The sequence below is a fragment of the Trifolium pratense genome, linkage group LG4, assembly GCF_020283565.1.
Source record: "Trifolium pratense cultivar HEN17-A07 linkage group LG4, ARS_RC_1.1, whole genome shotgun sequence".
Classification (NCBI taxonomy): domain Eukaryota; kingdom Viridiplantae; phylum Streptophyta; class Magnoliopsida; order Fabales; family Fabaceae; genus Trifolium; species Trifolium pratense.
The window spans coordinates 51,597,025-51,669,113 of record NC_060062.1 but is presented as its reverse complement, the minus strand read 5'-3'; the positions used below and the strand labels follow the sequence as shown (position 1 = coordinate 51,669,113).

The 72,089-nt window shown below is 33.3% G+C and overlaps 5 protein-coding genes and 1 pseudogene across 7 annotated transcripts; 4 read left to right on the top strand and 2 right to left on the bottom strand.

Annotated features, from left to right (window-relative positions):
• Positions 1–15,657: 15,657 nt before the first annotated feature.
• LOC123881457 (arabinosyltransferase XEG113-like) lies at positions 15,658–22,628 on the top strand. 2 transcript variants are annotated; one of them, XM_045930160.1, is made up of 13 exons: positions 15,658–16,069; positions 16,285–16,584; positions 16,711–16,916; positions 17,316–17,421; positions 18,178–18,434; positions 18,611–18,746; positions 19,016–19,110; positions 19,213–19,266; positions 20,219–20,332; positions 20,784–20,882; positions 20,980–21,099; positions 21,960–22,046; positions 22,156–22,628. In XM_045930160.1, the coding sequence occupies exons 1-13, from the start codon at positions 15,895–15,897 to the stop codon at positions 22,321–22,323; spliced, it is 1,917 nt and encodes a 638-aa protein (XP_045786116.1). In that variant the 5' UTR covers positions 15,658–15,894; the 3' UTR covers positions 22,324–22,628. The 2 variants fall into 2 exon arrangements, with proteins under 2 accessions (XP_045786116.1, XP_045786115.1); XM_045930159.1 differs by having other exon boundaries at positions 15,706–16,069; positions 19,016–19,266.
• An 853-nt stretch (positions 22,629–23,481) lies between these two features.
• On the bottom strand, positions 23,482–24,045 carry LOC123881456 (annotated as a pseudogene).
• Positions 24,046–25,389: 1,344 nt separating this feature from the next.
• Positions 25,390–26,019, top strand: LOC123881455 (putative ripening-related protein 1). The gene has a single exon (XM_045930157.1). The coding sequence runs from the start codon at positions 25,453–25,455 to the stop codon at positions 26,017–26,019; it is 567 nt and encodes a 188-aa protein (XP_045786113.1). The 5' UTR covers positions 25,390–25,452.
• Positions 26,020–32,591: 6,572 nt separating this feature from the next.
• On the bottom strand, positions 32,592–34,994 carry LOC123881454 (glycine-rich protein A3-like). Its single transcript, XM_045930156.1, has 3 exons — positions 34,819–34,994; positions 34,285–34,596; positions 32,592–33,178 (listed from the first exon to the last, which is right to left on the bottom strand). The coding sequence occupies exons 2-3, from the start codon at positions 34,571–34,573 to the stop codon at positions 32,871–32,873; spliced, it is 597 nt and encodes a 198-aa protein (XP_045786112.1). The 5' UTR covers positions 34,574–34,596; positions 34,819–34,994; the 3' UTR covers positions 32,592–32,870.
• A 7,924-nt stretch (positions 34,995–42,918) lies between these two features.
• On the top strand, positions 42,919–48,106 carry LOC123881453 (WAT1-related protein At4g19185-like). Its single transcript, XM_045930155.1, has 7 exons — positions 42,919–43,396; positions 44,637–44,699; positions 44,802–44,918; positions 45,104–45,389; positions 46,343–46,498; positions 47,420–47,571; positions 47,716–48,106. Exons 1-7 carry the CDS (start codon positions 43,209–43,211, stop codon positions 47,891–47,893), a joined length of 1,140 nt encoding a protein of 379 aa, XP_045786111.1. The 5' UTR covers positions 42,919–43,208; the 3' UTR covers positions 47,894–48,106.
• A 3,943-nt stretch (positions 48,107–52,049) lies between these two features.
• On the top strand, positions 52,050–60,622 carry LOC123881451 (probable apyrase 7). Of its 2 annotated transcripts, none has more exons than XM_045930153.1 (3): positions 52,050–54,312; positions 59,469–59,803; positions 60,132–60,622. In XM_045930153.1, exons 1-2 carry the CDS (start codon positions 52,437–52,439, stop codon positions 59,780–59,782), a joined length of 2,190 nt encoding a protein of 729 aa, XP_045786109.1. In that variant the 5' UTR covers positions 52,050–52,436; the 3' UTR covers positions 59,783–59,803; positions 60,132–60,622. The 2 variants fall into 2 exon arrangements, with proteins under 2 accessions (XP_045786109.1, XP_045786110.1); XM_045930154.1 differs by having other exon boundaries at positions 52,068–54,312; positions 60,140–60,622.
• The last annotated feature ends 11,467 nt before the right edge of the window (positions 60,623–72,089 follow it).

Genomic DNA, 72,089 nt, shown 5'->3' with positions numbered 1-72,089 from the left:
CCAGCTGTTGAATTTGACTACTCTGATCTTCAACCTTAGCATTGAGATTATCAATGTTTATGAGTAAGTCATTTTTCTCAGCTTGTAGTTTACCATTGATCTTCTTTTGTTTCTCTAATGCTTTGCAAACTTCTATACTTCTAGTATGAAGATCTTTATAGGTAGCAGCTAGTTCCTCATAAGTTACCTCCTCATCACATGATTCTGAGTCAGATACACAAACTCCTGTTAAAGCATTAACAAATTTGGCAGATTCTTCCTCCTCTGAATCTGTATCAGACCATGAAACCACAAGACTTTTCTTTTGCCTTTTTAGAAAGGTTGGACATTCAGGTCTGATATGTCCAAAACCTTCACATTCATGACATTTCACTCCTCTTTCATCTTCATTGGTCTTTTTCTGAAAGCTGGACTGTTTGTTGTTGAGTCGACCATTTGGCTTGTGCCTTTGATCCACTTTCTTCATCAACTTGTTGAACTGTCTCCCAAGCATAGCCATAGATTCAACTAAGCTTTCTTCACCTTCAGATTCAATTTGTAAATCATCAGCAGCACTTTTTGAAGCAAAGGCTAGATTCTTATCTTTCTTTTCATTTCTCCTGTTTAGGCCAATTTCATAGGTCTGAAGTGATCCTATGAGTTCATCTAAATTTAGACTTGAAAGATCATGAGCCTCCTCAATAGCTGTCACCTTCATATCAAATCTTTTAGGCAAAGATCTGAGTATTTTTCCAACTAGCTCCTCATCTGAGATAGGTTTTCCAAGTGCATCAAACGAATTTGCAAAATCAAGCACATTCATCTGAAAGTCATGAATGGTTTCTTCCTCCTTCATTCTGAGATTCTCAAAATTGGTTTTGAGCATCTGAAGTTTAGATAGCTTAACTTTTGATGTTCCTTCATGAGCTTTTCTCAGGATCTCCCAGGCATGCTTAGCAGTAATACATCTCTTAACAAGCCTGAACATGTTTGCATCCACACCATTAAAAATAGCATACAAGGCTTTGGAGTTGCCAAGTGCCAGATCATCCTCATCTTTAGTCCATTCATCATTTGGCTTCTTGACATCAGTTTTATTGCCATCTTTGTCAAGAACCATTGGTGGTTCCCATCCACGTAGCACAGCCTTCCATGTCCTGCTGTCAATTGATTTTATGAAAGCCTCCATTTTAGACTTCCAATAATCATAGTTCTCAGGACCTGTCAGTAAGGGAGGTTTAGACACTGACCCTCCTTCTTTATCCATTGTACCAGAAAGTACTCTCCCTGGAGCTCACCCAAAATAACAGAACAGGGTGCCTGCTCTGATGCCAATTGAAATTCTGGTATCACTAGAATGATGTTGCCTAAGATGTCCCAACAACTACTTTATGATTAACGTTGTTTCTATTGTTGGCACATCTTAAATAACATATAAAAACTGACAGAAAATAAATAAATGACACAAGTAATTGTTAACCCAGTTCAGCCAACTGCCTACTCTGGGGGATACCAATCCAGGAAGGAAATCCACTAATAGCTCTAGTTACTAAGACCTCCAGCAAACCCTAGGATTTACGCCTTACACTAAGACCTCCAGCAAACCCCTGGTTTACGTCTTATAACCTCGACACTACTCATGCAACTTCTGCCTAGGAACTCCTAGACATGAGATCCCATCTCACTTCCACTCACACAACACAACCTGTGTTGATTATACAATGTTAAGAATGATGTGGCGACAACTTGCCAAGACAACACTTCACTTTTGCTTAAAAGCTTCAAGTGAATCACACACGGTAAACTCCGTACTTCAAAGCTTAGGAGTAACCTTAAAATAACAAACTCACTTCTTAACTTGTGTTATAGAATCCACAAGCAAGAATTACAATCAAATAATAAAAGACTCAACAAAGACTCAATATGTGAACTAATATTTTTAATGAGATATCTATTCTTGAGCTTGGTCTTCGTATATATAATGATTAGGCACGCTCCTCTTTCTTCACAAATGCTCAGACGCTCCTTGAGAATCATAAAGGATGATCTGATACTTTTTCAATCTTCATTAAGGATATATCAAGACTTTCCAAAAGTGTTTAAAGGACTTTATGTGATAGGATAAGTCATCCAGCTATTCCATTAAGTTTGTCTTATCCTTAAAGCTCCTGATCAGATCAAATCTCCATTGAGCGTGCTCTTTAAGTGGATTTCCATAAATAGCAGATGCTCTCATAAATGCGCGAGATTTCCTTGAATAAAAAGGATGTTGTAACATGTTTTCCAACATCTTGTTAGTATATTTGTTTTAGCAAAATTAAGCCAATTCAAATATCCAACAGGGAGTCCTATAGAAGATTTCTCGGTTGGTAAAGGATTGAAGCAAGGTGATCCGCTCTCCCCTTTCCTTTTCTTAATAGCAGCTGAAGGACTCACACGTTTGATGCAGAAAGCAGTGGATATCGGTAGTTTCCACAGTTACAAGGTAAGTGATGTACTTCAATTTCATACATTGCAATTTGCGGATGATACTATTATGATTGGAGAGGGTAATTGGGACAACCTATGGACTTTAAAAATTGTGCTGCGCAGCTTTGAGTTAGTGTCAGGTCTGAAAGTCAATTTTTTTAAAAGCAAATTATACGGTATCAATCTTGATGATTCTTTTTTAGAAGCTGCATCTTCTTTCCTTCTCTGTGAAGTGGATTCTATTCCATTACGTTTTTTAGGAATTCCAGTTTGAGTCAACCCAAGGAAAAAGATAACTTGGAATCCTATTGTTGAATCTATGAGAAATCGTCTTAATAGTTGGAATAGCCGTAATCTATCAATTGGTGGAAGAGTTACCCTCATAAATTCGGTGTTATCGAGTTTACCACTTTATTTTTTCTCTTTTTTCAAAGCTCCGGTTTGTGTTTTAAAAGAATTGGTAAATATCCAAAGGAAATTTTTGTGGGGAGGGAGTTCGGAGAACAAGAAGATTTGTTGGGTGAGTTGGGATACTATATGTCTCCCTAAAGAAAAAGGAGGGTTGGGCATCAAGAATCTTAATTTATTTAATCAAGCCTTACTTAGCAAATGGAAATGGAGAGGGATTTGTGAACCAAATTATGTTTGGTCCAAGTTGCTTGCTTATAGATATGGCTCTTTGTATTCAAATTTCTTGGATCAGGTGGTTTGCGAAGGTAGAGGACAATCGATTTGGTGGCGTGATTTATTGAAGATAGGGAGAGAAGACAATGGTGACTGGTTCCGATCAAATATAAGTAACGTGCTGGGACAAGGGAATGCAATTCGATTTTGGAAAGACAAGTGGTATGGACCTGATTGTTTGAGGGATTTATATCTAACTTTATATATTAAAACTTCTATGCCAAATTTTTTTGTAGCAGACACAGGTTTTGAACATAATGGAAAATGGTTTTGGAATATTTGTTGGGCTGAAACATTGTCTTCCACCGAGTCAGAAGCAGCGGCAGAGTTATTGTATTTGTTGGCCGATATGTTAGTCCTAAGCAGGACAAAATGGATAGCATGAGATGGATATCGGATCATAGCGGTAATTTTTCTGTGAATTCGGCATATCAATTCCTTCTAAATAGTGTTGAATCAACTATAGTAGATGGGAAGGTTGTGCATGCTTTGAATCAGTTATGGGTGAATGATGTTCCATCAAAAGTAAATGTTTTTGGATGGAGGTTATTATTAGAAAGATTACCGACTCGTATGGCTTTGGCAAGGAAAGAGATTATTGTTAATCATCGTGAATGGTGTTGCGCTTTTTGTTATAGAGAAGAAGAGGAAGACATTAATCATTTGTTTTTTAATTGTTCTTTCTCACTACTTGTGTGGAAGAATATTTTTAAGTTGATGAAAGTGATTTATATTCATTTTGAGGAGGTTTGGAGCCACTTCAACAGTTTCGGAGCTTTGGTGAAGAATAATAATAATGTTAAAGGCCGCTATCTAATTTGATTAGCTACCACGTGGAGTTTATGGCGTGCTCGAAACAACACAATGTTTAGAGGAGTTGTTGCTAATGTGTCTGTCATAGTGGATCAGATAATTTTTATTACGTGATTTTGGTTTATAGGTCGTATAGCGAATAATTCTTGTTATAAGTTCTCTGATTGGTGTATTGATCCATTAGCCTGCCTCTATAGTATATAATGGAGGTTCACCGAATTGTAAGGGTTAAGTACACCTTATACTCTTTATAATTCAATTATTGGCTTATAAAAAAAAAAAAAAAAAGAACCTATAGAAAAGCTCTTAATTTTTATGTTATTATCACCAAACAGACTTAAAATGCCTTTAATTTAAACCTCGTTTTAATTTAAAACTACAAATACATTGGATAGCCCTGATCCTAATTCAAATTCAACCATTATAAATGTAATTTGTAAGGTAAAGACCCTTCAGCACTTGTAAATATATTTTTATATCACATACACGTAATATAATGAATTTAATTTATATGTACCATCGGTGTAATTTTTTTTTTTTTTTTTATCAAAAATGGAGAGCATGGCATCATAGTAAAACATCGACATCCCAACTATGTTGGCACCTCAATGCACTACCACTCCTCTACCATCTCACCAAAAGTATTATTAGAATGAAAAAACAAAAGAAAGGGTGGGGGGGAATAAACCAAACCCACCAAAACAAGATTAGCGAAAGCGATAATTAGACAAACCAACTCTATCTCTAAAGAAACTCTCTCTAGAGCAACTTGGTAATTGATCCCACCAGACTAACCCATCAACAAAAAAACCCGCATTAGCTAATCTGTCTGCACAAGTATTTCCTTCTCTATAAATATGAGAAAATCTAAAACGAAAATTTCTAACGATATGAAGACAATTTTTCCATTTAACCTTCAGCTTCCAAGGGACCACATGCATCGGTGTAAATTTATTTTGCACATGCATCCAATAATATACCGACACATCATGTATGATTATTAGAAACACATGATGTGTACATTCATTAAATGATGTGGCAATGCGTCATTGGATCTATGTGTAAAAAAAATTTACACCAACGGTACATAACAATTAAACTCTAACAAAATTGAGTATTTGATGAGTATATTTAAAATAGTTGACCGTCACTCTCTCTGTTTCTTTTAATTAATAGTTGATTTTTTTTCAAAAGGTTTGTTTTTAATTTCTGTCTTTTTCAACTTTTAAGTTTACATCAACTACTTTTGTCAATTATATTCTTATTTTATTAATTAGTTTACACTTATACTCCATAGGTCATTTTTATAAAAATATAGGTCAGTAAAAATTGATATATTTATTTTATAAATACAAATTAAATATATTAATTTTTATTGACTTGTTATGTCTTTTATAAAAAATAATTGAAGATATATATATATAGAGAGAGAGTTGTTTAGTAGCTAAAATTTCTACCTTTAAATATTTGATATTTAGATCACAATTCCTATATATAAAATATTATGTCCCTACCAATTGAATTTTATTCACGAGAAGATAATATTAATCATTGAAGATAAAGTATATAAATGAATCTATCAAGCATGTAAGTACACAGATAATAAAATATTGCATGAATATTTAATGTGATGGAATGAAGTTAAAATCAATAATTCTTCAATTTTATTATGCTTCTTCCGTCTCAAAATATAAACATAAATTAATGTGTATTTGATGTGAAATTTAAATCAGATACATTAACTTTTTTGACCCATTAAATTTAAACCATATACATGAGTTTCGCCGCTATGCTATTTGAAGAAATATATTTTAAAAAAATTTCTTACAGAATTATTTTTATTTCATGCAAAACAATTTTAAAAGGCATGGACATAAAAAAATAAAATAGTGTATGCTTGAACATTATGAGCTGTAACCTACTAAAAGTCAATTATCATAAACTATGGGCTATAAACCACAACAGAGTTTATTCAAATTGTGGTATATGGAAAACCACTATATTGAAACCAGTGGTCAAATTTTGAAACTAATTAATTAGGATGGTTTTGAATTTTGATGATGACTTCAATTAAATCACTCATGTTTTTTGTCTTTCAATTTATCAATGAGGTATAGCCCATTTTGGCATCTTAGATCCTCAATTTCCTCTAGCTACTAAAAATTGTCTATATTTGTAAACACCATATAAAAATATAATATTGTGCTACCCCTACATTTGTCATTTTAATATTAGTGGCTCTTAGTCAATGTTGCCTTCTCTGACGTGTAATTTATGAAATTGGATCGGATAGGATCAACAAGAAAAACAAAAACAAAAACAAAAACAAATCAAACTATTTCCCTGTCCCACACATTGAACTATATAGTTTGGTAGAAAATTAGCAATTTTATGTGGTGTAAATTACTCCTCGATTTAAACCTTTCTTTACTAGATATTTTTTGGTAATATTTTTCAATGTATATTTTATTTTGACAAAGTAGGGTTTTCTTTTTTATTGATGGTTATAATTATTCTCATTCAAGATTCAAATATTTAAAAAATTTAGATGAACCTATTAAAAATAGAGTGTTATAGATTATTTTGCAAGACTCTTTGTAGAGGTTGATTTTTGGAAATCTATTCACGATTGTGTTCTAAGAGTATCTCCAATGGTGAACTTTATTCAAAGTTATTTTGTAGGTCCATTAAAACCACATCATCTTAAAATAACTCACTCATTTTTAACTCTAATAGTGCAATTCTAAAAAACTCACATTGGGTTCCATAATTTTACCTCACATATTAATATTTTATTTATATTTAATTTTATATCAATTAAACATACACTAAAGGACAAGTTATGTGGGAAAAATATGAGTAAGTTATGACAGTCAATTATATGATGTTTTAGTAGTAATTTAGGGTAGTTTTAATAGCAATTGAAACCCAAAAGCAAGCAAATACCCGAAAAAGTGAAGTTTGGCCAAGAAGCAAGAAAAGTGGAAAAAATATAAAAAAAAAAATGGCAAATAAACAGCACACACATCGTACCTACGATGAGATACAGCGTAGCGCGATGAGAAGGCGGTTTAAATTGAAGAAAATCTGCAACAAATTTTTTCATCGTACCACGATGCCATACCAGCGTGGCACGATGAAGGCGGTGGAAGAAAAACATAAAATCCTGATCAAATCTTCCATCGTACTACGATATGATCCATCGTGGCCATGATGAGCAAAATTACACGCCATCGTGGCTATGATGGATACGATGGGTGTGCAGAAAAATCTAAATCCATCTGAAAAACTATAAATAGAGTCATCTTCCTTCACAATTATTCATTCAGAAATATTGAGACCTGCTCAATATTCACTCTAGAGTTAGGAGAACTCTAAGGAGGAGGCAAGGAGGGTCAAGGAACTCCAAGGCCAATAAGGTTCTTTTCTTTTATTGTCTTTGTAATTTATTTTTCCTAGGTTAGGTCGAGTAGATGAACTCCCTTATGAATGCTTGAGAAATGTAATCCTGGTTCGATAAAGTTTATGTTCAATTGTTATTACGTTATTTTCTATATTTGTCTTAGCTTTAATTATTCATTCTTAATATTGATCACATTAATTGAATGAACCTAGAGGAAATTAGTTGATCTCGTGACAACATAATTAATTAGCCAAACTAAAAAGACATTTCATCCTACCAATATGAGACCATTAAATTCAGTATCTGATGGTACGGGGCAGGATTTAGAATCACACGTGTTAAATTCTGCAATGATATTAGGAAATCGAGCTAGGGTAGAGAACTTGTTAAATTCTGAACTTCTAAAGGTTAGGACGCACTCTTTAGAGGCTGAACCCGTTAAAGGTAATGATACGAAATAACGAAGACTAAACCTATCCACGCTTAATTGGTTCGACCTAAGTCAGATTGCAATAGAAATAAGTATAGTAATACTAGGCTTATTTTAATAGAAATTAATTCGGTAGCTTATAACTGATAATGAGGTATAGTATAACGTCACTTACCAAACAGGAATAAGGGGGGGATTCGAAACACTTAACTACCCCGTGCATCTACTTGCACACCCTTTTTATCTTAATTACTCTTTACTTTCTCGTCCTTTACTTTATTGTCATTTACTTTTATGCAAAACTCTCTCAAACAAACAAAGCGAATGCGAAACACTTTTACTTGCTAAATTCCTAAACGAAACTAGTAATTTTGGCACAATTCCTGTGGAGAACGATAACTTATCATTTTATTACTTAGTTGCGATTCTGTGCACTTGGTTGCAATTTCAATCCATTTTTTTCCCAAAAATTGGAGATTTTTTGCATCTTAAAAAGTAATTTATTGTCTTCAATATTGAATCTAAAGATTAAATATCACTAAGACCAAAATTCACTTATTCCAACATCAAAAGTTGCCATCTTTAACGCAAAAAAAAAAATTAAATAAAAATAAATTTAGACCAAAATTACAACAAATGTGAACATTGAGGAACCAAAAAATTTAATTTTAAAATAGAGAAAAAATATTTTCACGAGTTTTTGATAAAATAAAGGGAGAAAAAGTGCAATTAAGTCTAGGTATACTTCTAGATTTCATATAAACATACGAAAGTAAGATACTATGGAAAATAAAATATATAGCCACATGACCCATTATTATTTTTATATGCATTTTCACTTTTTTCATTTTTTTTCTTACAAGAGGCGAAGGATCGTAGAGGAAGGCTCAATGTTTTCAGAGCGTACTCTCGATTCTCTGTTTCCAGCCCCGCGTATGAGAGGACCTCACAGTGCTTTAAGGGGGTCTTTGAGGTGGAAGGATGTCTCCCTGTTGGGGACCCAGGTGGAAACTCAATCAAACTGGTTTTCTGGAGGGGTGACTAAGCGGATATGCAATGGAAACTTAACTTCCTTCTGTTTTGACCCCTGGATGGATGGTGTTCCTCTTAAGATTTGGTATCAGACCCTTTTTCAGGCCCCCGATTAGTGTTTGAAAGCTGGGTGGGGGATGAGTGGGCGTGGAAGTTCAAGTGGAGAAGGAACCTTGATACGTTTGACCAAGTTCCCTCACTGATTTGATGGATTATTTGTGTGACATTCATTTGTCAAATAGGGAGGATTAATGGTGTTGGAGACATGAATCAAGTGGGTTGTTTTAGGTTAAGTCGGCTTACTTGGTCATGTCGAGAGATCTAGGTCTCAGCGGACTCTCCCTAGGGAGGTTATTGCTAATCTCGCCAAGATCTGGGATTCTTGGGCTATGACAAGTTATTGTCTTTCCTTGGCAACTCCTACAAGATAGGGTTCCATCAAGACAAAATCTTCGTTGGAGGAGGGTGATGGTAGTAATTAGTGATTCGTCTTGTGTGTTATGTGGGGCGTTTGAGGAGTCAGTTGATTACCTTTTTGTTTCATTTCTAGATGGCTAAGGAGATATTTTATGTCTCCCAATAATATTGGTCAAGTTTTTGAGAGCTTTCTCGGGATGGGTGTGGGACGTAACGGGTGTCTATGTATGATGTTAGTATGGCATGTTGTTGTGTGCTCTATCTAGACCTTCCAGAATATTGTTATTTTTGCCGGTGGGTCATCATTGGTGGGCACTGTGGTGGATATATAGGGTGAAACTCTTCTCTTGAAAATGGTTTATAGGTAAGAACACCGATAGTTATTGCTCTTTCTGTAAGTGAGAGGTGCAACCTTACTTGTGCTGAATCCGTTAGAGTGAGGTCCTCCTCTTTATTTAGGAGGTTGCTCTTTGTAGGTGTGATGTTTTTTTATTTTTGAGAAATCTTTTGTTTATTTACTTTTTGTCTTAGAAATGAGTGTTGGACGTAATTCATCCATACAAAATCGGCTTATAAGGTGAGGATTGCTTCTTACTTATAAACAAACCATTGTTCAGGCCAACTCACATCCGATGTAAGACTTCTTAACACACATCCTCACGCCCAACACTATTAGGCTTGATGCTGGATATAAACGGTAGGTGATAACATGTGACCCAACAAATCCGGTGAAGAGGTCCTACCATCTTATAATTGATCATGATAGTTTGGTATACCTCATCCTTACAAATTCGGCTTTATTTTTTTGAGTACTTCCTAGTACTCTTGACTTGTACTCTGAATTTATGCATATATTTACCATAAAAAAAAAAATTAAGCATCAAATTTCACACGATGAAAACAAATTCACATGTACAAAATGCAAAAATGATGCTCACATTACAACTTTTATGTTTGCAGGTTGCAGCCGACGAATTAACTTTCCACGATCTCTCCACCATGACCCAACGACACTGTGATAAACAGAAATAGTAATGTCCATTAATAAATGTGTTGACTAATTGTGATCGAATGCATGCAATAATACAGACACGTGCTTTGTCTCCATTTAATTCACTCAACGTACACATTCAAGTACAAAATTTGTACATGCCATCTACCTAGCTTTACGTAATAAACAATTTCTAATTTGGTACGTACTTATTTTAATTTATTTATTCACATTGGGGAAAGCAAACCTTATTACTATTAGTTTAGCATACTCATATGCCAAGTTATATTTTTTTCATGAAGCCAATTGTTTTATATTCAAAATTTATAAGTTATTAAGGAACCCAAAAAATTGATACACCAGCTAAGAGGCTTAATAAATTATTAAGAATAGATTATTCTTTATTAATCATCCCATTTATTCATGGTGCATGCATGCATGCTTGGATTAATCGTGGTTAAAGAGTTGTAAACCACGATTACGTGACTTAATAATTGGCAGAGCATGACGCCCTTGAGAATCCACACCTACCGTTGCTACAACTTTGAATTATTATTATTATTATAGGTAAAATTAAACTCATTATAATTAACCACCAACATTACACAAATTAAACTCGTAGATAGAAAGTATTTTAATTATATGGTCTAAAGTTCGATCGATTATATTTGCATGAAGGCCGGGTTTTGGAAATATGTGTAGGGGAGAAGTTACTTTCATTTTAAATTACAGGCACAATAAAATGTTTTTAGATTTCTAAGAGTATGTTTGAATGAATGGTTTTAGAGATGAGAGGAAGGGGATCGAGAGTTTATTTTATAGACACTATAAAATATTTTTTTAAATCAATTGACTGTTGACAAGGTTTTAGGTTCGAATTATTTCGATGACGTTTTTTAATTAAGTTAGTACATATAGAGTAAAACTTTAGGTTCAATTTGACCCTAACTAATGGACGGTAAAATTGATGTCCCTCAAATTAATCACTTATTGAAAATGAAAGAAGAACGACGAACACTCTAGTACACATCTTATTTGGTACTGATACATTGTTGAGGTTGACATTTCTAATAGGTCCACAAATAGTATTTAATATAAAAAAATGAGAAATTCTACCGTACATATGAAAAATTTCAATGTACCGGTACATTTGATCATTAAATTACTAGGTAAATGAATATTTTTTTGAAAAAAAATCATTTTTCTATCATTTAAAATATTATAATAACTAAATACTATTTATCAAAATTGTAAAAAAATAAAGTTTTATATTTTTTTGAATTTTTATCACTCATATATAATAGTCAATATTGAATTTTTTTTTTATGAAAAAATGTAAAAATATTAGTGTACTGCTTATAAAACAGTGAAATTGTGTTTTTTCTTATGAAATTATTATCTTTGAAATACAATAATTGGTAATTAATCTTTTTATTTATAAAATAATCGTTAGTTTATTAATTAATTACTCTAATGTACTGGTAAAAGCTCCCTAGAAAAATTAATAAACTATTTGTGAACCTATCATAATTGTACACCTCAACAAATGTACATGTACATATTTAAATAAATGTGTATCAAATAATTTACCAAGAAGAAGGACATGTCAATTTGCATATTTGTTTGACTCCCATTGTGTAGCTCAACTCTAGTACACACGGTTTCATTCTGCCGCATGGTCATAATGTGAAAACCCTAGCTTGTTTATTTTTTCAAACACGACACAAATTTATTTTTTCCTTCATGTTGTGATTTTTAATTTAAATTCAGAATTATATAAGGGGTTAAATATGTTTTTAGTCTATAAAATTAATCACAGGCTTTTAAATTTACTTTTTAAAAATAAATTATTCACATTCAGTTACCATTTATATTTTATAAGGATTATTTTTGAGGGACTAAAAGTATATATTTTTGTAAAATAAATTTAAAACATGGACTATTCTTATAAATTTGTGGACTAGAATGACAATTAAAATTTATTAGAAATTAAACAGGACTAAAAAAAAAGTTGAACACTTTGATACACATATTATGCGGATATGTACCGCTATATGATTTAAGTGAATGATTGAGATTGATTCACAAATAATATTTAATGTAGAAAAATTAATAAATACTATTTGTAAACCAATCAGAATCATCCACCTTAGCAAATGTATCGGTACATATCCACATAATATGTGTACCGAAGAATTCATCTAAAAATATCCATACTAAATATATTATACATAAATTATGGATTTTGATCTCTCCTACCACTCATGCAAAAAAAGACAAAATTTAAGAGAGAGATTTGAAAGGATATGATGAAAATCTGAAAATTTCATTGTAAATACTTAGTTAGATTAATGATTCTCCCTAACCCACGATGTGCCTTCTCTTATTTAATTTTCTTTATCAATAAGAAATAATTTATATTCTGCATCGGTCATAATTATGTTATTATGAGTACGTACTTAATAGCATAGGTTTCTTTAACCTTACAATTATATATTAATAATTTGTTTTGGTAGATATCTAAATATATACTTAACATTTAGTAGACTGAGTGTGACTAGTTATGCAAATGTTGATTGGAGCCACAAATGGATCCACGTTGTTATTTCAAATATTTATTTGGAAACAACTTTCTTCCCACTTGTTTCAGATTTGGATGCTATCTCAATAAATTAGTATGGATATCGTATTTTTAATTAATGACTAAAGTTCAATATCCTCAAGTGGTTGAGTTTGGCCTTTGTTTTTGAATTGAAAAACTCGTTAGTATGAAACCCCACATGAGAGGAGACTTTGAAATATTAAAATGCATTTTTTGTTTTATGTCATTGATTCATGCATGAATTCTAGCCATTTGAATTTTACTTCATTTTTTGGGTCTACTTGCTAGTTGGCAGTTGACTTGAGAGTGTGACAACAACATAACAACTCTCTCATATCCAAAACATATTGAGAAGAAGAAAAGACTTAGCTCTTCTAAAATGAAAGCGAGAGAACTTATAGTTGTTATAATATAATATAAACATAGAATTCATTATAATAAAGTTGGTAGGGTAATGTGTAGGTTGGGAGCGGGTTTTGCCTCTTCGCCAAAAAATAATAAAAAATATGTTCATTGTGAGAATTAGAATTTAGGTTTATGTCTCATTTTCGACTTTGAAAAGTTGGAAAAAATTGAACCCGCACTTGATTAAAGCGGGATTTTTTCTGTCAAATTTGGTTCGTATATATTTGAACATGTACCTGCATGTGCGAGTTATGTTGTATGGTCTATTATGAAATACCTATAATATCAATTGTTGATTTATTCATTAATGGTTAATATTACTTATTTTAAAGGTGATGTATTGCCTATTTTAGAGAAGATAGATAATCGGGTAAAAGTGGTTAAAATTAGGGCTTCATACCACAAAATATTATGTTTACGATGACTAGCCATGGTTCAAAGAGTGAATCAGCAGTTTGGTTTTCAAAATAGAAAGGGTTATATATGATAAATTAATATTTTCAATTTACAAAATTATAATTTAGTTCTCTAAATTAAAAAAAACCTCCGTCAATTTAGCATTTCAATCAAAGTATTTCGGTAGGAAACATTTATCAAAACTAATATGCAAAATATATGCATTGCCTAAATAGTCTCATGATACATTAAAACAAACATGAAATCTTTAAAATTGTGGTGCTAAATCTTAAAAAGCGACTAAATTAATAGGAAGGGCGAATTCTAAAACTCGAAACATGTTTTTGAAAACTCGAGGGACTTATATTTATGGAAAAGCATGAGTTTTAAAATTATGGTGCTAAATCTTAAAAAAGGCGACTAAATTAATAGGGGGGGCAAATTCTAGAACTCGAATCGTGTTTTCAAAAATTCAAAAGAGACTTGTTTATAGAAAAGGAGGGGGTGAGAGGGTTGGAGGGGAAGGAAACTCTATTTGAAGATGATAAGTGTCCATGTAGCCTAAAAAGTCCTTTGCTATGGTTAGGGCCTACTGCATATTCCTATCAAAGCCCAATTTGAAGAGCCTAAAGTTACAAATTTTACATGTCATCCCCAATTAGAAGACTTTGACATCTAATCTAATAATAGATATAGTACACTTTCTATCCTTTTCTTTAAGAAATTTAAGAAAACTTTCTCATCCATTCGGGTCTCATCAGGCTTGATGAATTAGTCTCTACAATTGTATACAGATGATACCTTATTTACACCCAAAAAAATATAGTACACTAGCATCTCCCGTGTTTCCACTTTTTATTGATGGGTCTTGCTAACGAGTGTCATGGGGCACTCTTTAAGCATTTTATTTAAGGAAATAATATATGCAAAAAAATAAAACATTTCAATTTTCAATGCGTTGACTTCACACATTTTCATAAATTTTTCACAAAAAACTTATTATTTAAGATACTTAAAGAGAAACATAAAAAAAAATGCTTAAAGAGTGCCCAGGAGGCACTCGTTAGCATTTTCCTTTTATCGATAAAAATAATAGAAGTTGTAAAATTTTATCTAATTATTTTTAAAAAAAAATTGACATAAACTCACCCTTTTCTGAAGTTATTTTCTAGAACCATTTTAGAAATTATCTTTCAAAACCTCCTACGTTTAAAAGTTATCTTCCAAAGCAGGGAAAAATTGAATTTTAGAGGCTTGGTAGCAGTATAGGGGTCATAAAGAGCAAAGTTCAAACCTTTCGATTGATAAAAAAAACTATCTAGAAAAATGGGTTTATCTATTGGGCTGTACCTTTAATCCAAATAGAATCCCCGTCAACCCAACAAATGTCAAATCCAATGTAACTAATGATTCTTTTTTTCTTTTTTTTTATATTAACTCTACAATAATTTTTAGAGAAAAATATTTCTTGTAATTCAAAATTTTAATTGGCAGGAACATTGCATTATATATACAGATGGTCGGGGTTCGAATTCCGATCATTTATTTATCGATTTTAAGCATAATATTTTTAACCATTAGACTACTTGACAAAGAAAAATGCAACTAAAAATTATTTCCAGTTTTTCCACCAAAAATTAAATTCGGATTTAGATTTTTTGAAAAAAAAAACTTGTTGACTATTGCGATCTATAATCCTATCCTATTCATAAAAATTTATGATTACGATAGAAATCTATACTAATATATAAAGAGGATACAAAAAATTTTGGTTTGGACTTTCATAATACCAATAATACCTTTAATTTCTTTTTTTTTTTAACAGTAAATTTTTTTTATTAACAAACTGACCATAACATAAGACATTTTTTTTGTTTAACATAAATTTACATAATAAAAAATATGGATCACATAAACCTACGCAATGAACAGATCCAAAAATGTTCTGAATCCACATTCAATCACAGAGTAGTTGATAAAAATAAAAAATAAAAAAATGGCTGGTTTCTTATCTTATTAATCACTAATAAAATAACATTAGTAGTTGTAATAATATAAATAAGTAATAGTATAATAATACTACTAATAATGTAATGTTGAGCAGAGACAAGTTGACCAGAACATAGTAGCAGTACCGTTTTGAGAAACACCTTCCTTCCTTCCTTCCTTCCTTCCAATCCAATAATTACCAATCTCATTCTCAATTTTATTGTTGAAAGAGAAGATGACACTGATGATATGAATACGGCGTCGTTTATTGTAATAACAAAAGTATGGGTTGGAGAAATGGTTGTGAAGAATTGACTCAATCGAAACCACTATTCCTTACGATCTACAGTGTCGTAATAATTGGAATCGTGGTTTCATCTTTCTACGTTTTTTCTGCTATTTATTCCAGTAACACTCCTGCTGCTCATTCTTCTGCATGGCTTTCTTCCTCCATCTCTCGTAAGTTTCTTCATTCTTATTTTCTTATCATTCTTTTTTAATGTTATAGTTCTAATGGTATTGCTGAGACCTTTGATGATTCACTAGTTCTAATGGTATTGTAGGACAAACTTTTAATTCTTGTTAAAAACAAGGAAAGTAGGTTTTTTTTTTTTTTATTATTATTTTATTTGTGATTTAACCTATGGCTTTTTTCATTGAAAATGTGTTTTCAGCTGAGGATCCCCACCATATAGAACAAGCACTCAACATTTCTCAGTCAGAAAAGGTGCAAAATGTGTCCACCACTCCTTCACCAGGGAAACAGAATGTGTGGCCAACTTCTGTTTGGGACATTCCACCCTCCAATAAAAGAATGCCGCCCTTGAAGGATTTCCGACTTACCAAACAACTGGTTCAGCAAAGGGTGAAAGATAACGTTGTAATAGTGACCTTTGGTAACTATGCATTCATGGATTTTATTCTGACTTGGGTCAAGAAATTGACTGATCTCGAAGTTTCTAATTTTCTTGTTGGTCAGTCTTCTATCCTATCCTATCCTATCCTGTTCTGTTGTGTATTATTGTTTTTGGATTTGCAGTGATGCCTTGATGGAAATGCATATCCAACTTTGTAATATGTGTTTGAAATCTAACTTTTAGGTGCAATGGATACCAAATTAGTGGAGGCACTGTATTGGAAAGGAGTACCAGTTTTTGACATGGGCAGCCATATGAGCACTGTAGATGTTGGCTGGGGTTCTCCAACATTTCACAAAATGGGGAGAGAGAAAGTTATTTTGTTAGACTCGATTCTGCCTTTTGGTTTTGAAGTATTGATGTGTGATACAGACATGGTTTGGTTAAAGGTGAACTTCAATTTTACATATATATGCTATTGTTTTCTGATGTTAATCTGTTTTAATTATAAGTCTGATTCAGTGCTTGCTTAGATTTTGATTAATAATGATCGAAGCAGTAAAATTTATAGTGACTAGGATATTTTGTTTTCTCTATCATGAAAGTAATAAAGTTATCTGATTTTGCTAAGTTTCTTCTCTGACTTCCTGTAAGATTTAAGTTCACTAATCCTTTCTAATATCATTTGTCTCTACCTCATTTATTTTCCAGTGTAATTATTATGATTTCTTATCGGTTACATTTATTATGCACAATTGTATTTTCAGATGTCTTCAAGCCAATAATATGATTATTTAACTTGTATGTCATTCCTAATACATATTTTCAATTATGCAATTGTTAAACAGAACCCACTTCCATATCTTGCTCGTTATCCAGGAGCAGATATTTTAACTTCAAGTGATCAAGTTATACCAACAGTTGTTGATGACAGATTGGAAATTTGGCAAGAAGGTGAATATCATACAGTGATGATGAGAACTTACTGTTATCATTTTTACTGTTCATATATCACTTCTTGTAGCATATTTGTTTTCCTGTATGAACCATGTATCTGATGAATTATATAGATTAGAACTTTCAACATGAGTCAGATGATATCCATGGACACGGAAATGCTGCTTTGAAAATGTAGTCATCTTTTGTGTCAAATAATAGCTCCAAGGCATCACTTTAGACTTGTTCTGACCCATTAGGCTTGCTTTAGATTAGAAACTGTTGATATAGTAATAGAACCACTCATGCGGTTTCAGTCAACAAATTAAGATTGTTTCATCACAAGGTACTATAGCTTCTATGACCACGTCGCATAGAATTATATCCTTGCTTCCCCCATTTTTCTAAATTGAAGTTAGATTTTATCAATAAGTAGGGCAGGCCTGTGCCTCGATTGCACATGCCCAAAGGGATTTTGCTTGAGTCGGAGAGTTAGATAAAAAACCATTCATAAGCTTTCACCCAACATTTAAGCTTTTGGGATATTTGGTTCGTGATATGAGCTAACAAATCAATTTCCAGCATGCAACATTTTGCTCTTAATCTATTGAAATTTTTCTCTGCTTGGTTATATCATTTTCAAATCTCAGTAACCAATTCATTGCTCTTACCTGTTCCTTCTCTTTATCTCTCATTTTATTGTGCATATTGTTTTACTTGTTTAGTTGTTTCTTAAGACTGTATATTGATGAAATAGTCTATCACCTTGAACAGTTAGTGGTGCCTACAACATTGGAATTTTCCATTGGAGACCTACAGAGTCTGCCAAGAATTTGGTTAAGAAATGGAAAGAAATGCTTCTAGCTGATGACAAGATATGGGATCAGAGTGGGTTTAATGATATTCTTCACAATCAGCTAGGACCATCTGTTGATGATGACAGCGGATTTGTTTTTGCTTTTGATGGAAAACTGAAGCTGGGAATTTTGCCTGCTAGTATCTTCTGTAGTGGACATACATATTTTGTCCAGGTAGGTCCTTTTCAATTAACAATTTTCAACTGGTTGTAATATTTTCCTTTTATTTTGTATGTGTTATTCATTTGTTTTCTTTTAAGCAATTAACTGTTTGGAGGGATCTTGAATGGACTAGAGGAATGATTTATATACCCGTCTGACATACGAAAATTTGTATATTATGATTGCAGGCTATGTACCAGCAACTAAGGTTGGAGCCATATGCAGTACACACGACATTTCAATATGGAGGCACCGAAGGAAAGCGCCACCGACTACGAGAAGCCATGTTCTTCCTTGATCCACCAGAATACTATAATCCTCCTGGTAACTAGTCCTGTTTCTCCATAAATTTGGGTGTGCAGATCATCCACTTAATATTTTTTAATGCACATGTGCAAATAGACTGATTATCTGTTTGGCGATACTTGTTTGGTTCCTACTCTGTCCACACATTGAATCTTGTATTATACTATCATAATGCTGAAATTTTATATGTCAAGTCAATAGATTGGTTTCAGTGTCTTCTTGTGGTTGATTATTCACCTCTGTGGCATGAAGTTACACCAACTTAACTTTTGGGGGAACTTCTGCAGGGGGTCTCTTATCATTTAAGCCATCTATTCCAAAAAGCTTGTTGCTAAGCGGGGAGCACAATGTTGACTCACATTTTACTCTTATAAATCACCAAGTATATACGTATCGACCTGATCCTATTCATGTCTTTTTTTATGGAATTTTGATGTTGCGTTTTGTAATATTTTTTACTCATTTTATTTTCTTTCTTTTTCAGATGAAACAGATTAGGACAGCACTTGCAATTGCTTCCCTTCTGAACAGAACACTGGTAAGAACGAATTCTGGGATCATAGATTTTATTATATTGCATTTTGAATAAAAGTGTCTCATCGTCAAAACACTTACTCTATCATGGCCAGTATCGAGTGTTAATTAACAATTTGGCTTGAGACTAATTAAATATATTCAAAAGACTAGTGGAACACTGTTTATCAGGCTTAAGAAATAGCTAGTTACTTTAATTTACTGTGCATTGTTTAGTGCAGTTGCATAGTTTGCTTAATCTATACCAAAAGAATGTATATAATTTCTCTTTGTGCCCAAAAAATATCTGTTTGCGTGCTTCTTCCATAAATTTATGTTGCGTTACAGATTGAAATCACTCTATCATGTCAAATACAAACGATTAAGGTCATGATCACCACATTATACTTAAGATTCCTACTTCTCCCATGAAATCCTGAAATAAATTGTCATTCTTTTTTATTCCGAAAAATTATCAACTGTAGTTCATAAATCAACTGCCATTTGTGATAGGCTGATCTCTTTTCTTAGTCATTGTTGTTTTAGGGTACTAAAATATGACTGTTTTTGTTTCATATTACTAAGCTACAACTGTGTACAAGATCTCCTTTTTTTTTTCATCATTATTTGTAAAGTTGTGCTGAGAACTGTTACTGCTGCTGTCATCACTTCTGCTCAATGGTTCCATGGCACTAAACTTGCAAGATTGCCTACAATCTAAAATATATTGAAATATAGTATTTGACGTCTTAACATGTTGAATTGGTTAATATTACCTTTCCCGGTTTTCAGTTTTATTTGAAATGATGTTTGATAACACAATTTTAAATGGAATTTAAAGCTGGAGAAGGCGATTTAGCTTAATTAGTGTGGTGCTTACTTAGTTCTTAAGTTTGATGGCCTTGTTTCTGGTAGTGTATTTTAACTTTTTAAGTTCAACATTTTTATTTTAATGTGAGTTCTTTGGGCATGTTCAGGTTATGCCTCCTCTATGGTGCAGGCTTGATAGGCTATGGTTTCCCCATCCTGGTATTTTGGAGGGATCTATGACTAGACAACCTTTTCTCTGTCCTTTGGACCATGTATTTGAGGTATTTCCTATTTAAGTGGTTTCTTATTATTTTTACTTCTGTTTATCACTTTGGATCATCTGGAAAATTATACCATGGTATACCACGATTCTACTAAACTGACCCTGTTGATCCAAACATGCACTTAATTAATGATAAAATCATATTTTAATAGTCGTAGAAATTTAAAACTAAATATAATTTTTAAAAATATTCATGTTCTAATGGTTATTTACAAATATTCTATTATACTTAATGTTTAAGTGGAAAAATTATTGATTAAAGAAATTAAGGAAATAAAAAATATCATTTGATTGAGTAGTTGATTTAGGAGATGTTAATATTAATTTGATTCAATATGAAATATGATGAGGTGAATTCATGAGGTTCAAGAGTGTAGACTTAAATTTAATATACATGCCCATCTTTTCATCAGTCACTTATGTTGCTTTGGAAATGCACTATGTTGCAGGTAAATATCATGTTGAAAAAACTCCCAGAAGAAGAGTTTGGCCCTGAAATAGGTATTAGAGAGTATTCAATGCTTGATAATCCCTCTCTGCCGCCAGAGGTGAATAAATGTCATGATTCTTGTTTCTTTAATCACAATTTTTTTTATTGATTTATTTACTTTGTTTAAACTTATTTGTCTTGATTCTTGAGTTCAGGTGAAAAATTCATGGCTTGATGTTCAGCTCTGTAAAGAAGGAACTCAAGATTGCGATGGATCATATAATACCACTGTTGGAGGAGTACTTAAATTTCCAAAGCATAGCAATGAAGAGATGGTATATTTGATATTCTTTTCAAGCTTATATTTCTAAGGTTGTGTTTAATGCTGATTTCTGTTCACTAAAGAACTGGTTAGAAACACGCTTAGAATACTTCGATTATATTATGTAACCTACCCAATTAGTTGGAATCAGCTAGTTTGAGACAGAGTTAGTTAGAGAGGTGGCATATGATTGTATACAGATGATAAGGGATAAGTAATAGGGAGGAGTTTTGGCATTACGAAAATAGAGTTTGGGAGTGAGTGTTAGGGTTTCTAGAATACATTTGAGGTTAGACACTACTACTCTTTATACGTATTTTGTGCTACTTCCTCTCAACCAACGAGTTGGGAAGATTTACATTCCTCTCTTTAATTTTACGATCCATGTCTATGAGGTTGGTGAAGTGTTCAGGTTACATGTTGTTTTCTGCAAGTTAATGGAGCAATCTTGATTTTACTATCTTAGATTACTAAATTTAGGAATTAGCAGTGAATTCAACAACTTCTTAATGACTTCTCATGTGCATCATACATTAGCTCTACTTCTACTGTCCTTGCACTGTTGCACACCACAATAGAATAATAATATGGCTGAACGAATACCCCGGCGTCTTGTTAATACATATTGAATCTTATGGGTAAATTATGATGGCATATTGGCATAGGCTGTGATAAGGAACTAAGGGTAGTTACTGCTTACGTTTTCTTTGTGAAAAAACACAAACTTGATTTTAGAAATCGTGCTTAATAAATGTCTCAATGGAGCCGAGACTCTTTCATTTGACAAATATAGTCATGGTTTTTCCTTTTTTGGCATCTGTGCTATATTAAGTGTTCTTTAATTTAACACGCCTTCTCTACTTGCTGGTACAGTTTATGAAAGTATTCTCACTATTCAACGATGTAAAAGTCATTAAGTTATCTTCCGTGCAAGATGCATTCACTGGTTTCACTAATAAGGCAAGACAATTTTGCTTTTTTCATTCCAAGTTTTACTTTTCCAGTTATCACCAAATATTAAAAGCAGTTAGTGTTGCTTATCTTATGCATTGTATTTTATATTTTAAAGGAAAGGGAAGATAGATTCAGAAATCGCGTCAAGCGGTATGTTGGCATATGGTGCTGTATGCCAGATATACCTATTGGCCACATATATTATGATATGTATTGGGATGAAAAACCTGAATGGAAACCAATTCCTCCTCAATCTCCCGAGGATGATCATCCACCTTTCTGAGATCAGATTCTTATTTTTGTATGTTAAAATACTACTGTATAATGGATGGGAAAATGAAGAGATAAATCCAAAGGTGGTTCGGTTTGGTTTTGCAGCTAATTGTCAAGACCAACATTGTATACTCACAGAAGTAAAGAATCAGTTTCATATTGAGAATGTAAGATATTTATAGAGATTAGACATTTGATTCTTGTGTAGCAATAAGAAAGATTTTTTGTCTGTATCAAATTTATCAATGTTGCAAACTAGTTGATATTGCATTGTCAAGAAAGTAAAATACTAGACATTCAAATTCATTTGTATCATTCATCTCTTCCACATTTATTTGAACAGATAAAGCCTTATTTTTGTTGTTTATTGGCATGTGTTATTAATAATAATGCTGAAATAAGCCTTGATATAGGTGGTACTTGTTTGTCCCTAACAATTATTTTTATTGTTTTATTTCAAGTATTATTGTTTCTTACTGTTATTATATTCTTCACATGAAATTGTTTCTCACTTTTCTATTAAGATTTCATTAACTTCTGATTTATGGACAATTTGCACTACTGACAACTCATCATGATCTCAAGGTATGTCCCATGTCTCCCCCTTACATTGGATTTGAGTTATCTAAGCTTGAATGATTTGGAGGTATTAAGGGGATGGCTCGTGATCGAGGATATTTGAGAGTAGAGCTTCATGTGGATTCTTTTGTGGTGGCTAATACATTATAGAACAGGAAATGTGGGAGTGTTAAAGGTTGGAGGGTCTCACAACATATTATTAGGTTGATTGAATTGGATTGGGAGATTAGAATGTGTCACTCATATCGCGAAACAAATATGTGTGCAGGTGTTTTAGCGAACATGGGGTGTGACGGAGGTGGTTCTTTGATTATTTTTAAGCATTGTCTAGCTCAAAATTTGACATTTATTGTTAGCTTATAGTTTTTGAGTGTCTGCTCCTCGTTTGATTAAGATATAATTTGTTTGGTTTTGGGTTCTGGCTCTCTTGTTATTTGAAAAAAGAAGGCAAATAAAAAAGCATTGTGTTTAAAAGTTCATACTTTACAATAGATGATCGTAACATATATATTGAACGTGTATAAAGAAAAATTAATGATCACAAAATCACTTAATTACAATACAAAAACACAAATTCCTCAGTCATATATCAAGCATCTGACCATGTGATATCAAGGCCACCCCATTGATTTTGAGGCACACCCAAGGCTTCCCATACTGCCTTGGAGGCATCAACTATGTTGTTGCGACATGGAGGTTGGTAATCATGGTCTTGGTCACATCCCATTGTAGAGTCACACTCATCAACCACCATGGCCACAACACTTCTTCCATTTGCACTTATAGTAATATCGTGGAGACATCTACTCTTATTATCGAACCATCCGGTAGAAAGTGCAACAACTGGAGTATCATCATAATGATATTGATTATCACAATACGATGGGCCACCTCCGTCACCACCTTTTTAAAAACTATTAAGTGTGACATATGCCTTAGTTGAAGTAGATACTGGTGGTGAACATTCGTAAGTTGTATACATTTGTCCTTGTACACAACAATCTGAATCGTTCTCTTGATTGCATTGTCCGGAAGGTGCTTCTTTTCCACTGATTCTACCACTTGGACGACACTGTTGGGCTTCAGAATACACAACGGTTAAAGTGAGAGTAATCAATAAAAGGAAAGAAGTTTTGGAGCAAAAACTTTTCATTGTATCTATGCAATTCTCTTTTTCTCCTCTTTTCCAATCAATGAATTATGATTGATGTACATAGACTAAGATTTTAGTGGATATATATAAAGTAAGAGAACTCCTTCTGTTGGTAAAGAAATCTTACGAAATAGTAAGATAAGAAAAGAAAAGGTTTGCTTTGAGGTCAAGGCAATGAGTCCTAACTTGTCATGTTTAGACATAAAATTAAATTTTGTTGTTAGTTGTCACAATAAAGAGACAAAATACCAGTAGCTTTATGTGTATAGATCAGATGCTTGCATTTTATTTATAATAAAAATAATAACATGTTCTGCTTAGTGTTCAAAATAATATTGCATAATTAGAATTGGAATTGGAATTTCACTTCCCTACGTTTTGTGTGATTTTATTTATTATTGTTAGTTCAACTTAGAATCTCAAACATTGATCAACAACTAATTGATCTGTATATTATTTATCAATTCTACTAATATAATTTAATCAATATTATATTTAAATATGTTTTTAGACCCTAAATATTTTAACTTTAACTGTTTTTTCTTCAAACTTTAATCCCTTTAAAATTCCAATTTTCAATTTTAGTCCTTATTTCAAATAACATATTTTTTATGACATCATTATTAAGGCCTTAAAATATTATTAATTTAATAATTTAACTATTTTATCTTTAATTTTTGTTAATTTATCTATAACTCGAAATAAAGATTAAATTGTTAAACTAAAAATTAAATAGTTAAATTATTAAACTAATAATATTTTAAACTCTTAACTAATAGTAATATATCATGTTCATGTGAGCTTAGCTCAATTTGTAGGAACATAGTGTTATACACGCAGGAGCCGGAGTCCAAACCCCAGACACTCCAGTTATTCGCCTTTAAGTGGAATTTCTAGCCACTAAACTACTTGAAAAAAAATAGTAATATATCATAAAAAAAAAGTCATTTAGAACATGCTATGTGAATTTTCATATGAAAAAAAAAATAGGGACTGAAATTTAAAACTGAAAATATAAAAGCCTAAAAATAAAAATTGATATATTTAGACATACTAAAAATATATTTAAACTTTTTTTACAATAGTTTAAAAGCCTTACAAAGAACCAATTACAGGAATCTTTATTTGTAGTTGGCTAAACGGGGTAGTGTAGAACTTGCTCTTTGACCTCAAAAGTGAAACTAGTGCTTCACTTGACATATGGGATAAACACAGCAAGATTGAACACATATCTTTGACCCGAAATCTAACTTCTATATCCTTTTATTTTGCGTGTTATTACAAAGCCAACTAAATCACTTTACAAAATAGAGAGTTCTCTATATATATACTCACTTAAATCTCCCCCAAAGCATCAAACATTAAGAAGAAGAACAAAGAGGATAAACATAGAGTTGCATAGACAAAATGAAGAGATTTTGCCCAAAAGTTTCTTTTCTGTTGTTTGTTACACTTATTTTAATAGGTTTTGTGTACTCTGAAGCAAAGAATTGTCGCCCAAGTGGTGCGATTAGAGGAAAGAAAGCTCCTCCAGGACAATGCAATCAAGAGAATGATTCTGATTGTTGTGTACGAGGAAAAATGTACACAACATATAAATGTTCTCCGTCAGTGTCTCCTCACACCAAGGCATATCTTACTCTTAATAGTTTTCAAAAGGGTGGAGACGGAGGTGGCCCATCAGAATGTGACAAGCGGTATCATTCTGACGACACTCCAGTGGTTGCACTTTCCACCGGATGGTTCAACCACAGGAGTAGGTGTCTCAACAACATTACAATAAGTGCTAATGGAAGAAGTGTGGTGGCTATGGTTGTTGATGAGTGTGACTCAACAAAGGGATGTGATGATGAGCATGATTACCAACCTCCTTGTCCAAACAACATTGTTGATGCTTCTAAGGCTGTGTGGAAAGCTTTAAATGTTCCTAAAGAACAATGGGGTGGCCTTGACATTACATGGTCAGATGCTTGATATTGTACAAGTTGAAATCCTTGTTTGTGTTAATTTCTATGATTTAATTTTAGTGATGTTATGTACTTATATTTCTCATTGTATTTACTTGTATCATATACTTGTTGTGCCCGCTATAAATTAAGAGAATACAGTACATACTTATAGAGCTCCAATCCTAAATTAAATATTTGTCTTTATATCAATAGTTAATTAATGTGGAAAATCTAATGGTTGAGAATGGAATTGTTCAAGGTGGTAAACCACCTAGAAGAGGCCAACAACTACTGTGTAATGGTGGAAAGTTTTTACTAAAATTGGGACTTGTAGTGATGGAATAGAAAGGGTGAAGTGTAATAGTTGTGGTAAGGTAGTTATAAGTCATATGCAAAAAAAAAAAAAAAAAAAAAAAAAAAAAACAAACGGAAAAAAGAAAAATATTGAGATGATTTTCAAATGATGACTTGTGCCATGATCATTAGATAAAATGGTGTATCGTGAAATGCGTGTTGTTGCGATCATTGAACATGATTTGTCCTATAAATTTTGAGTATGTATAGGATAGAGAAGAGAAATCTTAAGAAAGAATTGGTTACTATTTCTATTAAGATTTCATTAACTTCTGATTTATGGACAACTTGCACTGTTGATGGATATATATGTTTGACAACTCATTATGTTGAATTCTCAAATTTTATCACATGTCTCCCCCTTACACTCCTTACACTGGATCTGAGTTATCTAAGCTTGAATTTATAACTGAATGAGGCATACAATGAATTGCAGCATAATGAGTTGCAAAACATATATTTCTCTTAGTAGTACAAGTTGTCCAACAAATCAGAAGTCAATGAAATCCTAATATGAAGAGTAGACAATTCTTCCTTAAAAATTCCCATCTCTCCCTTGTACATATTCAAAAAATCCGCCTTAGCATTATTCCAAGAAAAATGAAAAATGAACAAAATTTGGATTCAAGTACTTCAATTCTAACCTTCTGAAACTAAACAAACTACAATAACACACATTTTACAAGACACCATTTTATCTATGGCACAAACCTTAAGTTTACCTTGTTAGAATTTTTGGGTCAAAGCTGGTCTAATTAATAATAAGTATGTGGCTAAAAGCATAAATATCATGAAAGGTAAGGTAGTATTAATGTGTAGATACCAAAGTCAATATCTAATTTGATGACTGGTCAAATTAGAATATTGAAAACTAAGAAATAACCATAAGGTTATTTACGGGAGTTATGATCCTCATTTGTAGATAACGTGAAAACAGCTCATCAGGAAAAAAAAATCTCTCTTCATCCCTATTAGAGGAGATTCAAGTAGCCACAAGGAACTCTACAATTGGAAAATCACATACTCGATAACCTTCAACCATTTCCAATGGCAAACTTAGGTACGCTCCGCTTATGATTATATTATTTCTTGATGATTAACATGATTGATTCCAGTAAAAACTTTGGTTCTAACAATCAAGCTTTATCATTGAAAAAATAAGTTTTTTTTAGTCGTATTTGGTTTTCTCGGCTTGAATTAATTTCTGCAAAATTCCTTTTGATTTCGATCGGTTCATGATTGTTTAAATGCAATCTAAATTTCTGTATTGGTTTATTTCCGAAAACATAATTCATTAATCACATCGAATGATGCGAAAACCAAATACGACTAAAAGAAACTTACTTTATCAATGATCAAGTGTGATTGTCTCTGATACCAGTCATTAGAAACCAGAGTTTTTCTTTAAACCCTAGAATAAATCATGTTAATCGTCAAGAAATAATATAATCATAAGCGGAACCGAGTATGTGATCTTCCAATTGTAGAGTTGCTTATGGCTCCTTGAATCTCCTCTAATGGGGATGAAGAGATCATTTTCAGATGAGCCATTTTCCCGTTGTCTATAAATGGGACTATAACCCCTATAAATTTCTTAATTTTCAATATTCTAATTTGACCTCTCATCAAATTAGATATTGACTTGTGTATCTACACAATAATATTACCTTTCATGATATTTATACATTTATACTTTTCACCACGGACTTATTATTAATTAGACCACTATAGTTTTGGCTAATTACATAATGTCCCTAACACATGTAATATTACAATTGTGACCCAAAAATTCTAACCTACCTTGTAAGTCATCATCATTGTACCAGCATCTTCATATTTAATATTTTTTGCTTTCAACAACCAGATTTTCCACATTAACTTATTTGAGCAACAACTACATTAGTATTATCAAGAGTTCGTGAATCAAATTCTAGTTATGACTTATGTATGCATTAAACCAACACAACAAATTAAACAAAATATAGCACAAATAGAATAAGATTAAACAAATACAGAGCACAACCAAAGCATGTAAGCAGAGAAGAAACAAACTAAAAAAATTACAGAGAGTAGATTAAACAATGAAACCGTGTTAGACAGGGAAAAGAAAGAAATACTTTGGGAGAAGAACCACACGGCGCAATGCATGTTATGTTAGGGATTGATCGAAGTACTTGAAACCAAATTTTGTTTCTATTTCTCTAAATATTGATATGGCTAGTATTTTGAGTATGTATAGGATAAAGAAGAGAATTCTTAAGAAAGAATTGGCTACTATTTCTATTAAGATTTCATTAACTTCGAATTTATGGACAACTTGCACCACTGAGGGATATATATATATATATATATATATATATATATATATATATATATATATATATATATATATATATATATATATATATATTGATACACCGGAAAATGCACTATTTATTTAGTTAAATTAATATAATAATTCATTTATTTTTATTTCAATTTCGTAACTTTATATAATAAATCGTTATTAATTCTGGTATTTTATTTTATCAGATAAAAATCATTCGGGTTGAAGAAATGAGCGAAAACGGACTGAAAAAGAGCAAAAGAGGACAAAAAGTCACACATGTGCAGCCAATTAGGCCACACATGTGCTGCCCACCAACACAACCAGCCGCTCGCCAGCCAGGCCTTAGTGCCGCTCGCCAGCAAGGCCCAAGTGGCAGTCGCCACTTCTTCAATCATGGCCATCCATCCATTTTTTATCATACGGTCAGGCGCTAACTTGCTTTAAGTCCCACATCGGCCAACTATGTTGTTTTGGTTCCAACAATATTTTAGTATAAATATACTAGCTTTCTTCACTTGTAAACACAACACTTGACTTGGAGAATTGAGAACTAGACTTAGTACCACAAGTTTAATTCAGGTTCTTAAGAAATCCAACAATAAAATAAGAACCTGAATTAAAAAGGCCAAAGTACGGACACCGGAAAATAAAATAAAGCTCTCAACTTAGAGAAGAAAACCTGTGGTACTAAGCCTAGTTCTCAATTCTCCAAGTCAAGTGTTGTGTTTACAAGTGAAGAAAGCTAATATTGTTGTAACCAAAACAACATAGTTGGCCGATGTGGGACTTAAAGCAAGTTAGCGCCTGGCCGTGTGATCAAAAAATGGATGGATGGCCATGATTGAAGGAGTGGTGACCGCCACTTGGGCCTTGCTGGCGAGCGGCACTAAGGCCTGGCTGGCGAGCGGCTGGTTGTGTTGGTGGGCTGCACATGTGTGGCCCAATTGGCTGCACATGTGTGGCCTTTTTGTCCTCTTTTGCTATTTTTCAGTCCGTTTTCGCTCCTTTCTTCAACTCGAATGATTTTTATCTGATAAAATAAAATACCAGGAATTAATAACGATTTATTATATAAAGTTACGAAATTGAAATAAAAATAACTGAATTATTATATTAATTTAACAAAATAAATAGTGCATTTTCCGGTGTATCATATATATATATATATATATATGATTGACAACTCATTATGTTAATTGTAATTGGAAGAGGAGAATTGTCAAATTTTGTCACATGTCTCCCCCTTATAACTGATTGAGAATATTTCTTTTCTAACATTAGATAGTTCTTCAGTCAATGATGTCATTCAATAACATTAGGAAAGTCAGCTTATGTAAATAAAGTGTTTGCTATGTGATAGAGAGTTCTTTCATGTGCATTGTTCGCCCCCATCTGGAAAGAAAGACGACCTCACCTTCTCGTAGATGGTGTCAGTGAGAGCAACTTTTAAACATAATCGTTCAATAGAGACCGAAAGTTGTTGGTGATGTGTTGAAAAACATTAGAGACAGTGTCAAATATGTGATGAGTGCAGAGAGTAGAATAAAAAAAAATTAGGAATGCATATTCTTAAATTTTTTCATTCTACTATGCACTCATCACATATTTGACACTATCTCTAATTTTTTTTTTTTTTTCAACACATCACCCAACAACTTTAATCTCTCTTAAATAATTATATTTAAAATGTGTACAAAACAACATACATGAAAGAACTCTAGATCACTTAAAAAATCACTTTTGCATCACAAGCTAATTTTCCAAACATTCTTGCATTACATCCTTGGATGTGTTAACAACAGAGTAATACAAAAGAGAAGACAAAAGGAGACTAGAGTTTTCCATTAGAATGAGAAAAACTTGAATACCTAATGAGCTACGATTTTACAAGCAAATATAGAGTAAAACCTAAAAGGTCCAATAGAATAAGTCCAATAACTTATTATGTAACACTTTTGAGGGGAGGTGTTAGATAATAAGTTATTGGGTTTATGTTATTGAACCTTTAGGTTTCTAAGTTACTAGTCTAGTTCAATAAGTTTTAATATTTGCTCGTAACCTACTTAACGTTTATTATGTTATGTGATTGTAATTTTATGAAACTCTAGTCTGTTGTTGTTCTCCCTTCTTGTTTGTTATCTTCTTTTTGGTTAATTCTATTATTAACAGGATGAAGCATAATCTAATGTCATAGAAAAAAAACTTCTGAATTACAAGTTCAAGCATCTTCTTAAAAAAACCTAGATTCAGTGTGAATGGGATACATGTGAAAAAAATTTAATAATCATGCTATTCATATTCCAATTACGATCAACATAATGAGTTGTCAAACATATATATCCGTCGCTAGTGCAAGTCGTCCATACATATTCAAAATATCAGCCTTAGCATTATTCCAAAGAGTATGAACAAATTTATATGAAAAATCATGTTCAATGATCACAATAGTTATGAGCCACAACTGCATAACTATTTTCAAGAATTTGTGAATCAAATTATAGTTATGAGTTCTGACTTATGTATTCATTAAACCAACACACAACAGCTAATTAAACAAACACAGAGCACAACCAAAGGATGTAAGCAGAGAAGAAACAAACTAAACAAAAATACAGAGAGAAGAAAGAAATACTTTGGGAGAAGAACCAGGCGCAATGCATGTTATGTTACACAAACTACTCTGGCTCACGGCCGCAGCACAGGGGGATAATCAGGAATAAAGAACACAGGAGAACATGCAGAAGCTTTGTTAAAAAAGTATTATAAGTAACCTAATTTACATTAAATGGGCTTCTAAATACGATTAGTGGGCTATAAAAAAATACTTTGCCAGTGTAGAATAGAAACAACTTATAAAGGCACCCCGCAATTTTCACACGTGCTACTAGTTTATAATTTTGTCTACCTGCTATTTAAATAACTGACGTTATAAAAATTTAAAAAGTTGGCGAAATTTTAAAAGGACCATCTGCTACCTGCCTAATGGAGAGTGCCTAGTGGAGAGTATCCGCTATCGAAATTAAACAATTTATAGTAAACATTTGTTATTTCTATATTGGAAAAATGATCAAAGTAAACCATTTATAGTAAAGAAGCATTTTATTTTAATCTCATGTATTCCTAGGCAAAATTATATTCGCGTTCCCATAGCTTAATTTCAAATAACAATTTAGTCTTTTATATTTTTTCTCATTTCAATCCTTTGTGTTTTTTAATTATTGCATTGTTGTCATTACTTACAAAATTTGTCTAAAACCTCATAAATTCATATTATCTTCGTCAAAATCCCATATCTTTAAAAAAAATAAAAAATTAACCAAAAACTCAAATTACTCCCTCTTCGTTTTGTTTCTTTCCTTTCCTTAATTTTTAATAAAGATGAGTTTTTATTAGGAGAATGATGTTGTGATTGTTGTCGTTGGATGGAGATTTGAGTTTTTACCTTTAAGATTTGGGTTTTTGAATTTTTGATGGAGATAGTTTAGGGGTGGCAAAGTGGGCGGCCCGCCCCGCCTAAAGTCCGTCTAAAAATGGGGCAGGGCAGGGTGGGACGGGTCAACTTAGGCTTCCGAGCTCAAATGTCAAACCCGCCCCGTCTAATAACGAGTTGGCGGGCCGACCCGCCAAACAACTTTTTTAATTTTTTTAAAAATTTTCTATATGTCAATGTCAAACACCATAAACATCTTTGATCAAAAGTATCGGGGCTACAAAACACTTGATTAGTTGGATGGTATTCAACTTGTATTCATTCATGGATAGACAGTGTGCTTAAACTATTCCCTTTTATGAAGAGTGGCGATGATATTGTATGAAATAAGATAAGATGCTTTCCCTCAACCATTTTTTTTTTGTATAAACACTACTGAAAAGTTTTACATATCACATAGGTTTTCATCAACAAACACTTCAGATTGAGAAAAACATAAAACAATCAAAATGAGTTCAATAAACACGTAATCAGGATGCAAAACATATCAAAGCCATTACACATCAATTTGTCAGTATTTTGGTCAGCCGTAAGCCAATACCTCAAGACTTGCTCAAAGGATCCAATGCATTGAAATATCAAAACAAGAAAAAAATAAACAAGGGACCTATATGATAAACATACATCATATGAAGTATGGTTTATTTATAAAGTAGCAAGCATCAAGCAGCGGTATATAGAGTCAGAATTGCATATACATTCATTACTTCCACTTCTTGAATCCATGCTTGCCTCCCCCATGCTTGCCAAACTTTCCATGCTTGAACTTGCCATGCTTTCCCCCCTTGAACTTGCCATGCTGCTTGAATTTTCCATGGCCCATGTGACCACCACCATGTGCATAGCCGCCATGAGCGTAGCCACCTTGTGGATAGCCACCCGGATAATGGCCCTGAGCACCATGGGAGCCGTGGGATAAATGGGAAGCACCATAAGCAGCGGCAGCAGCTGCTGCACCCCCAGCAAGCATTACTCCCATACCGCCGTGTCCATGAGACCCTCCATGAGCCCCTGATGATAACAGTAGAAAAATTAGCAGGTTCCCAAGATTTTGGTTTAAATCATAGACAGCAGAAAAATGTTTCAAACAGCCACTGCATTGCATCAAATTAATCAAGAAAAAAAACTTCAAGATCAGATAACAGTCACCATAAGACATCAACAAATCTAATTACCACACCATCGAATTCAATCAGTCCAGTTCATGAAATGTAATTTTGGCAAAATAGTCACTCGTTACGAGTTCCAAGGGAGCTTAAAATCCACCAATGAGACAAGCAATAAACCAAAAGCACAACAGCAAATCAACACATTGGATATGAGTCTATTTTCTTGTCTCATTTTCATTTAGTCCGTTTCAAGCCAATGTTTAGGAAGCCTCAAAGTTTCAGTCTCTACATTGCACACTTCCAAATACTCAGCCAGCTACCAAGCTACCTATCAAGCTAATGGGTTATGGTTATGCCTCCAAATGATCAAACGATCGGCTATGATATCACTTATTGGAGTTCTAGAGATTCCCAAAAATGTGGGACCTACACTAATGGGACAAGTAACAAACCACAATTGAGGACTTGACATCGCTCACAACTTCGCCAAAAACCTTATAGAATCAAGAACATGGATCTGTTCTCTTGTATAATTTTCATTTAGTTCATTCCTAACCAATACAAAATTTCTTACCTCTAAAACCTGAATTCCCGAGCATTAGTACATCAGCATGATTGTGTGAAATTTCACTGCTATTTTAGTATGGCGGATTATGTAGTTTAAAAAGACAATGTTATTTCACTATAGCTAGCTTATATGCTTCTTAGTAAGCATCTTCACAAATTTTACAACTACAAGAGAAATCAGAATTCAATCTTTCCAGTAATTGTAATCTATGTAGCACAGTCAGATTGAAGGAGTGCCCGGTATTCCACATGGCACAACACATACACATGTGCTTACATCCAATTATGACTTCCATTTTTTAAATTATTATTGATGTCTACGTGTCAGTGTGGACTCTTATGTCTGTGTGTGTGTGTCAGTATTTCATAGATTGTAATAATGAGTAACTAAAACATAAGTCAAAACATAACAATGGAAAACCAATTTGAAAGGAAACACACCTGGAGCATTGTGACCAGATGCACCAGGATAACCAGCAGGTGGGTACCCTTGTTGTGGAGGGTAACCACTAGGAGGATAACCTTGTTGTGGAGGATAACCACTAGGAGGGTAACCACCTTGTTGTGGAGGATAACCACCTTGCTGTGGAGGATACCCTTGTTGTGGAGGATACCCATGTTGTGGAGGGTACCCTCCACCATGTGTAGCAGCACCAGCTATACCATGAGCAAGATTTGAAAACATCCCTTTGTCAGAAGATTCATCATGTTTATCTTTACCACCCCCCATCTTTCAAACAAAACAACAAACACCTGGTGATCAAACAATTACAAATTTTTACAACAGAATCAAATTAAGAACAAAAAACACATAAGCTATAAAATTGATCATTGAAACCCTAATAATCCAATTCAAGACAAATTTTTGACAATAATAATGAAATTAATATTGCATGCAAAAGATTAACAGTGATGATCTATACATAAAGAAGCTATAAAATTGATGATAGTAAAGAAAAACATTAGGGAACTAACCTTTGAATAAAATTGAGAAAAATGAAATAGAAAATGAAGAAGAGAGAAAGAGGGATCTTGTGAATATATATAGTAGAGTGAGTATGGATTCAGTTGGAGAGAGGATCGAACCAAATACCGCGTTAAGCAATTATTACGCGTCATCAACGCGCCAATTTGTCGTTGTCATCGACTGCCACATGGGAAGCTTTAACTGTTTAATGTATTCTCGCTTTATTTCAACCGCTCCGGTGGTTAGAAATTTCATCTTTAAAATGGATAAGTGAGATGATCGGTGTTGGAATCTAGACTCTTGTATATATAAGTTGAGCTAAGCTCACGGAACAATGTATTATCCACTGTATTTATTTTTGGGCTTAATTAGTAAAATGATCCCTTAAAGACATTTTTGGTTTTGCATTGGTCCCTTAAAGAAAAAAAGGACTGAATAGGTCCTTAAAGAAAAAAAAAGTCTGAATAGGTCCCTTAAAGACATATTCGTTAATCAGTTTGGTCCCTTAAAGACATCTCCATTAATCAGTTTGGTCCTCGAAAAAATGGACGGAAATGACCAAACTGATTAATGGAGATCTCTTTAGGGGACCTATTCGGAACTTTTTTTCTTTAAGGGACCTATTCAGACCTTTTTTTCTTTAAGCGACCAATGTGAAACAAAAAATATCTTTAAGGGACCATTTTACTATTTAAGCCTTATTTTTGTTTGGAATAACTCGTATAACTGTTGCGTTAGACTATCCAACAAAAAATGTTTGTAGTGTATTCAATTATCTAAACATTAAATTCTTTGTATCATTAAATACTATATTTCTATTTTTAGGTAGTTTAACATGTGCCCTTAGGGCACAAGTTAACATGACCCAAGTTATAATTATAAGCTTAGGGATGACAATGAGTAGAGTATGAGTAGGGTACTATATTACGTACCCGCGGTTTGAAAAAGTACCCATATCCGCGTGAGTAACAATCTTTGTACTCGTCCCCATACCTATGAGTACTTAAGTACTCATACTTGTATCCGTTACTCGCATTTTTGCTAAAAATAAATTGATCAATTATAAAATATCATAACGTTTTAATATAATTAATTTTTTAAAAAAGATTTTAGTGTTGACTCATAAAAATTATAAATAAAATTTTTACTAACCACATGTTAAAGTTCATTTTTTTGTTGACATATTCACGTTGTGTTTATATTATATTATAAATAAATATTTTATTAAAAATGTGTGGTAGTTTAATAGTGTTGCATTTTTTTAAATTGATATAAATATGTTATTATATAATAATGTATATAAAATAAATAAATAAAATATATATATATATATATATATATATATTATACAAGAAAACATCAATTTACCGACAAAATTTATTGACGGTTTAGGCCCTCTGTAAGTTTCTGGCGGCCTAAACCCCCAGTAAATGAAACAAACCGCCAAAAACTTAAAAAAATAATATTTAAGAAACTTTCTTTAACTTACTGGCGGCCTTAGCCGTCAAAAACTTATCAAATTTTTTCTTTAAACTTCTGGCGGCCTTAGCCGTCAAAAACTTATAAATTTTTTTATTCTAAAAATTGAGAGATACTAGGAGGGGGAAAAAATGAGGGGAGTTATTATTTTTTTATACACGTTTTAGATTCATCAAGTACCCACCACCTCTCACAAAGACACTCTCTCTATGCCAAAGTTACTCTACTGCAAGTCTGCAAAACAAGAAGAAGAAACAAGAGCAAAACCAAAAATGGGTTTTTCCTTCATCAATTTCTCTTCTCCACCATCAATTTCTTTGCCTTTTCATCATCATCAAACAAACCTCATCTTGTAGTGGAATTCCTTGGTGACACCTCTGATGAGATTCACGACGTGACTGAGGGCAGTATCGACGACGCGGAGGTTTTCCGGGAACCAAACGAGACATCGATCTTGAGTTTCTTCTTGCCATTCTCATCGGTGATATGAGATCAAAACCATTGTCATCAGATCTGGTCTTTCTTGTTCTTCTTTTAGCTATTCTTGCGGCGGAACAAAGCTTTTTCACCGGCCAAACCAGTATCATTTCTCATCCGATCTGCTTCTTCATCTCCCTCAGCTACCGATTTAAAACAAAGTTTTTCATTTTTTTTATTTAGTATTTTACAGTTAAATAAATAAAGGGGCAGAACAAAAAAATAAAATAAAAAAATTAAAGGGACATGTGATTACTGACATACATAGACACATTCTGATTTGCTTGCAAAACATAATATACATATATAATATATGGGCGGTGTATGCCGCCAGAAAAGTTAGAGAACAGCTGTATAACATTTTTTGGCGGTCTAGGCCGCCAATAAGTTTACCAACGAGCGTTTTATTGGTGAATTTTGGCCGCCAGCTGGCCGCCAATAAATTTGAATAAAGTGGCGGTTTTACCCACTTACAGAGGGTTTTTGGCCCTCAATAAATTGTGTTTTTCTTGTAGTAGGTACCTGTACCCGCACCAATACCCGTTCATTTTTGGGGTAATTACCCATATTCGTGCCCTTACCCAAAATGTGGGTTTTTACCCTACCTGTTATGGGTATTTTTTGTGGGTCCCCATTGGGTATGAGTCAAATTGTCATCCTTATATAAGCTACAATGAAAAAGTAGTTAATATTAGATTAAAAGTGAAAATGTCTCGTAAGTGTAGCTCAAATGGTAGCTACTAGAGACATTATTGAAGTGACCGGAGTTCGAACCCCGGATTCCACATTTCTCCATATTTATATGTGTGAGAGTCTAGCCAGTGCCACTATGCTACTTAACAAAAAAAAATTAAAAGGTGAAAATAATAATAATTTTAGACTAGAAAAGATTATACATTTTTTGTATAAACTAATTTTATTGAATATCAATGAATTTAGATTAAGTTTACACACTTTTTAAAACTTTTTATTTAAAAAAATTTATTTTGCAACTATGACACTTATAATAGTACAAATGTAGTAAATTGTTTTTGTTGGTCAAACTTCTTCATTATTTTGTACTGTATCTATTTTTTCATAAAATATATTTTTTTAAGATGATGGGATTAATATGTGGAGTGGGGAAAAAAGCAACGGATATGCAATTGGTTCTATTTTCTTTGATAGGGAAACATATTATAAATAAAAAAATATATAAATGGCCAAAAAGAAGTCAATAGTTCTTATCAAATGTCTGCTAAGGTCACTATAGAAAAGTAATTTGAGCTATTTTGAATTGATCAAAGAAGAAGCTTTCAAAATTCAAACCATAATACAAAGGCGATGTCGATATATTCAATAGTAGTGTGAAGCTTTGGTTCTATCGGAGTGACAAGTGACAACATGAATTTTGAGCACATTTTTTTTTTTGAGTGACTCTCAAATTATAGCGGGAGTTGTCCATGCTCACTGAGTACTTCAGAATTAGTGAAATTTGTTAACTGTCAAGTAAAAAAAAAATTGACGCAAATAAACTTATGACATTTCATTCATAATAATAATAATAATGGTAATATAATTAGGAATTACATCAAAAGTGTTGCGAGAAGCATGAGATAAGTTGCTCGTGCAAGAGCATGAGCGCTATCGTTTGTTTGACGCCTAGCAAAAACAACTTTAAAGTCGTTATAATAACGAAACAAAGTTCTACAATGTTGATTAATTGAACCATACTCCGAATAATTTGTTTGACATTTGTTAACATCATCCACAACCACCTTGCAATCCATCTCAAAGACTACCTTTCGGTAGCCCATATTATAGCAACCCGCTGGAGATCTTGATGCAAGCTCCAAGCTTCAGCTTCTGACGCTGACATATTGACATCTTCCTTTGCTGTCATTGCTGAAATAAAAGTGTCTGTCTCATCACGAAGGCAATCTCTCATACCTACCATTTGCTCTGTCACAAAGAGAGCTGCATCCAGATTACATTTAACATAATTCGACGGTGAGGGTTGCCACAAAACAGCTGAAACAACATGTTGTTGTTGGTGATGTTCTGTCTCAGTCGAAGCGCATGCCTGCTGCCAAGAATGCAGCGTGTAATTTGCTAGCCCCAGAACCTGTTCGACGGTTTCATATTTTGCCTCCCAAAGTTGTTGGTTTCTTTTCCTCCATAGGCTCCAAGCTGTTATAGAAAAAGTAACTAATTGTTGTGTGTTAAGGTGGATCCATAATCGCTGAAAAACATTAAAGAAAAAATAATAATAAATTTTTTTGGATTGGTCATAAGATTTTGTAAGGTATTCCATAAATTAACACTTCGCCAACAAGATATACTATTCGCACAATCAAGAAACAAGTGCCAATTATATTATGTATATCTTTGGCATACCACACAATTTGAATCACAAGTGACTCCTTTGCTCATCAATGTCAAGTAAAAGTGATTGTTCACGTTTTAGCTAGAACAATTATCTCATGATATATAATTTTAACACTGTCGTTAAGTATAAAATAAGAACAAAATTTCCGCTGCCCGTCAATGGTGAATAATTTCCAACGGAGAACATATTATGGATATATAAGGTGAATCTTTGACTATCTGTTTGAGAAGTCTAAAATTTTTATCACTTAAACCAATTCGTTACCGGTCATTAATTTAAAATTTAAAATTAGTTAAATTAAAAATGATCAACTCTCTCTATTGGTTCCTTAAAAAAAACTCTCTCTATTGGAATTTTTTTATAAAATAATGTAGATCAATGGTCAATATCTCCACATTATTCTGTCAAGTTTTTTTTTTCGATTAAGAGAATTCGTTTCTATTTAATTTTTCATTTATTGGAATGTTATTTTGCGTACAAATTAGTTATTTATAGAAAGAGAAAAATACATTTATGATGCGTTCACTTTAGACGCAACATATATATATATTTAAGATCTTAATCTTAAAATTCAAAAAATCAAAATAACTAACTGATAATCCACTTGAGTTGGTCGGGTGATACTGACTTGGGATTTGAGGGTATGTTCCGCCTTAAGGTATCAAGTTTGATTCTCTCTTATACCAATTTGGATAGACTAATTTCAGGTAATATTTATCGGTTTATATAAGTATGAAAAAGGAAGAAAATATAAATTTATGATATTTCCTCTTATTTTTGGGTATTCGAAGGAAAATATTAAAAATAATTTAAACGAATTGGCACATAAAATAGTAAGAGAATGTCTTTTTGTACTCTCCTAAATAGGGACGCCAACATGACCGAGAATGAACGAGAAGTACTTTACCACACAATTCTCCACCATTTGAAATGATCCCCATACTTGTCCTCATTCCCCGTTTCGGAGATAATTCTTCCTCCATCTCCATTCTCGTGGATTTTCATAGTTTCCTCGGGAATCCATCAACATTAAAAAAATTATCAAGTTTCTATTATGTTCAATTATATTAGATGTAAAAAAAGTTTAATCATAAAAAAAATAAAAAAATAAAGACATTAATGTAAGTCTTGTGAGTTGTTGTGACAATGATAAACATCACATAAAAATAAAATTATGGACACATTTAGTGAAAATATATATAACATATAAAGTACTTAAATATAAAGATTATTATAATAAAATGTTCAGAGACAAAGTCTTCACGGGACGAAAAATAAAATCACATCCTCATCTCCATACCTCCTTCGACGAGACTTTTTTCTCAATCTCCATCACATAAAAAAAAAAAAAAAAATCTGTTTTTGAATATGAGACAATCCCTGCAAAAATCCTTAGGAAAATACTGGATATGACGAAACAGTAGATGACGAAAGACAAGAATAAAATTTGGTGCATTGATTTTATTAACCACCCACCCATGATTTCTATGAAACAAGAAAATTATAGTTTTGAGTTGTTTAAATTGTTCCACGTGTGCATTCTTGCCTTTCGTTTCTAGATTCCTTCGTACTATATAGCAATGCTCAAATCCTTATTCTATAACAATATATAAAAAGGACAGGTGAGTTTGAGATGGATTTTTCAATATACCTATTTTACCCTTAACTTAGTTTCAGAACTTCCATCAACTAATCAGTTATTTTTTTTAAGAAAATTCAAATCATAAAAATGTGAATAAGTGGGAAATAGGTTGCCTATACATGAATAAGTGGCAAATGAGTTGCCTACATCTATACTATGGTGAGTTTGTTAATACATATATACTATGTGCCTAACTTATGTACCAAAAAAAAAAGTGGTTAGTTTGTTAATAAAAGATTTTTGTTGCTAAAAAAATATGTGTTTTATGTTATGGTGAGTTTGTTATTAAAAGATTTTTGTTGCTACTAAAAAAAGCAAGGGTAATGTTGGTATTATGAAAAGTCTACGCAAAAACTCATGTATTGTCTTTATATATAGTATAGAATAGATATAGATGAAAAAACTATTAAAAAAAAGAGTGGTAGTTAGAGGAAGTTAAGGGTAATTATAGAATAATTAAAAAGCCATAAAGGAAGTTAATTGAATAATTAAAAAGCCATAAAGGAAGTTAAAGACAAAATGGACCAAAAAAAAAAAGTCACCCCAAATTCTCTTATCACCTTTATATATTGTTATAGATAAAAATATATAAAAAGGATAGGTGAGTTTGAGATGAATTTTTCAATATACCTATTTTACCTTTGACTTAGTTTCACGACTTCCATTAACTAATCGGTTATTTTTTATAAAAAAATTCAAATCATAAAAATGTGAATAAGTGACAAATGGGCTGCTATACACGAATAAGTGGCAAATAGGTTGCCTACATCTATACTATAAAAAGGATAGATGAGTTTGGGATGAATTTTCGATATACTTATTTTACCCTTGACTAGGGGTGGCAAAACGGGTCGGGCCCGCCGGGCTGACCCATTTAACCCACCATTTTTGGCGGGCCGGGCTGAGGTTTTCAGCTCGCTACCTTAAGGTGGCCCGCCCCCGCCTAACCCGTCTAAAAAACGGGGTGGGGTGGGGCGGGGCGGGTTAGCCCGCGGGCTTTTTAATTTTTTATATTTTTTTACTTTTACTGAAAATTGGGCTTGGAATGAGGAGCCAAAATCTCAATCCAGTAATATTTTTCTCTTATATAAAACTTCACGTTTCTTTTTCTGCCAAAATTAGGGTTGTTTGTTTCATTCATTCATTTCATCCGCCGTCGTGCTCCCTTTATGCTAGTATTTATCATTTTATCTTATATTGTAATGAATTACTTATTAACTTAGTTGATGTTTCTGTTAGTTTAATTAAGGGTAATTGTAAGTGTTAGTTTAATTAAGGGTAATTGTAAGGAATTACTTATTAACTTAATTAATGTTTTTGTTAGTTTAATTATCCCTATTCTCTGCTGCAATGTTCTATCAACTCTTAATTATCCTTATTTTCTGTTAGTTTAAAAATAGGAGGTAAGAATTTTAAGGAATTGTGAAGTTATAATTCAACCTGCTTAACTTCACAATCTTCTCTCAATGCAATCTGCTAGTATTTTTTTTAACATCAACTAGGAGATAAGAATTGAGAAGTTATAATTCAAACTATTAAAAAAAAAAGTATTTGGCGGGCCAGCCCGCCAACTCGCCAATAAACGGGCGGGCTTGAGTTGTTGAACCCGAACACCTAAGTTGCCCCGCCCCGCTTTTGGGCGGGCTTAAACGGGCGGGCCTAAACGGGGCGGGCATGCCCACTTTGCCACCCCTACCCTTGACTTAGTTTCACAACTTCTATTAACTAATCGATTATTTTTTATAAAAAAATTCAAATCATAAAAATGTGAATAAGTGGCAAATGAGTTGCCTATACATGAATAAGTGGCAAATGGGTTGCTTACATCTATACTATATATAAAGATGATACAAATATTTTTGATGTCGACTTTTCATAATACCAACAATACCTTTATTTTTTTAGCAATAAAAATCTTTTATTAACAAATGCACCATAACATAAAACATGTCTTTTTTTTTAACATAAGTTTGGTACAGGCAGACGCGGAGCACGTCTGTCTGGCCCGCGCTAGTTACATATAAAATTGACATTCCTAGTGTACTTCTAAACTTATGAGTCGCCCTTGAACCAGGGGCAAAAAAGAAATTCTCTCTCTCATATACTAGACGTATTAGGGAAGACCCAAAAAAATAGAAAAATTGGCCTAACTTTCATTTCATTTACATTTTTTTGGTCAAGTTTCATTTTCATTTCTACTCCTCACAAACTCAAACGCTTCCTTCTAAACAAACAAAAGCACCATTGGATCTTATGCGCCACCAAACCAAACATAGTTTACACGAACCAACCAACCATCCAACAAACACAAAATCAACCAATCATCACTGCCTCGTGCACTGCGCGAGCGAGAGTGAGTGATGATACCATAGAATAAAGATCGATCGTGTGTAATTATCATCAATTCAATTCAATTTGATCTAACAACAACAATGGTAGCAGGAAATGGTGATATATGGAAAGCTCATACGGCTATGGCAATCGTCCAGTTATTCACCGGTGGTTATCACGTTATTACAAAATTAGCTCTTAATGTTGGAGTCAACCAAATTGTTTTTTGTGTTTTTCGTGATCTTCTTGCTCTCTCTATTCTCGCTCCCATCGCTTTTTTTCGTGAAAGGTATTCTCTTTTTCAATTTCAATTTCCATTTCATTATTCTCATTATTATTTCTATCATTTTTGTCTTTAGAAGAGTATGTTTAATTTATTCTGTCAAATTATACATGCATACATACATACCCTTATTCATATCTAGATATTTCTTCCTAGACAATACGACATACGACATACTCAATATTTAATTTAACCAAGGATATAATTTGTCTCAACTTGTACACAAATCTTAGCTCAACGGCCAGAAATGCCGAAATTGCTAGGTTGGACGCATGATCGGGGTTTGAACCCCGGTCCCTCTACTTTGTGTGTGCGAGTTCCCAATGGCTTGCCATTTCGTCTGTCTACCCAAAAAAAATTGTCAATTCATATGATAAAAGGCTGCAAGGACATTTGATATGTTGGGATGCGGGTTTGAACTTGCAATTCCCCACTTCTCAGCACTTAGTGTGTGTGTGTGTGTGTGTGAGTTTCGGTGCTAGGCTCTTTTAAAACCAAAAAAAACTTATGTCAAGTTGCTTATGTCATGTTGGTTATGTGCCTCACTAAAAAGATGCAACAAAAAAAAAAAAAAATTAAAAGGCACATCCCCTAAAATACGTGGAAGTAGTACATGGTTGTTGTAAAGCTTGTTTGTTTCCGTGTTTGAAATTCACGTCCAAGTAAAAGGTAGCTTCATTGTATTCGAGTGTTTGTAGCTTTCTGATGTCAAGCCAAACATATCATTAGTCTAATTTTAGTGAGGTACATGACCAAGAGGACTTGAGCAACCCAACTTAAGTTTTATTCTTTAAGGTTCCTATTGTTTGATTGAACTTTATTAATTACAGTGTTGTTAATCGTGAGTTGTGGAAAATAGCGGTTTATTCGCATTTTGATGAGTTGCAACACTATAGCTGCCTTTTTACAAGAATGTGTACTAGATAGTGGAAGAATAGGGGTTTCTTGAAATTTCACTATGTTATGGTGCTGCTATAGCCGCTGTTGGTCAATACTGATTAGTTATCATCTCAAGTTTGATCCTAGAACTGCTCTAATGCATATAGTGTTTTCAATTATGAAGGTGACTGCTAGTTTTGTTTTCCGGCAGCATAGTATACGTACATTTAACTCTGCAATTGTTACATATTCAAACTTCGGAAGTGATATTTTAACTTTTTGCAACTCTTTTATATCATATTCTTGTCATCTGCACTTTATTTTAATGCACGAGTATCCTAATAATGTTATGTTGTCTTGTCTGTAGACGTACACGGCCGCCCCTAACCAAACGCTTTGTAACATCATTCTTCTTTCTTGGATTAACTGGGTAAGGTTCTCTATGTAGTCACATATTTGCTAGTTTTATTATGTTTGAATTATATCCTCTTTTATTGATGCATTGGTATTGTGCTTTGTCATTTGTGCTCAGGATATTTGGAAATCATCTTTTGTTTCTTATTGGTTTGAGCTATACTAATCCAACTTATGCTGCTGCAATTCAGCCAGCTACTCCAGTCTTTACATTTGTTTTGGCTATCATGATGGGGTTAGTTTCTCTCTTTACAATTTCTGTGTGTGACCTTGTGTTGTGTGTTCATTTTGTGAGTTCACTCTTTTTCTGTAACACACAACACAACCCACGCTAATGTTGCACAGAAATCTGCACCTTAATTAAATTCAGATACACCAGGACATATGGTAATCCGTACCTTAATTAACTTATTCATGCAGTACAGAAAGAGTGAACTTGCTAAGATATGAAGGTCTGGCCAAGGTTGGAGGAATTTTTGTCTGTGTTTTGGGTGCCTTGGTGATGGTTTTGTACCGTGGTCCAGCACTGATAGGATATTCAGAAATGGACCTTATATCGCACAGTGAAATAAGTGCAAGAGGTCAACCAGAGCCTTCTGGATGGTTAGTTAGTGGTTTAATGGAACTTGGATTAGACCATTTTCATGTTGGGGTTTTGTGCTTAATAGGAAACTGCATGTGCATGGCTACTTTTCTATCAATTCAGGTACATATCTTTTTTATGCACTTTAAATGATTGTTGATTACAGCCGCATTTAGTTAAAGAATAAAATAGTGATCACTGTCACTTGTCTCTGTTACTCATTTGTTAAGCGAATAATCCCCAATTCCCATATATTACACACATTTGATGACTCTAAGAGTTATAGTTGTATGGGCTGGACCATATGGCTCAGTTGGAAAACCTGCAAACTAGCCTCCATGGCTGTCTGTTTAGAGCTGTGGTCCTTTTTTCACATCAACCTGATCACACCTGCTCGACTTAGCTGAACCCACTTGACCTATTTTGATCTTGCAGCTATATATTTTGAAATATTAAACTCTTTGCTGGTGATGGAGATGCTAACTAATAACTACCACAAAGTCACAGTCCTGATATTGCCATTGCCATCTTAAAGGGGTTTCAGGTCATGTTGTTTGGTATATAGTCATGGAGATACTGCAGTTGGGGGATTGTTTGATGTTGATTAGGTTAATCCTTTGATTACTGGAGATCAACTTATGGTTACTGTTCTTGTTGGAGGTAACCTTGAGGGGATTATGTTCCAGCTTATGCTGAAATGCCGAATGTCTGACATTAAAATATATGTTCCAGCTAGAGGGGATTTTCAGAAATAGCCAAGTGTTATTGGGCTAGGCATATCCCTCCTGACTCCTGTAGTGTCTTTATTTCTTAGTATAAATATAGAGACAGGGAAACTAACAGCACTGAGTCATTTTGATATTTGTCACATGTTGACGTCTTATTGGATGACCTCCAAAAGTTGTCATTCTTGTTTTCAGATTGAATGATTTATTAGCAGAGTTGCCATTGTCATTCAAAATTTCTTCATTGATCAGATTACATATGTTTGCTCCTTAACTTTTTTGAAAATTTATGGTGCTATTGGATTATTGCATATATGAAATGCTTAACGTATGATCGTGAATTATTTTCAGGCTCCGTTATTAAAAAAGTATCCTGCAAACCTATCTGTCGCAGCGTATTCTTACTTCTTTGGAGCTTTACTGATGGTAACTACATCATACTTTGTGACCGATGAGTCAACTGATTGGCGTTTGACACAGTCTGAAACATTTGCCGTTTTATATGCTGTGAGTAACTAGAATTTGAAATCAATCTTCAATGTCTTTAGTCATTATTAGTTATTGACTTATTGCTAATCATTTTGGTCCATATTCACTAGTGATTTTTCTTTGATGCATAAAATTTCAGTTTTTTGTGTTGTTGTAATGGAAGCCATTCTAAATAAATCCGTATTAGGAGTCAATGGTGTTATAGTACCACTTTTTTTCAAGGCAATTCAAGTTTTGCAAGTGAGGAAAATAAAACAAGATCCACTTTTTTATAAGCTTCCCTTAATTTTGTCATTTAACTTTGGATTTAATTGTGCATCTATTACTGTTAGCACGCTTTCCTCTATTTGCAAACCGTATGGTGCCACTTCCACCTGTTAGAAACCTGAAAATGTACCCCATTATGGCATTATTTAATACATTCTCATCTAATTTGGAGAAAAACCTTTGGCTGGAGCAGCATAGTTTTGTAGTTGGTTTACCTGTTGTTCTGCTGGTTTCTTCTTTCTATACTAGAGTGGGAAAAACACTTAGCGGACAGATGTGAAACAGGTTTTTGAATGTCAATGAAATTCGTATGTTGGCTGGGGTAAAGCAATTAGGCTGTGTTTTTCTGACCCAGAAAAGAACAGGACCCAAGTTCTCAGCATTTGTAAAATGTTGCAGTGCCTGGCTATTGGGTGGAGATTGGATAGCTCATATTTAAAATTCATTAAATCGAATTGAAAATAAAACTTGAAATCTGAGCATCCGGTCTTGATCCTACAGCTGAGATTGCGACTACTGAAAATGTAGACTGTAAGAAATTTATTTCTAAAAAAGTACAAGTCTCTTCTATTCCTACATTTTAGAACTCTCGTCTTAATATCAACTTTTAATAAATTATTTGAAGGATTTTTTGCATGTAGTTTGTTAAAAATGTTTTTCGGGTTTGTTCAGGGGATTATTGCATCTGCTCTTAATTATGGAATCATTACATGGAGCAACAAGATCTTGGGCCCAGCCATGGTTGCCCTTTATAATCCACTTCAACCTGGGGCGGCGGCTCTCCTGTCTAGAATTTTTATTGGAAGTCCAATTTACATGGGAAGGTACATCTCCTAAATTTGCGCTTATTGATGCATTGTTGTCTAAGAATCATTTTCCACAAATCTTGCAAATAACTGAGTTTTTGAACAATTAGGCTGTGTTTGTATAGTCATATTTTTCTGAATTTTTGTCCATGATGAGAACAGTGTCTTAGGTGGATCTCTGATCATTACTGGTCTGTATGCGGTTACTTGGGCATCATATAGAGAAAGACAGGCAGCTGCTGGAGTTATTTCTCATCATGTCTCTAAATGGGAATCACTTCGCAAGACTTCGTTTCCCAGAATTAATATTTTCTCTGGCTCCCCAAAGCCTTCGGATTGACGAAATCAATTCTGGAATGCTGTGTAAAAAGTTGTGTCATAATTCTTTTTTCTCTTATTGCTATCCTACATATACATATAGCTGGTTAGAAGAACTAAAATTAAGAGAATCGATGCTCTAATTTTGTAGGACACATTTACAACAATTCGACAAGGGTATCCGTTACTTGTAAAAATTACTTCAAGCGAGTTTTGGTTTGAAACTCTGCTAAAATCACTTTAAGACTTTAAAATATCACAAAATGGTGTCGTGACTTATTTTGAACGTATATGTTTATTTATTTTGGCCTCGCTTTCATCTACTTTTTTTTTTGGGGTTTACTCAAACTCCTCACCACTAGACCAAATTTAGTAGCTTCACTTTCATCTAACCTTGCTACTTAAATACTATATTCCAAATTTTTGAAAGTTTCCTATTTGAACCATACAAATTATCAAATAAACTGATGACAAAAGTGACCGTCTAGGTAGTGATGACAAAAAGTTGTACCTACAAAGTATATGTAGATAAAACTTGCTACGAAGATGGGGAACAACTACTTGTAGTGTTTAGTAAATGGGGGTGGGGACGAGGGTTAAGGTACTTGTATATGTTTGCATCTATAGGGGTGTAAGCGGATCAAATAAAATCTATTAAATCGAAAATTCAAACTATACTAAACTGGAATAAAGCTGATCTTTTCTGGTTAAGTTTAAAAACAAAATCGAGCCAAACCAATAAAAATCGAGGTGGTTCAGATTGGTTCTTGGCTTTCATTTTAAAAAACCTCAAAATCGATGAACCGAACCGATGTATATCATTAAGCTTATGTTGCCCAACATATGACTGAAAATGTAAGAGCTATATGCAAGTTGGATTGCAAAGTCAAAACCATCAAATCTAAGGATGCCGACACAAAAGAGGTGAAGTCGAAGAATTATGGAACACCATCGTAAATGCTTGGTAAGTTGTGGTGAACTCTCCTTCTTTGGAATTATTACATGCAGATTATGTTGTAGAGTTCAAAAAGGTGTGTGAAAATTTTCCAAAGTTTCTCAAATATGTTAAAAGTATCATATTATATCAATTGGAGGAGAAAATTGTAACGGCATGGGCAATTCGTGTTTTGCATTTTGGCAACACAACAACAAACCGAGCTAAAACAACACATCGTCGGTTGAAAAAAATATTTGTTGGATAGTAAGGGTGATTTGGCCAAGGGTTGGAAAGTGATGCACAATATGGTCTCATCCTACAAATACTTATATAGGTAGGTTAGTCTCGCAACACCCTAATTCCACTAGTTGATTTTAGTAAGGTCTTGTAACTTGTAAGTGCTATAGGAATATCATATTGTTGACTCTTATTAGTGAATAAGGTGGAGCTGACCAAGTATAGCAAGAAAGCTCTATTCTCATATTTCAAGCCTTTGTTCAGTTTATCATAGAAAATTTGTTGAAGCCATGCAAAGGATACATGAGACCTTTTCAATCACTCAAACTCACCAAAAGCATCTTCTGAGTCTACTCCAAGGAACTCATTCACCATATCAACTCTTTAGACAACCCCAACACTTTTTTTCTCTCTCTTCGAAAACTTTCTTTGCCTTCTCTCTAAGAAAATCTCAGTCGCGCCTCCTCTACTCTAAATCCAAATCCTCACCGCAAAGATGTAGCTCCTCTTGTGGTGGTGCGATGAGTCTCACCTCCGCACCACCGTCACCCTCTCTTCTTTTTTTTCCGGTGTGTGCTGCTCGTGATTCTTTCTTCGTTTTGGGTTCTGGTCTCCTCGCCGGAGGATGGGTTGGTGTGTAGGAAGGTGGTGGTGACGCCGCTGTGTTTGGTTTCGAGTTTGGATCGTTCATATCAAGCTTGGGTTCGTGTGGTGGGATTTGCCTGTGAGATCTGTCTTGGTCGCTTTAGCTGGTTGTGGGTGGTGCGATGGTTGGCGGCGCCGCTGGCTTCTCTTGGCTTGTTTAGGACGGATCTCCTGGTTCTGGTGTGTTTGGTTGCTGATGAGGTAGGATCTTTCATCTACTTTGGTGGTTTGGAGATTACAGGAACTTCTGGCTGTTTATGTTGTTTGGTGTGGGATGGGGTGGTGGTGGTTGGAGGTGTTGCGGTGTTGATGCGGTGGGGTTTGGCAGTTCCGAGGCAAAGGGGATTGCAGATTTTGTTCTGCAGGTAGTGGGTGTTAGGCTTCTGGCGTTTGGAGGAGTGGATTGTTTCGGTGGTTTTGGCGGTGTTTGGGTTTCATAGGGGTTTTGGAGGAGTGGATTTTTTGTCGCTGTTGGCTCTGTTTTGACCGGGTCTTTTGGTATTGGTGTTACAGGTATTGGGGTTGTAGTGTTCTGACTTTGTTTCAGGCATAGATGGGTTTATGGGTATCAGTGTGTTTTGTGGCTATGTTCTGGTGCTGCACTTGTAGCTTTGGGCTTGGGTGGTTTTGGTGATGGCGTGCCGCCGATGGGTTGCTGGTTTTGTTTGGATTTTGCGCCGGTGGTTTTCGGCTATGTAGTGTTTGCAATGGTGGGTGTGTTTTACTCTCGTATGGCGTCGGTGGCTGGTTTGTTGCGGTTCAAGAATATTATTCTATCCGTCAAAACTCTGTCGTTGCTTTCTTTCGTGAGTCTTCGCCGACAGTCACACAATCAGATCGCAAATGTAGACTTTTTGCTTATACCAGATGCTTCCAGCGACCTCCACCGAGCCGGATGCGTTGGTGGGTTGCAGTTTGCTAGGATCTGTGTGGAGTGTGTTTAATTGTTGGCGTTTTCTTTTGTTTGAAAAGGACTGATTCGACAATGGTGTTTTCAGTGGGAGATGTTTCTATGCTGCTTCACTTCAGTTTCATTGTTTCGTTTTTGGTTTTAGGTTGTATTGTATGGGGAGGATTGAGATTGTTGTTTGGCTAAGGTGTTTCCATCACCTTGAGTCGTTTCTTTGTTTGTTTCGACAATCCCTTATACTTCTTGTTTAGGGATTTTGTCCATTAATAAAATTTAGCCGATTAAAAAAAAAAAAGACAACCCCAGCACATGGTTAAACAGCTTACCATCGAGTGGAATATGAAGCAGACAAGATATATCATCTAAAAAAATAGTCATCTTTCCAGATGGAAGATGAAAGTTGTTGGTCGGTCTCAAGATGTCGTCTCTCTGTATATACCGTCCCTCTACTACATTGCAAAACCATTGAAGAGTACTATCGATTTTATTGAGGTCTATCATCTTTTTTCCGTTGTTGACACACTTAAGCGTTATTTGGAGATACTGGAAAAATAGTAACGAAAACATAAATAGGAAAATTTAAAAACTTAAATTTAAACCTAAATTTTCTTCACATGATAAACTTAAATTATTAATATAACGGATAATAAACTTAAATTTAACCTATATTTTTTCCTCTTATAGCGACTGTAACATGCTTAGCAAATTGTGGGAGAAGCGACGAATTAGGCAGACCTCCACCAAAACCCTGATAAAAATGAAAAGATACACTTGTTCCTTCAGCAAATTGTGGAGGCCCATCATTGTGTTTCTGGCTGTGGAGAGGTTGAGTCGACTCCGCACTTGTTCTTCTCTTGCAACATTTTTGGTTCTCTTTGGCCTCTTGTCAGCTCTTGGATTGACTCTTCATTGGTGACTGCTCAGGTTCCTTCAGAGCATTTTGTTCAGTTTACTGTTTTAGCGGGTGGTCTTCGAGCTCGACGTCCCTTCATGCAACTCATATGGGTTGCTTGTGTGTGAGTTGTGTGGACCGAAAGAAACTACAGGTTATTCAAAGGCTCGGCAATCTCTTTACATTCTATGTTGGACAAGATCAAGACTTTTTCCTACAGGTGGTTGAAAGCGACGAGTAGTACCTTAACTTTGAACTGACATAGTTGGTGGTCTAGTCATATGTTTTGCTTGAGTCTTGTATAGTTTCTTTTGGTTTGTATTTTGACTCTATTGTATCCTTACTCAGTCTCTCTTGACACACCTTGTGCTGGAAAATTTTTTTATTGATATATATATATCATTTTGCCTTGTTCAAAAAAAAAAACGTAGCGAAAAGATAAAAATGAAAACAAGAAGCACGGGCAAGAAATACCGGGGCACCAAAAGAAATTCTCAATTTCTTCTTTTTGTTCAATGTAGCCCAACAAAAACCATTTTGACCAAAAGAAAAAGCCCAATAAAAACCATAACTGTAAAATTCAAAAAACAAAAAACAAAAAACGAGTCTTCTTCTCTGTTTTCACCTCAGCTCTGTTCTGCAGAGAGATCTGTGCAACTCCATTTCTCTCTCTCTCTCTCTCTCACACACACACATCACTCTCCATCTCTCTTCAAACTCCCAACACTACAATCTCATTTCTTCACCCCCAGATCTCATCACTACACCCCCACCCCCATCACCATCATCATCATCAACAACTTCTTCAACAACTAAATCTCACTGTAATCAACAATTCACATTTCAGAACCCTAATTCACACCAATCACAATGCAACGAAATGCATCAACATAACCACCACAACAACCACCGTCACAATCTCTCTCTCATAACCACAAATCGCCATGGTCTTTGGCAAAACCTCCGGCGCCAAAAGCAATCTCCGAATCTCATCTTCTCTTCAAGATCTCACCTCTTACCGTCACCTCGATCCACAAAATCCAATCTCAACCGTCAATTCAATCAACCAACAACAACAACAACAACTGCAACAACAACAACAACAACTTCTTCAGAACTCAACTTTCTCCAAAACAAAACCAACCCAAATTCCAAACCCGACCCGTAAAAAATGTTGCAAACCCATCACACTCATCTTATGCTTCCTCATCTTCATTCTCCTCATATACGTAATTTCAACACTCGTTTATTCTCATCGAAATTCAGGTAAGTACTACGTCGTTTTGGATTGTGGTAGTACTGGAACTCGTGTTTACGTTTACAAAGCTGAAATTGAACAAAAATCACAAGATAGTTCGATTCCGATTTCGGTTACTTCGTTGAGAAACGGTTTACAGAAAAAACGCGGTTCACAAAGTGGTCGTGCTTATGATAGAATGGAAACTGAACCGGGTCTTGATAAACTGGTTCATAATGTAACTGGTTTAAAAACTGCTTTGAAACCGCTTCTTAAATGGGCTATGAAACAGATTCCAGAAAATTATCATAAAAGCACTTCGCTTTTTCTTTATGCTACTGCTGGTGTTAGAAGGTTACCAAATGAGGATTCAAAATGGTTACTTGATAATGCTTGGAATGTTCTTAAAGGTTCGAGTTTTGTTTGTAGGAAAGATTGGGTTAAGATTATTAGTGGGACTGAAGAAGCTTATTTTGGGTGGATTGCATTGAATTATGATAGTGGTATTTTGGGTGTTAAACCTAGGAAAGAGACTTATGGTGCACTTGATTTAGGTGGGTCTTCTTTGCAGGTTACTTTTGAAGGTGATCAAAATTTGAATAGTGAAACTAGTTTGTTTGTTAGGATTGGTTCGGTTAATCATCATTTAACTGCTTATTCTTTAGCTGGGTATGGTCTTAATGAAGCTTTTGATAAATCTGTTGCTTATGTTTTTAAGAAAAATAAACTTGGTTTAGGTGGGACTGTTAAACATCCTTGTTTGCAAAATGGGTATAAGAGTCAATATACGTGTTCTCGTTGTTTGGCTGTTGAGAAAGAAAAGGAAGTGGAGAGTCCTAAAGTAGTTAATGGGAGTGTCAATGCTGTTGGTGGTGGAAAAGGAGTGTTGAAAACGCCGGTGAGGCTTATTGGTGCGCCCAATTGGCAAGAGTGTAGTGCCATTGCTAAGGTTGCTGTTAATTTGTCTGAATGGTCTGATGTTGATCAAGGTCTTGATTGTGAAGTGAATCCTTGTGCTTTGCGCGAGAATCTTCCTCGCCCGTTAGGTCATTTTTATGTGATTTCTGGATTTTTCGTGGTGTATAGGTTTTTCAATTTGACTTCTGAGGCTACTATTGATGATGTGTTGGAAAAGGGTAGGGAATTTTGTGAAAAAAAATGGGATGTTGCTAAGAAAAGTGTTGCTCCACAGCCTTTTATCGAGCAATATTGTTTCAGGGCACCTTATGTTGCTTCTTTGCTGAGAGAGGGTTTGCATATTACTGATAGACATATAACTGTTGGCTCTGGAAGCATTACTTGGACACTTGGGGTGGCTCTGTTGGAAGCTGGGAAGTCTTATTCGACCAGATTTGGTCTTCAGGGATTTGACTTGGTTCAGATGAAGATGAATCCTCTGATTCTTATTCCCATTTTGTTACTTTCTCTTATTCTTTTATGTTGCGCTTTATCATGTGTCCTCAAATGGATGCCAAGATTTTTCCGGAGGCAATATCTTCCCCTTTTCAGGCATAACAACCCGTCCAGTGCATCTGTTCTTAAGTCTCCTTTATGGTTCAAGAGTTGGAGTCCAATTATTTCTGGTAAGCTATTTACTCTAATTATTTCTTACATTTTATCACAACTTAAACAACAAATGGATTTTTTTCTTAGTCTTAATTGTTAGTGTTTTTTTTTTTTGGTGAAATTAATTGTTAGTGTTACCCCATATATTTTACAACTAATGACTCCATAAATTTAATTCCATGAGATTGCTGACCATCAACAGCTAGTGACCTTTTGTGTAATTATTTATACGTAATTGTCATATATTCTTCTGGATACAAACTGTGAATTATATAATTCTAAGACTGCATTGGAAGTTCCCTCTATGGTTTTTTCAATTGGATTCTTGATTTGTGAAATATCTTATGAATGATATTGTTGGGATGTTTGAACTAAGAAACTGATTTATTTATAACTGAAGGAGGAGTGCTAGGGTCACACCCTTTAACACACTCCCTTAAACACACCCACACATGGAAAGCCAAGTCAGCAATTTTTTTTATTTATTTTACTTGTTAACCGGATGTGCAGGTTAAAACCGACAAACCTTTTTGTAATTTTTTTTATTTTTATAATTTATCTTTGTCTCTTTGACATTGCCATTTCCATGACCACAAGCTCCATGATTTTTCCTATCTATTCATCTGGCACTTCAATTATCGGCTACTAATTACTCAGTCGCAAGCTCTTGTTGTCATTTCGATTAATTGCCATCATTTTATCGGGAGTTCCGATCTGTTCTGTCGTGCTCTGTTAGCGGCAACCATCTCTGTTGTTAGCTCTGTTCCGTTAGCCGCATTGTTCTGTTGCCATCGATTTGAGCCGCACCGTTTTGTCGGGAGTTCCGATCTGTTCTGTCGCACATCAATCTTTGTGTTTTTTTCCTTCCATATCTAAATCGTCTTCTCTACTTTTTAAATGGATTTTAAACCAGGGTATATTGAACTAATTGAAGCATAGCATCATCGATTGTGGCATTCTTTTTGCGTTTTAATTAAAAATTTATATAACATTACTTTGGTGGATTGTTTAGATTTCATTGAGAATTTGGGAAAGATATTTCACTCATTTTTGCAAGTGACATTGTTTCTATAATTTTGTGTGTGCAGAAGCTTTCAAATTGTGTTTAATAATTTAGGTACAAGATTGACTTGAACATAGTAGAAGTTTCCAGAAAGTGAAAAAAGGGTGGTGGTGGAGAAGGTTGAATAAAGAAGATGAAAAGTTTAAATAATTATTAATAAAAAATATAAAATAAATAATTACAACCTGTATAAGAGAAACCGGTTCCCAGTTAAATGAATAAGAAAAATAGGTGATGTGGTCAATTATGATTGGTGTGTTATAAGAGTGTGTTAGAGAGTGTGACACTAGCACTTCTCTAACTGAAGAATAGTTGCTAGTGTGAAGTTCTCTCTTTTCGTGTGAACTAGAGTAAGGCAAATCTATGTAGGCACCTCAGTGCAGTATTTGAAACAAAATTATTTTCTTAGTAGCTTGATCCATTGTTTGGGAAGATCAATGTCCCAGACTCCCAATCGTTCTTGTTAGATTGATCCATTGTTTGGGAAGATCAAATAGCTGTCATACCATAACCATATACTTATATTACTATCCTTTTATACAATTAATTAGATAGCTACAACAGCTTTGTCCTCAAGGCTAAGATTAGGAAATTAGAGTGGTATGATATATATGTTCTTGCCTTTTCACCTGACTGACCATTGGTAAATCACCACCCTGCATTGAACAATTTCTGATTCCACGTCATCGTCTACAACCATGTCCTCACCACTTGTCAAGTTAGTTTGTAGATGATAGTTTCCAACAGCATTCTTAAGTAGCTAGACATGAAAAAGCTGAAGTTGGATGCAACCTCACCTTATCTGGCAATCATTTAAAATGGGTCATAATATCTTGCTTCCCGTTTCTGGTGGATCCTTCTAGAGCTTATTCGCTACCTATGGGTCCTCAGTCCTCCGCCCTCCCGCCCTCAGGTCAAGAAAGGTATTAGCACCCCTCGTAAAAAATACTTGTGCGTTGGTTGATTTTATTTATGAAAATTATTAGTCGCTCATGCTGGGGAGATGGTACCCGTTTAAGAAAAAAAAGATTAAGTGCACTTGGGCGCGGAAAAAATAATAACATTTAACGGGTTGAGATTGATTTTAATGGAGCATGAATATTCGGCCGAAAGCGAGGTGTCTACCTCGTTCCTAAACATTCGGGGAAGCGTCGGGTGTCTACCCAATTTTTCCTTTTTGGTCGATTAACTCTTAATATTTATTCTTTATTATTACTATGTTTATTAAATTAAATAAAAAAATGACTTTTAGAATAACTTTTTATTGTTTTTTTTTTTTGACGCAGAATTGTTATTGTTGTTAGGACTTAGGAGTATTCTTAAAGGGGTAAATAAATTGGTTTTAGAATCCAAAATACCACAAACAGCCTAATTGAAAAGAATAAACAAATAAATGAATAAAACAACAAACAAAGCAAGATGGAAACAGATCAACAGAGAAAGAAAGTGTGCGCGAGAGAGAGAAACTGAACCAAGAGGGAGACTGCTGACAGCGGAAGTTCCGGTGATGATGTGATTGCAAAAGGGGACGGGCGGCGGCAGTGGGATCTTCTTTCTCCTCTTCTCCGTTTATGTTTCTATTTCTTCTTTTTGTTTGCTTCGGTGATTGGTTTGGGTTATGGTGATTCTAGTGGTTGTTAATGGTGGTGGTCGTGATTAAGGATGATAGAGATGGTGTTTTTGTGTGATGGTAGTTGTTTGAATGGTTTAAGGTTGAAGGCAGTAATTATGATTTGTGTTCTGTTTCTCAATTTTTGCTTCTCGTTTTTTGTGGTTTTTTCTGATCTCCCTCACTCTGATTTTTCTTCTGTGATTTATATCAAAAGAATTAGGTAGGGTTTAAGTAGTCAAAAAAGGTAAGGACAACCTCTTTAATTTTTGATGCAAATTTGGAAAGAAACTAAAATGGAAGCTTGAATCAAGGGGGTGAATCGGCGCTGCTAGCTGTGTTATGCGTGTTCTTCTTGCTTTTTTTGTTCGACTTTATTTTTTATTTTTTGTTACTAATAATGATAATAATAAAAAATAAAAAGATGGAAAAGGTGGGATTCGATCCCAAGAACCTTGCATTCAAAACTCCTTAAATAGCCATGGATGTATGTTATTGTAATTGTAATTGGCCCCCACTAATATATTTTGTTACAAGTTGCTGAATAATTTTATTTATACTCTCATAAAAATTAAGTGTTGCCCCCACAAAAAACTAGTGAATAATTTTATTTGTGAAGAATGATACGAGGGATAAATTGTTGAATGATCATTTGGTCACAAATTCTTGAAAATGAAAAAAAAAAAAATACAATAATTTTAAAATATGAAGACACTAGGGAAATATAATTTGTAAATATTTAGGTATCTTCAATTTTTTGGTGTGAAATGGGAAATGGTATAGTTTTTCTAATCTCCGGACTCCGATATCTTGCTTGTTGATAATTATATCATTATTTTATCACATATTCTTTGATAGATTTTTTATTTGAACATCTATAGTATATAATCTTGCCCCACTAAACAATTTTTTGTGAACCTGTCCCTATATAGTGGCTAATCTAGCTATAGTGTTTTCGTTTTTTAGGGTCGGCCTCTCTACGCCACTATTAGGGGCCTTTAATTATGATCTCTATCTAATACTATCTCTCCACTGCCTCAACTGTTATTTAAGAAACCGAGTGATAACAGAAGGCTTTCTGCCATAAACTGCTCTAAATGGGGTTTGGCCTATGGAAGCATGAGATGAAGTATCATGCTGAAATTCGGCCTATAATTCCGCCCATGGCACCCAATGAGCCCAATAGATTTGCTGTTCAGCAGCTAAACATTTGAAATAGCCCTCGAAACCAGTGCTCAAGACTTCACTCTGCTTATGGGCGATAGCAAGAAGTGATGGAATTAGCAAGAGACAACATAGGAAACAATTAGTGATAGAATCATGTAATGACAGGTATTAGGAAGTTTAATGGCAACTATTAGGTAGTTGGGATTAGAAAATAACTTTTATAGTTGTTGATTAGTATATATTTTTTGTAATTTGGTGTGATTCAATTCTACTTTATTCTATTTAAATTGGTGTCCCGTCGTTATTCAATCCTATTTCCTTATATTTAAATTGGTGTTGTCATTATTCAATTCTATTTCCTTTATTTAAATTGGTGTTCTATCAAGAACACATTTTAAACATGGTACAATGCAATCTGAAAATGCTCCTGCAAAAATGACCGATGAGTAAAAGCATATTGATCACTAATACTGGGTGTAGGAAGTCCATGAAGCCGTACTATCTCCCTAGAAAACATAGTAGCCACTATCTTGGCTATATAAGGGTGTTTAATAAGATTACATAAGCATATTTAGACAACCGGTCTACTACCACGAAAACAGTTATACATCCTTTGGTTTTAGGAAGTCATGTAGTAAATTTTTTAATGGTAATGATATATTCTCATATTAGATCCAGTATAGGCAATGGCTGAAGTAGTCTCCCAAGGGGATGTGGCTACATGTTTGTGCCTTTGACACATCGCAGGACTTTACCAAATCCTCAACTTTTTGCTTCATTGTCCAATAGAGATTTTCTGGTAATCTTTCTAGGTCCTTGAAAAACCTGAATCTCCACCCAAAGGAGCAGAATGAAATTCCTTTAGGATTAATTAGTGCAATGTAAGACGATGAAGCTAATATAACAAAGTCTATAAGAGGATCCTGGATTCATTATATTTGGTTCAAACTTGGAGCATCAGCCATCTCTATTCATTTCCCACCATTGCATTTTCTTAACTTGTATGTTCCGGACTTCCGGTTTGATGGACAAATGCCAGAAAAAGTAAGATGGTTGTCGGAAATTTCAACATTTTAAGCCTTACGTGTTCATGTAGTTTTTAGATTTATGAATATTGATTTAATCCTTGCACTTGGGATGTTGAACTTGAACTTATTTTCCTTGTTAACGTAACATATAATATGTTGTAAAGAGGGTATATATAAATATAATAATCAATGCTGAGTGCTAATTACACACTCAAGCATTTCATAAATCCCTTTATACAATCTGTATAGAGTGTTGGAAATAATTCATGATTGAGCTTTGAAGATAATGTACCTATGTTATTGTAGGAGAGTCAAGAATAAAGACACCACTCAGCCCAACAACAATCATAGGTTCACAAGATAGACCATTTAGCTTGGGACATGGCCTTGGTGATAACAGTGGCGGCATCCAGTTGATGGAATCTTCTTTTTACCCGACAGCTAGTGGTGTCTCACACAGTTATTCCTCTGCCAATTTAGGGCAGATGCCATTTGAGAGTAATAATACAGGGACCTTTTGGCCGCCCCACAGAAGTCAGATGCGTCTGCAGAGTAGAAGATCACAATCTCGAGATGACTTGATTTCGTCAGTGGCTGATGCACACATGGTGAATGTTTAGGACGTCATCTTCTGGACATTGGTATGATTACACTAATATCTTCTGGAATGTTTGCATTTTGAAATAGAAAAACCCTTTTTTCTGTTAGTTTTGCTTCATCTATTCTTCATAGGTATTCTTTTCAGTAACATAAGAATAATTTATTATAGTATATACTAGTAAAGCATATGCATTTTTTTATGGATTGTTCTTTCTATACTTATATCGAAGTTATTTGCCCGAATATCTTGTCATTGTACTGTCATCAGTGACGATTCTTGTTCGTTAAAGGATACTTTGGGGTCCATACTATGTGTTATTTTTCTCTAAATATTCACTGCAAATTGTAAAGGATTTCTACATGTCCCAGCATTTCAGTATTTTACATGGAGATGACTGCAGAGGCTAAAGAAGAGCTGGCAAGAATGTTTAATTCCAAACTAATTTGCTTCTCTGGATCTCATTTCAAAGCCAAATTCCTCCGACAAGATTCCTTGCACAAACGAGCACTTTTGTTCCATCATTCCTTCAGTAGTGGCTACTGATGTCTCCATGCTCTGCCTCGACTGTACAGGTTTCCGGTGACCGTAAGCCTTCAAAGCACCCGAGTCCAATGAGCATGAGAAGCTCATCATCAACTTGCTAAGATAAATTAATTTGTGACTTTGTTTTCATACCATTTTTTGGACTAATAAATCACTATTACTTACTATATATAGAATCTCCCCTTTGTTTCAAAGTGAATGATGACTGAGAAAAACACTTTGAAAACATAAACCATAGGGAGATGTTGTAACATAATACTATAATGCTCACATCTTATACATCTAATAATTTAATTTATTTGCATTTTGTTACCAATTTAGTCTCTAAACATATTACGTAAACTTAAATTTATTATTCAGTTCATTTTTTTTACTCGAATGCATTTATATAAATTATTTTATGTTTAACTAACTCTTATTCAATATTAAGTAAAATTACTAAAAGAGTATAAGTAATTAGATTATCAAATATAAAGAACTTTTTGCTTATATTAGATCGGAATATTGAGTATGATCCATACTCAAAAACGATGGATGCAGCTATCAAAAAAAAAAAAAAACGATCACAAGTGGTCCACCGTGAACCGTGGACAAGTGATCTACCGAATACGAATTTTATAAAATTTATCGTTAGATTGAAAGTTTATATCATATGTATCATCCATAAAATAATTTAGAAAAATTGAAAATCATTTGGTATGTTATTGAGACCGATCAAAATTAACGGTGAATTTTGTAAAATTTGTATTCGTTATAATATTATTCATAATTGGTCCACCATAGATCACTTGATGAAATGGTCTATCTCTATATTAGAATTTACATGTCTTACCACCATAAACTTGACGACATCCAAGTAATAAGTGAGTTTCAACTTTCAGAATATTATACACAACCATCGCGTTGAACAATGAACACAAGAGTAAGACTAATCTAAAAGATAGAATTATTAAATGTTGTATTCTAAATTAGTTGATGTATGTTTAGTTTATTTGTGTCACAAGTCAACAGTTAAGAAGCTAGTTAATCTAGTTAACCATAATTGCATGAAATTAGGTGGCAGTTATGTTAGTTAGTTTGTTGTAACTAGATTGCTTAATTGTCAAGTAATTAGTTAGTGTAAAGAACTATGACCAGAGGACCTGCGAATATGAAGGTAATATTCAAATATAAAGATGTGCTTGATATTGTGAATAATGGAATTTTGGTTCGTGCAATAAATGCAAATGATTAACTAAGGCGTGTGAAGTAGTAGCCGAGAGAATACGAATGTGATAAGCAAGTATGAGGTAGTTTGAGTGTGCGAGAGAAGATAGTAAAGAAGAGGAGAAACTGAGATGAGTAAGATGAAGAGATGAGGAATATGTTTGTGAAAGAGCAGGAAAGTTTTGGAAACATTCACTCTTTATGTGTCTCGAGAATGGAGTGTTGGAAGTTGGATGGTTGGCATCTCAAAAATTGATTAAAATACTAGTAATAGGCTATATTGCAGTGCTCAGTTTGGTTCGGATACATGTAGTTCACTTCAACTGAACCAAACCTGATCATTTATACTCACTTGAATCCGCGAAATGCACTTGCCAACCCGTTTAAATGCTCAAAACTGACCTATTTTGGATTTTTGTTCGGACTTAGCGGGTTGGGCCGAGTTTCGTGCCCATCTTCACCCCTATGTCAGGTTTCAAATTCAAGTGAAAGCATTCAATATATTATCAATGGTTTTCAGGTAAGCTAGATTTTACATACCAAATTGTTGGACTTTTAATTAAACTTTAATATATAAAAAAATGTTGGACCATTTTATTATTATCATAGTAGTTCTACAACACTAATTTTCCTACCTTCCTTACATTTGAGTTCCTTTACTACAAACACTCATTTTAACACTTTCTTTAATACTTATTCTTTTATTAAGTGAAATAAATATGGACTCACCACCATTTTAGAAATGATGGTAAGAAAAAGAGTATTAATTTTTTTTTTTTGACTTGTTAAAATGAATATTGATAGCACTAAAATTAGTACAAAATATAGCTCAAGCGCTAAGAGCTAAGGGACATCTATAATCTATAATCTATATCTATAATCTATAATATGTAAAAAGTCAAGGTTATTACAATTAATGACTCTACTAATTCTAATTATATATATAAAAAACGTAATATTATTGTTCAAATATTATTTTTTTTAACTTTATGTAGATTCTTTATGTTTTAATTTATTTATTTTGTTATTAATAAAATAATAGTGAATTATTGACAAAATAAATAGTAATTTTTTTATATTGTAATTATTATCATTTTATAATAAAATGGAATATGCCTTATATTCTTTTTTTTAAAACAGTAATATTCTAATATGCCTTATTTCAAAAAGGAATGAAATATGCCTTATATTAAATTGCCTACTTAAAAAGGAAATAATTCATAATGAAATAATTCTAATTAATTAAAATATTTGATTTAAAAATAATAATAAAAATATTTCATTTATTATTATTTCATCTTCAAATAATTTTTTTTTGACTAACTCCAAATAATTTTAAAAACCAATTTTTATTTATTTATTTTTGTGGATGAAATGATTTAAACAAAATGAAAAAACGTGAAAATAATATTTTATATTTTTTTAAAATGAATCATGGCTTGACAAAAAAAAAAAAAAAGAATCATGGAATTTTCTTTTTTGAAAAAGATGTGATAATATATGAATGTTTTTGATTGTTGATGAATCATGTAATTTATTATTTTGACTAATTGGTCATATTTGTTATTAATGATTTTAATTTCATATTAAAGACAAAATTATTCATATCTCCATTTTTTTTCTCTATATATATGATCTTTGTGTGAATACTACAACTCACAATTTTTCAAATCATTTCTTTTAGTTATTTCTCTTAGTTATTTTCATTGTTATTTATTTACTTGAATTACTTGAATTTTTAATTTATTCTCTCTTTTATCAATCATATTTGTTGTCTTTATAATTTTCTTCAACTTTTTCTTCTTTATTCTATTATTTTGTTGATCATTCTCTCTTCTTCTATTTTTCAGGAATGTGATCATAAAGAAAGATATGGAACACGAGAAACAAAATTGTTTTCATAGGAGAATCCAAGAATATTGAGAACATTTTGTGGGGCCTCAAATTAACTTCTTAATTTGGATGCTAATAGTGTTTATTCTTTTGCTTGATAGTGTAATAATCCTATTAATTGTCTTCATTGTTAATCATTTGTTGTAATGGGTTGAAGTACCTCTTCCTGCATCTTATTTTGATTTTGCCTATAAAAAAAAAAAAATTAAACCACATTTGTTGTCAAATATTAATTAATAAAATTATTTATGTGTACATCGGTCAATTTCTGGCATTTTTTTTTTCTTTGGTGCCTTAAAAAAAGGTTTCCTCTTTAATATTTGATTGAAAGTTTTCTCTTTACATTCAACTACTCACTCCGTCCCATATTATAAGAAGAAAAAAAATCACTTTTTTATGACCAAAATTATAAGCAAAAAAAACTAACTTTTATCATTTTCAAGATTTACTTTTATTTATTCTCATAAAATTAAATGCAAATTGCATTTAATTTACTCTCTCTCTTCTTTCCTCAATAATAAATAACCAATAAAAATTCTTTTTACATCTTCCCATGAAACTTATTTCAAGAAAAACACAAAAATCATACTTCAAATCATCATATTCCACTTTTCTTAATAAGTGTGAAATTTTTTTTTTTTCTTATATTATGGGATGGAGGGAGTATGATAGAAATTTGCATTTATTTTTTTAACAAAAATTTGCATATATAACAAGTTTTTTTTGCTAAAAAAAAAGTTTATTTTTCGGTACCAAAATATTATCACATATAACAAGCTAATTATTACTGACCACCATCATCTACGCGATATTTAATAGACCGGACAAATATATTTCCCTAAATAAAAAATTCTTATAGTTTTTTTGGTACAAAAAAATCTTATACTTTTTTCAGTCAAAAAAAAAATCTTATACTTAATACCGTAAAATAATCTTTTATAAACAAAATAAAAATTTGAAAGTCACAAGATAATGCATCATCTCCATTGATTTTGGTGTAATGAAAACCCCTTTAAATTAATTTGAATTGCTGGTAATTCTGCCGATTCAATGCACCAAAAAAATCAAGAGTTATCAATACTTAGGTATATGAACAATGGTGACCGTGTAATTGAAATCGGCGAGGAGAATATATATTTTCAAACTTTTCTACGTTATATATTGAACAAGGAAACCAGATAATTAGGTTTTTGAATTATTGAAATTGAAATCAATAGGATTCATCGAGTGAAAAGGATACATCGTAATTAAATAGAATTGTGTTAATTTAGAAACTATTATGAGCCTTAGATTAAATTAAATATACAGTTGAGATTTGGTGTCAAACTATTATGAGCCTTAGATTAAATAAAATATACGGTGTGTATAAAAAAAAATATACGGTTGAGATTTTGTATCAAACTAAACTTTGACACCTGCTGTCGACGAATCCTTACTCATTTTATAATATTATTGACTTTCTTCAAAAGATTATGCAAAATTAAATTGAAATAATAAAAAAATTACTTAATATTTCGGCACTAGCATTTTCGGCATTTCTGCCAGGTGAGTTAGGATTTGTGGACTGAGAGCTCATATTTTTACTCATATATAGTAATACATAGACCTATTTTTTGTATTTTTTATGGGGTATATATATGTTTTTTTTTAAAATTTATACGAGATCTATTGTTTAATTTATACATGGACTATATTTATATTAATATATTAATACACGGTATATTTTTATTTTATAATTTATATCGGGCCGGTATTTTTACTCATGTATTAATATGAGTACTATATTTTTATTCAAATATTAATACATAGACCTATTATTTTAAAACTTTATACAATATACAAGGTTCTATATTTATTTTTGTTCATGCATTTATTTTAGGGAGTATATATTTAGCTTATCTAGAGATAATTCTAGGTCTCAGGATGAGAATAGATGAGTATATATAGAAAGTGATGATTCTTTAGAAATGTAGAGTGGCCTATATAGGCCTAGGAATAACAACTTGGGGCGAGATATCCTCGCCACGATGTGAAGATGACCGTTCCACCTATTTAGGGACATATATCTCACATGGACTATAATTTTGGTCCTCAATCTCCTGAGGTTTGACGGAGTTCATGCTTACCCCTTCTTCCATTTAGGGAAATATCTTCACCAGACCCTCTATCCCAACGGGCCTTTCATCATTTTTAGGCGAACAACCCACTTAGGCGAGTTAGGTCTTAGGCGATGATGCCCCGATATTTTGTCCAGTACAATTTTATTTTGAGGGTATTGATGTGGAAATTAACTAATATAAGATAATTTTTTTAGGTTATTTTTGTTTCATATTTATTTTACTATAGATATTATGAGATTAATTTAACTCTTTTTTTTTTGTTTGCTTGAAGGCCTTCAAGAGTATATATTTTACTCATATATTAAGGGACATGCGTTATTTTTCTATAATTTATATGAGGGTCTACTTTTTTATTTACTTACATGGGGTTATATTTATATTCATATATTAATACGGGGCCTATTTTTTATTTGTCATTTATGTAGATTTTTTTTTTGTAATTTATATGAGACTTATATTTTTACTCATATTATCAGGAGTATGGATGGCAATTTGACACATCCCCAATGGGCACCCACAAAAAAAACCACGACGGATAGGGTAAAAACCCGTATGTTGGGTACGGGCAGGAGGATAGGTAATTACCCATAAAAATGAACGGGTATTGGTGCGGGTACGGGTACCTTAGTACCCACCCCGCGTCATACCCACAAAATATTTATTTTTTTATTTTATTTATATTATTATATAATAATATATATGTATATCAATTTTAAAAAATTAAACTCTTATACACTTTTAATAAAAATGTTTATTTATAAGATTATGCAAATCCAATGTGAATATGTCAACAAATATATGAATTTTAACATGAGGTTAGTAATGATTTTGTTTATAATTTTCTATTAAAATGATATGATTTTTTATAATTAATCAATTTATTTTTCGCAAAAATGCAGGTAACGGGTACGGGTACTTAGGTGCCCATAGGGTATGGGCACAGGTACAAAGATTGTTACCCATGCAGGGTTTGGGGACGAGTATATGTATTTTTTTCAATTGCGGGTATGAGGATGAGTACTATAGTACCCTACTCATACTCTACCCATTGTCATGCCTAATCAAGAGGATATTGACATGTACAATTAAATGATATAAGTTATACATGGTTCTATATTTATTTAATATTTTGTTTCATATTTATTTTACTAATGATATTATGAGGAATTTTTTTGTAATTTATATGAGGCTTATTTTTTTTACACATATATTAATATAAGGCTTATATTTTTACTCATATAATAATACAAGGGACTATTTTTTTTTTTTGTTAATTAATATGGGGACTACTATTCGGTTCAAACTTTAAAAAGTAAATTTTCACTTGAAGTGTTGTCTACTTAAACTTTGGTTAGTCTCTTCTACTTCAAATTCTATTGTGGAATATTTTTTGAGTTTAATGAAGATGTACTGACAGTGTAAAATAATTTTACACTATCATGTAATAAAAAATTGTCAATTTGACATGTCATATCAAGAAAGTGGGGTGAAGTGACAGAAAACATGGTTGTTATTGGTTGACAATATAAAATTATTTTACACCATTAGTGCATACTCATTTTTCTCATATTTTTGATATCGTTTTCGTTTTCTTTTAAATTATGATTTTTTTTTTCAGTTTTCTTATGAACTTAAATCAAGCGAGTTTTAAAATCGGACTAAACCGGTTGGTCCGATCAGTTGAACGGTGTCTATGTCCGATCCATATCGGGTTGAAAACTGATATACTACAAAATTTTAAAATTGGAAAAATCGAAGAAAAAAATCGCCATTTCGGTTTACGTCCCTTAGTTTTAATCTTTCTTTTTTTTTTTTGTCTTAATAAAATTTTAGCATAAAATTAAACAAAAAAAATAGCATAAAAAAAATTAATTTCAAAATAAAGAATAATAATATATAAATCACACAATAATTGTTAAATTTGTAAAAATCAATTAGGCCTTTCTAGCCCGTGCTTGGCACGGGTGTCCATACTAGTGTAGACCGAATAGGGGAGGTGGTATTTAACTAGTTTTGTGTAAAAAAAAAAACTAGAGAAAACAAAAATCAAAGACACCATTGAAATTATTAAATACTATACAGTACGTTGACATTTTATTCAATTCCAAATATGTCCCTAGACGATCTTAAAAAATTGTAAAACCCATTTATATAAACACTAGTGTATTTTTCTGACGTTGTTTGAGTTAGATTTGTAAAAAAAGAGACTTGTAATACTTTTTTTTGTTACAAATATTTGTGATACTTATAAATATATATATATATGAGAAATAATAAAGAATAATATTATCATATTATAATTAATTGATGTAGAATTACAAAATTTACAAATATCTAAAAAAATTACGACCACTACTAAGATTACTATGGTTTTACGGAAAGTTCTCCTTATTTATTGGGTTAAAGCCACAATGTGGATGGATCTTTCACTCAGGGGTTAAAGCCCCTTAATTCATCTAGCAAGTTTCTTGGAGATTTCTTAGGAGTTTCACTTCGAACTTGGTTGTCTCAACAATTTGGTTGAACATTTCGATTGAGAGTGACTCGCTAGTTGCTATAGGTTTTTTTCAAAACCATTTGTAAGTGCTATGTGATCGCGTGTTTATCAACCTAACTGTAAGTATACAGTTGTGTCACGTAGTTTTAAAAGATTATCGAACTCAAAGAACCAATAATCGACCTACCGTTATCTAGTGTCGCTTTGTAAATCTAAGGCTAATGATTTTAAAAATTTTAAATAACTAAAATTAAAGAAATATAGTTTTTAGATTTTTAATATAAGAATAAAATACTGCTAGAACGTGCTATTAGTTGTTGAAGAGGGTTCAATATTTAATTCGTGCTAGCCAAACTGTTAAAATTTCGAAACTATATTGATTTAAAAATACTAATATCAGCTCTCGCAAATCTTGACTAGCATTATATAATGTAAAGGTGATGCTTAACTCTCGTTCTCACATCCGCTAATAAAATATTTTTTGAAAAGCAATATAATTTAATTAACTCTAATCCCAACTCTCGTTGCGAATTAGAGTTAATGTTCAGTTTTTACTATCCAGTAGAAATCTCACGCTTTCGCTCTATTGATTTTTACTTTAATTAATTCTCACTCTCGTGACAAATTATAATCAACGTTAAATTAAAAACTGCTTAAGAAAACAAAACAATTGCCAGTTTTCAAGAATTATATTTGATTTAAAAACACTAATCTCAGCTCTCGCAAATCTTGACTAGCGTTATACTTAGATAAAATAAATGCTCAGCTCTCACGCGCTCACTTACCTATAAAAGTACCTTTGAAAATCAATATAAAACTCATCAACCCTAAATAGCTCTCGCGGACTTTAGAACTAACGCTCAGTTTTAACTATCCGGCCCTAAACCTCAACTCTCGTCAATGTTGGTTTATTGCCTTTAAAACAATCCTCACTCTCGTGACGAATTGTTTGAAAACGTGTTATTTAAAACTGGTGGTTGAAAACTACTTGCACGAATCAACTACCGAACCCCTATTAGCTACTAACTACACATCCTAGCAATACTAAATTTAGCTAGACATAACTAAAAATAAAGACATAAAATACATAAAAATAAAGACATAAAATAAAAACAGAAAAATAAAATAAATAAAATAAAAATAAAGAAAATAAAATAAAATAAAGAACCTGAATTAATAAAAGAAATCTTGAGTACGGACACCGACAGCACAACAGCAGCAAATAAAATTTAAACTAAGAGAAGAAACTTAGAATAAATCTAAGTCTCAATTCTCTTCCTCAACTGTTACAAATTGGTGTGTCTTTTTAAGTGTAAGAAAGGACACATATTTATACTAGTAGCTAGGAGAACAAAACAATTGAAATAACCGATGTGGGACTAAAATTAGTGTGGCGAACGCCACACGATTGAACTTTGATTGGACGGCTAGGATGGGAATGTGGTGACCGCCACATTGGGCCAGCTGGCGAGCGCCATTGTGGGCAAGCTGGCGAGCGGCATTGTGTTTGGCTGGCTTGCTTGTTTTGATGGGCCGCACATGTGTGGCCCTGTGCTGCACTTGTGTGGCCTTTTTTCGTCCATTTTTGCTTCTTTTCAGTCCATTTTTGCTCCTTTCTTCAACTCGTACACTTTTTATCTGTTTATTTAAAATACGAGGAATAAGTAACTATTTATATAGTAAAACTTCGAAATCGAAATAAAAACAAATAAAATATAATAATAATTTAACTAAATAAATATCACATTTTTAGGTGTATCAAACTCCCCGAAACTTGAACCATTACTTGTCCTCAAGCAATTTAGCTTGCATATAGAAAACATTTAAAATGCGAAGCAACTCACACACACAGATTTAGAGAAAAATAACATCACAAGTACTCATACGTGGTCAGAAATTCAAATCGGCTAAGATTAATTAGTTAGGTTCTTACACAATCAAGATGGGTATTTCAACGACACACAAAGTTCTCCCTCTTGTACATACCGAATTTGGATCATGCCGTTGTACTAAAATTTAAATCTTCTCCTTGGTTTCATTCTAGACAATCACATTAAGACCCTTTATCTATGTCACACACATGGTAAGAAAGCCGGATAGCCTCTTATACACCTATATACTTTCTAAGTGAGCTATTATCCTAAGTCTTTTAGAAAAAATTTAATTTGGTTCAAGAAAAGGAAAAATTTAGAAAACCAAAGAAGATACTATAAATTTTTTTTTATTATGCGAAAGGAAAAATAAACTAATAAAAATTCAAATAACTAAAAAATAAATAAAAGCGGTGAAATGCTCCCCTAAACTTAAATCCAACAGTGTCCTCACTGTTGCGACTCAAGAGTAGAATTGGAGCGCAAAACCTGGAAAAATCATGGGGGAGGCTGTTGATAATTTTGGAAATTGTTGAACTGAAGCCTCAAACCGCCTAGCTCTTGTATGACGTTGTCGAGCTGTTGCTGATGGTGCTCTTCTGAGCTCTCTCATCTGTGATAATAGCCCTGCATCTCATGTTGGTTTTGAAGAATTTGGTTTTGCTGGGCTTGCATGAATGCCATTTGTTCCATCGTCTCCTCTTGTTGTTGGTGTATGGCATAAAATAATCCATCGCGCTCTTGATAATGGCATTTTGGGCGCGTATCTCATGGAGTACATCATCGATAGTGCTTTGCCTTGATGAGGAGGAACTACCTGCAAAAGTGTTAGAAAAATGTGTAGTGTGTGCAAGTGGAACAATGTTTGCGCCCCCACCAGCAGCAACATTTGGAGAAATGTGCGTGGGAGCTCTATTAGTCGAAGAATCATTAGTATAGCAAAAATTTCTCGGGTCACGTACATCCGTTAGCCATTGGTTAGGAAGAGTGATATTATTAAAAACACGATTTTGAATCATTAAGTCATATCTACCATCTTCTCTTAACCTCACTAGGTTCATACTACTTACCATATCTTCATTAATTAAACGAGGTGGAATATGTTCTAAATTTTCTAATCGAGGTCCTAGTCCTATGGCTTTAGCTATGGTCGTCATTAAGCCTCCAAAAATTATCACTCCTCCCCATCTTGTATTAACTTGTGAAAGCATGTGTGAAAATAAAAACGGGACGGTGTTAATTTTTATTTTTCTAATTGCGGCAAACAAAAAAAACATTTCCTTGGAGTTAACCTTGATTAAATTGGCTCGGCCAAAAATAGTACATGCAAATAAATGGCGAAAATAGCGTAAAGCCGGATTATGGATAGATGAGGCCGTGTTTCCTTCATGACTATTAATTTGTTTATCGGTGATAGCTCTCCAAAAGTGGCTAAAACTATTTTACCACTGTTCATCGTCATGGACTTCACATTTTACTTCTTGTCCATGGGGGAAATGCAAAAGGTCAGCCATATCATTTAAAGAAAATTCATACTCAGTATTAAACATTCTAAAATAAACAGCGTCATGAGAACTCCTAGTTTCAGGAACAGTGTTAACAATTAAGGAGCTAAGAAATTCTAGCGTTAGTTGGGTATAAACGGGATTTTGTTGAGATAGGAAATGTCGTAGATTTAAATTGTCTAGCAAATAATTTATGCTATCTAACAATCCTAATTTTCTCAAGATAGAATTGTCGGCATACCTTATAGCTTGTATTTCCCTTCTTCTCAAATCTTCATAAGTTTGGGATTGATTGGAACTTCTTCTAAAAACTAACTCATAAGCCATTTTGTGATTTGGAAAAAGATAGAGAGTTTATGCTTTTGAAAGAAAGTTGTAAAAATGGTGAGTTTAGTTTGTGTTGGAAAGACATGTATTTATAACCATGAAAAAGAATCTCTTTATAAAACATATGGTCCTACCAATTTATTTTCATTGATTGTTTTGTAAGGTAAAAAAGAAATTGGTAAGGGAATCAAAATGTGCATGCCATGAACTTCCAAAAACATTTTCCCTATGGAATCTATAGCATGGTCACGCCATGCTCTTTGTAAGAGTGTGGGAAATTGAGTTTTGTTTGCTTGTAAAAAGCTTTTTGACCAAAGACTAATCTTTTTGATTGAATGCACATTTAAATTTGTTTGACCAAATA

Coding starts and splice junctions, on each gene's coding strand:
- LOC123881457 (XM_045930159.1), top strand. CDS start 15,895: ATGGGTTGGAGAAATGGTTGTGAAGAATTGACTCAATCGAAACCACTA. Junction 17,422..18,177: donor ATTGGAAATTTGGCAAGAAG/GTGAATATCATA, acceptor CACCTTGAACAG/TTAGTGGTGCCTACAACATT. Junction 18,435..18,610: donor GACATACATATTTTGTCCAG/GTAGGTCCTTTT, acceptor TTATGATTGCAG/GCTATGTACCAGCAACTAAG.
- LOC123881455 (XM_045930157.1), top strand. CDS start 25,453: ATGAAGAGATTTTGCCCAAAAGTTTCTTTTCTGTTGTTTGTTACACTT.
- LOC123881454 (XM_045930156.1), bottom strand. CDS start 34,573: ATGGGGGGTGGTAAAGATAAACATGATGAATCTTCTGACAAAGGGATG. Junction 33,179..34,284: donor ATCTGGTCACAATGCTCCAG/GTGTGTTTCCTT, acceptor TGTTATCATCAG/GGGCTCATGGAGGGTCTCAT.
- LOC123881453 (XM_045930155.1), top strand. CDS start 43,209: ATGGTAGCAGGAAATGGTGATATATGGAAAGCTCATACGGCTATGGCA. Junction 43,397..44,636: donor ATCGCTTTTTTTCGTGAAAG/GTATTCTCTTTT, acceptor TCTTGTCTGTAG/ACGTACACGGCCGCCCCTAA. Junction 44,700..44,801: donor TTCTTTCTTGGATTAACTGG/GTAAGGTTCTCT, acceptor ATTTGTGCTCAG/GATATTTGGAAATCATCTTT.
- LOC123881451 (XM_045930153.1), top strand. CDS start 52,437: ATGGTCTTTGGCAAAACCTCCGGCGCCAAAAGCAATCTCCGAATCTCA. Junction 54,313..59,468: donor TTGGAGTCCAATTATTTCTG/GTAAGCTATTTA, acceptor ATGTTATTGTAG/GAGAGTCAAGAATAAAGACA.